Source organism: Heterocephalus glaber, unplaced genomic scaffold, assembly GCF_053883595.1.
Source record: "Heterocephalus glaber isolate CG9 unplaced genomic scaffold, H.glaber_assembly_v1.0 deba00000281, whole genome shotgun sequence".
NCBI lineage: Eukaryota > Metazoa > Chordata > Mammalia > Rodentia > Bathyergidae > Heterocephalus > Heterocephalus glaber.
In genome coordinates, this window is record NW_028258139.1 from 38,239,308 (window position 1) to 38,311,396 (window position 72,089).

General features: G+C 35.2%; 1 protein-coding gene across 1 annotated transcript; it reads right to left on the reverse strand.

Moving 5' to 3' along the window:
• Positions 1-17,542: 17,542 nt before the first annotated feature.
• LOC101712271 (UDP-glucuronosyltransferase 2B17-like) lies at positions 17,543-29,574 on the reverse strand. Its single transcript, XM_087188560.1, has 6 exons — positions 28,801-29,574; positions 27,398-27,546; positions 24,312-24,443; positions 21,436-21,523; positions 20,431-20,650; positions 17,543-19,534 (listed from the first exon to the last, which is right to left on the reverse strand). The coding sequence occupies exons 1-6, from the start codon at positions 29,522-29,524 to the stop codon at positions 19,255-19,257; spliced, it is 1,593 nt and encodes a 530-aa protein (XP_087044686.1). The 5' UTR covers positions 29,525-29,574; the 3' UTR covers positions 17,543-19,254.
• Positions 29,575-72,089: the final 42,515 nt, after the last annotated feature.

Consider the following 72,089-nt stretch of genomic DNA (forward strand, 5'->3'; position numbering starts at 1 on the left):
ATTTAAAATAATTCAGTTCTGTGGTTTTTGATTTCCTTCCCTTCAACCTACATGGATCAACTGTGGGGTGTTGGGAGTTGTGGAAGCATTATTTTGGTGGGTTTTTTTCCTGTTTCCTATTTTTTGGTTGGTTTTTTGTTGAGTCTTTCAGGTGGATTGTAGAGGAATGCATTTTTTTATAATGACCTCTTTAGTAATTCTCAGTGGTCTCCTGTCAATATGGCTACATATAGTCCTTTCTTGCTGTCATGCATTTTAACCTTCTCCATTTACCTAAGATTGGAGTTTAAAGGATTTTGCAGGGATGTTCCCAAAGTACTGTTAGTGACCTCAAGGCAATCCAGATATTGGCATCCCATGAAAACCATTTAAAAGCAACAGTTGTGTCATCATATCTGTAGTAATAAACTCTGCATCTGGCCAGGTATTTATCTATGTGGCTCTGCACCTGCCCCATGAGTGCAAGGTTGTGAGTTTTATCCCTGGTTCCTAAAGAAATAAATAAGTCTGAATAAATTATAACATCAAATATATACTAGCTATTTATTAACCACAGGGAAAAACAAGTATCACCCTTAATCACAGAAAAGAGATCCATTATTACAGTATGAACACTAAGACAAAACAAATATTAATCTATTTCTGATCTACAGTAAATATTATCAAATGGAATAATTTTTTCTCTAGTTACAATAGAACTGTGTTCAACCACAGAAGTATAAAGTTTAACTAGTTATCGATAAGCTTAGTAATTATACTAGTAAAGTAGAGGATGTGGGGAACTAGGAAAAAAATCAAAATATGAAAATTTAATCAATAGCTTTTAAAAAGAGAGAAAGGTAAATTTTGCGACCTATTGATGAGTTATTAGTCATAGAGAACAGTTGCAGGAAAGATCAAACAAGAAAAAGAAAAAATAATGTGAACACAGGAAAAGCAGAATATAAAACCATGAAGGAAGGAGAAAATATTGACGTGAAAAATAGAAAAGAAATTAAAATAGAACAAAGGGAAAAATAATAACTCCTCCAAAGAACCAAATGAAGGAAAGATAAAAATGATACAAAAATAGAACAAAAAGTTAAGAAACCAGGCTGAGTCAAAGGAAGAAATTGCAGACATACTGAATGAGTGATTTCTTGAAGATCAAACCAGCACTCCAAACAATTCTAGGCAATTTTGTAGAAAAACGCAAAAAGGTCATAACTCCATGAGGCTCTACAGAGGGAAGCCACCAGACAAGCTAAGAAACTAAAGTGAATGGGGAAAAAAGAAATAAGAGCCATCAGCAGTACAATATCATGACAAGGATGAGTCAATATCCATTAATTATAACTATCAATGTTAATGACCTCAATTCACCAATCAAAAGAAACAGACTGACAGAATGGATTAAGAAGCAAAATCCAGCAATATGCTGTATATAAGAAACACACCTAACTCAAAAAGAAATTCGTAGACTAAAAGTAAAATGGTGGAAAATGGCTCTCCATGTGACAGAAACCCAGAAAAGAGCAGGGATAGAAATCTTATTTGCAAGCAAAGTAAATTTCAAACCAAAACTATCTAAGAGAGACAAATATGGTCATTATATCCTTGTGAAAGGAGCAATCCAAGCGGAAGAGTTCTTTGTCATGGTAGTATCTAATTTCCCCATCGATTTTGAAAGATAATTTTGGAGGATACAACAATCTAGGTTGGAAGTTACTTTCTTTTAGGGCTTTAAATACTTCACTCCAGGCTCTCCTTGATTTGAGGGTTTGTGTTGAGAAGTTTGCCATGATTCTGATGGGCTTTCTTTTTTAGGTGATTTGTTCCTTTTCTCTAGCTGCATGTAGGATTTAGTGTTTCTGTTGGGTTTCTGGAATCTTGACTATTATATGTCTAGGTGTAGATTTTTTTTGATTATGGCGAGTTAGAGTTCTATATGCCTCACTTATCTGTATATCCAATTCTCTATCTCTGAGAGGTTTTCAACTATTATTTCTGTGAACAGTTTTTTCTTGGACTCCTATCAGTCTTATGTTATTCTTCTTTGCATCATCTAGCAGCTGTTGGATTGATTTCTCATGGTCCCTTACTATTGTTAAGAAATCTCTCTTTTCATGGTCCTTCACCACAATCCTGTCTTCTACATCTCATGTTCTATCTTCAGATTCTCTTTATCTGCTCTGCATGCTTTCAATGGAGTTTTTAATCTCCTGAATATCTTTTTGAATCTGTTTCATGGATTCCATTTCTTTCTTATGTTGGGCAACCATGGTTTCCATTTCTTTCTTTTGCTGGGAATTCCTGGCTTCCAGAATGTTTCTGAGCTCATCTATTTTTCTTTTATCAATTTCTGTTCTAGATCCTGTAATCATGTCTTTCACTCTGCTCACCATCTCTGTAGTTATCTGGGAGATTACTTCTGCTTTGAATTTTTCTAGAACCTCATTCATCTGTTTTGTTCCTTCCTGTGCTATCACTTCAGGGTGTCCAGGTGGTTGATTATCAACCTTTTATGCCTAATTTCCCCCAGAAATTGATTTTGTGGGGTGGAAGTCTGGGTTTGTGACTTGCTTAAATGCCTTCTCATTTTTCTTTTTTGTTACTGTCCTTGGTTTAGTTCCTGGTTTGATATTTTGAAGTTGTTTATTGTAAGTATTTTTGTTGATGTATTTAAAACACTTATGGAATGATTGCTTCTCAGAGGTGTCTTCCAGATATAGTTGGACTTTAGGTTTTGAGTCTTTAAGTACTCTGTGGCTATCTCGTTTTCATTATACCAGGAAGGAAAACAGTTTAGATCAATCACAACACCTTAACTCAAGTAATAAAATCAGCAACACCATAGCATCAAATACTTCTTAGAGAATGACAATTTGTGGTAGTTATTAATCTATCACCTTGAAAACATAAAGGGCCTCCTTCAGGGGTGCACCCATATTCATAATAGCACTATTTTTAATAGCTAAAACTTGGAAGCAGCCCAAATTTCCATCAACTGGAGACTGGATAAGAAAATATAGGTTGTTTTATTAAAATGGAGCACTACCAGCTGTAAAGAATGAGAAATTAGACATTTAAGCTAAATGGATGCTCTTTGAAGTGATATTCTTAAGTGAAATAAATAGGACACATATGTGTAAATTCCAAATAATTTCTCTAGTGTGAGAAACTGAAAGCCTACATAGGACAAAAAGGTATAATAGATAGTGTGGAATAGGCAGAAAAGGGACAAAAGTGAAGGGTATGGGAAAGGAAAGAAGGGAATGGAATTACTATGAGAAAATGAAAATATGGAAATAAAGTCTTTGAAAAATGAAGGAATGTAGAAGTTGAAGGAGAGCAAGGTTAGGGTGAAAAATAAGCACCCAGAGAGATTATATAAAAGTGCAAATTTCCAATGATGTATGCCATTATATTTTATATTTAAAATGTAACAATAAAATGAAATAAAAAAAAAGAAAAGAAGAAATAGGATTTTTTTTCAGTAAGGAAACTGATCTACTCATGAGAAAACAGTTCCCTCAATGCTACTAGATAGTTTTGCTTAAAACTTGGGTAACTTTTCAATCTACTTGTCTTCATTCATAAACATGTAAGTGAGCTCCCTATTGGATTTTATTGTAAAATAAAAAGAAGGGAAATGTGATATGAAATTTCAAAATTAAATCCTGAATTCTTCACTGTGAAATTGTGTGACTTCCTGGAATGTTCTATATTAGTGACAGGCAAATGGTTACAATATGACCACGTAATGTAAATATTGCTTTTATATCTGTCAAATTGACATATAATTTTACTTTTTACTTCATCATGTACTTATAAAAGACAAAGTCTTCTTATTTTACATTCATCAGGGCTCACTTGCAAATGCAAAAGATACTACAGAGCTCACTCTGCTAACTAAAAGCATGACTTACTGGGAAGGCATGTTCCAGTTCCCTTTCTGCCTCTTATAGACAGAAGCTTTCGTTCTCTTCATAATTTTTTTTTAATTCTCAAAAAAAAAGCATGACTGACAGCTCCCAGCACAGATGAGGCTTCTGGGTCAATGAGCCGCAGTTCCCAGTGAAGAGTAGGAGGCTTCCAGGCCAACCTACCACACCTCCCATCACAGAGGAGGTAAGCCACAAGTATGCATGCAACACCCCCTCCCCCATTAAAATGAGAAGACATGTAAACAAGCCTCAGAATCAGACTTCCAGATCACCTAGAGCAAGCCAAAAAGGAAGCAAGATGGAACACTTTGATACTCAACAACCTGAACTCCCTGAACTTGCAATGAAAGAGGATCTGGAAAAAATGAAATCAAAAATAATTTCTCATATAACAGCAGAGATTGTGCCCATAGTGCAAGATATGAATAATAAATCTAGAGAAGACACAAATAAAAAAAATAATGGAACTGAAGAACATGATGGAATTCCAACACAGGAAAGAAATGGAATCCATAAAACAGATGAAAACATATTTCAAGGAGAATAAATACTCCACTGAAAGCCTACACAGCAGAATGAGCCAATGTGAGGAGAGAATTTAGATACAGAAAATAAGATTGCAATTATTGACAAGAAAAACAAAATTCCTTTAAAATTGTAAAGGTACATGAGAAATAAATGCAGCAGCTGCTCGATGATGCAAAGAAAAATAACATAAGACTTATAGGAGTCAATGAAGAAACAGGATACAGTGCAGATGACATAAAAAACCTGTTCACAGAAGTGACACCAGAAAACTTCCCAAGCACGGGAAAAGTATTTGACATAAAATAAGTGATGCATATAGGACTCCAAATAGCCTTGATTGAAAAAAATCTACATATAGGCATATAATTGTTAAGATTCCAGAAATGAAACAGAAGAAAAAGTTCTACAAGCATTCACAGAAAAGAAACAAATCACATACAAAGGAAATCCCTTCAGAATCACAGCAGGCATTTCAACGCAAATGCTCGATGCAAGAAGACTTTGGAGTGATGTATTCCAAGCCCTAAAGGAAAATATCCTCCAACCCAGATTGATGTATACTGTAAAACTATCTTTCAAAATTGATGGAGAACTAAGATACTTTCATGACAAAGAGCACATTAGGAACTTCATGAATACCAAACCAGCACTCCAAAATTTTTTTGATATCTTTGGAACAGACAACAAGGATCACAACATGAGGAAGGACAGCAGAATGAACCCATTGGGCACAAGAAAAATTTAAATGTAAAGGGGGAGATTCCAACAAAAAGAAAAAGTCATGACCATGATGAGTCAATATGTATCAGTTATAACCATCAATGTTAATAGTCTCAATTCATCAATCAAAGGAAATAGAGTGTCAGAATGGGTCAAGAAACAAGACCCAACAATATGCTGCATACAAGAAACACACAATTTAAAAAGAAAACCATAGACTGAAAATTAAAGTGTGGAAAACAATACTCCATGTGACAGGAACCTGAAAAAAAAACAAGAGAAGCTAACCTCTTTGCAGACCCAGTGGATTTCAAACCCACATTGATTAAGAGAGACAAAGAAGGGCACTACATCCTTGTAAAGGGAACAATCCAAAAGTAAGAGATGACAAGCATAAATAGCTATGCACCAAACACTAGTGGGCCCAACTATAGAAAGCAAATACTATGGGACATGAAAAATCATATATGAACTAATACAATAGTAGTGGGGTACCTCAATACACCCCATCACAAATAGATAGATCAACTAGAAAAAAACATGCAATGAAATACTAGAAGTCAATCAAACTCTTGAACAAATGAACCTAACAAACGTTTACAGAGTATTCCACCCCATAAAATCAGAACATATATTCTTTTTAGCTGCACATGGGTCTTTCTCCAAAATAGGCCACATACTCACTCATAGAACATATTTACGTAAATGCAAAGGAAATGAAGTTATTCCCTGTATATTACCAAATCATAAGGCAATGAAATTGGAGATCAATATCAAAAGAAACCACAAAAATTTCATAAACACATGGAATTGAACAACATACTTTTGAATAACCAATGTGTTACAGACGCAATTAAAGAAGAAATCACACAGTTCCTTCAATTAAATGAATGTGACATTATAACATATCAGAATCTATGGGTCACAATGAAAGCAGTATTATGAGGGAAACACATAGCAGTGATTACACATATTAGGAAAACAGAGCAAGCCCATCTAAATAACCTGATGCTGAACCTCAAGCTTCTAAAAAAAAAAGAGCAAGACAAAACCAAAGCTCATACAAGGGAGGAAATTATAAAGATCAGATCAGAAATCAATGCAATGGAGACTAAGAGACCAGTACAAAAACTCGAAGAAGCCGAGTCAGTTCTTTGAAAGAATGAACAAAATTTAAAAAACATTATCCAACCTTATCACAAAAAGGAAAGAAAAGACCCAAATCTGTGCAATTAAGAATGAAAAGGAAATTACAATGGAACCAGTAGAAATTCAGATGATCATCAATATCTACTTTGTGAATGTATACACAAATAAGGTTTAAACCACAGAAAGAACCAGACAGATTTGTGTGTACATATAAATAACAAATGTTGAACCAAAAAGACCTAAAAATTCTAAACAACCCAATATCAATAAATAAAATTGAATACATAATTAAAAACTTACCAACTAAGAAGACTCCGGATCCTTATGGCTTCACTGCTGAATTCTACAAGACATTTAGAGAGGAACTTCTCCCTTTATTGTTCAAAATCTTCCATAAAATTGAAAGAGAAGGAGTGCTCCCAAATTCATTCATGGAAGCAAGCATCACCTTGCTCCCCAAAGCAGAGAAAGAACCAACCAAAAAAGAGAAAAAAAGCCAACCACAATAATAAACATAGATGCAAAAATTCTTAATAAGATTCTGGCAAATAAAATGCAGAAGATCATGAAGAAGATCATACAGCATGACCAAGTAGGATTTATCCCAGGGATGCAGGGATGATTCAACATACAAAAATCAATCAATATACTACACTATATTAATAGAGCCAAGGACAGAAACCATATGATCATCTCAACAGAAGCAGAAAAAGAATTTGACAAAATCCAACATGCATTTATGAAAAAAACCCTGCAAAAGTTGGAATAGACAGGTTCTAGATCAATCTGATAAAGCCATCTATGAAAAACCAACAGCCATTATCATACTAAATGGTCAAAAACTGAAATTCTTCACATTAAAATCACAAAAAAGACAAGGATGTCCACTATCACCAATCCTGTTCAATATAGTTTTGGAAACATTAGTGGTGGCAATTAGAAAACAGAAAGAAATAAAACGAATAAAAATAGGAAATGAAGATGTCAACTTGTCATTATTTGCAGATGACATGATATTCTATATAGAAAACCCCAAGAACTACACCAAAAGTATTCTAGACTTAATAATCAGATTCAGTAAAGTAGCTGGATACAAGGTCAACACACAAAAATCAATAGCTTTCCATTACAGGAACAACAGATTCACTGAGAGAGAAATAGTCCAAACAATTCCTTTTACAATAACATCAAAAAAACTGAAATATCTAGGAATCAACATAACTAAAGAAATCAAACACCTCTTCTCTGAAAACTATAGCACTCTGAAACAAGAGATTGAAGAGGATATCTGAAAATGGAAAGAGATCCTTTGCTCCTGGGTAGGAAGGATCAACATAGCGAAAATGGTCATATTTTCAAATCTGCTATAGAGATTTAATGCAGTATCAATTAAAATCCCAGCAGCATACTTCATGGATCTTAAGAATACAATCCAAAAATTCATTTTGAAGAAGAAGAGACCCAGAATAGCAAAAGCAATTCTAGGTAAAAGAGACATGGCAGGGGGTATCACAATCCCCGTCTTGAAACTATGCTACAAAGCTACTGTGATCAAAACAGCATGTACTGGGAAAGAAACAGACCTGAGGACCAGTGGAACAGATTAGAAGATACAGCAAAACCTCAATACACTCTCAGACACCTCATTTTTGACAAAGGAGCCAAACAGCCTCACTGGAGGAAAAGTAGCCTCTTTAGTAAATGGTGCTGGAAAATCTGAGTTTCAACTTACTAAAGACTAAAACTAGACCTATATCTCTCACCATGCACTAAATTAAAATCAAAGTGGATTAGATATCTATTAAAACATAAATATTAAACTTGAAGACATGCTTGTAGGAAAAGATTTTATGAACAAAACTTCAGTTACCCATGAACTACCACACACAAACAACAAGTATTAAAAGCTTCTGTACAGCAAGGGAAACTTCCAGTAGTGTGAAGAGACAACTCACCCTATGGGAAAAATTTTTACCAGCTGCCCCTCAGACAAACGTCTACTATCTCAAAACTATGCAGATCTTTAAAAAATTAGACCTCCCAAATTGAAAGATCCAATCCAAAAATGGGCATCTGAAATGGACAGACATTTCTCAGACAAAGAAGTAGAAATAGCAAATAAACCTATGAAAAAATGTTCAATATCACTGGTCATTCGAGAGATACAAATGAAAACAACGCTGAGATTCCACTTCCTCTTGGAAACAATGGCTGGTGTCAAGAAATTAACCAATAACAAATGCTGGTGGGGCTTTGGGGAAAGAAGAACACTGCTCCATTCCTTGTGGGAATGTAGACTCGTCCAACCAGTATGGAAATCAGTATGGAGACACCTCAAATGATTATGATTACAGGTCTCATTTGACCAAGCTATTTCCCCTAATGGGTATCTTCCCAAAAGAAGTAAAAGAATCCTATCACTGCAATGTATGCATACCCAAGTTTATAGCAGCACAGTTTGCAATAGGTAAAACATGGAAACAGCCCAATTGCCCATCAACTGGGGACTGGATAAAGAATTCATTTTTATAAAATGAAATATTACTCAGCCATAAATATTGAGAAATTAGGGACATTTATGGCTATATGGATGTACATCGAGGTCAAACTCTTAAGTAAAATAACTAGGACACATATGTGTAAATATTGAAAAGTTTCTCTGGTATGAGAAACTGAAAGTATAGAAAAGGGCAAAAAGACATAATAGATATTGTAAAATAGGAAGAAAAGGTCCAAAGGGGAAAGGGAAGTCAGAGGGATTGGGGAAAGGAAGGAAGGTAATGGAATTAATATGAGAAAATGAAAAAATGGAATCAAAGTCTTTGTAAATAGGGAGGAATGGAGGGGTTGAAAGGAGCCCAGGGGAAGGGAGAAAAATAAGAAACAAGAGAGATTATGTAAAGGTGCAAATATCCAATGATGAGTGTCATTATATTCCATAACTAAAATGTACCAATAAAATAAATTTTTTAAAAAAGCATGACTTACCTAAAATTTCACATAAAGCTCATTCCACTTTTTCTCATTAAACACTTCAAACCATATGTAAAACTAAAGCATTCATATAATATTTTTACCCTTTCCATAAAATTCACTTGATCACTTAGTTTTGACAGGTACATAAGAAGGAAGAACTGTAATCCATTCTCCATCTTCTTCCAGTTGGAAGCCAGGAGAGGAATGGAAACTGTACACAAAAGGTATTTTTAGCAGCTAAGCTACCAGCTCAACACAGGGAGCAACAGGAACTCCAAGAAGGACATCAAATCTTGATTTTTGGAGTTTTGTCATAATTTCCTTGTTTAAAATCACTTCCTTACCAATATTCTCCCAAATAAAAGTACATTCCATAAGAATTTCTTCCAGCACTGGAAAATATGCCAAACATGTATCTTTTGATTCAATATTCATGCTCTTGGTGATGCATTGAATGCAAAGGTCTTCCAGTTGATTGCTATTGGTGGATGTAGTAAATGTTTCAAATTTAATTCCAAATTGATGAGTTAACATCAGCAAAAATGAAACTTGAAGGTCTCAGAACTGTCACCTCATGTCACCTCTGGATAAGATTCTCTGTTATATTCTTTTTATTATACAGTGGCTGCATTCCATGAGCAATACCAGAATCATGCTTTTCACAGCTTCTAAACATGAAATAACAACCCAATTCTAGCAGCAGAAGAGCTGAGATCCATCTCTTGGACATCTTGGTAAGATGAAGTATTTCTTTTCAAATCGTGCTGCCTTATGTTATTACTCATGCTTATATTTAGGGAAAAATTGACCAAAGTTAAAAGATAACTCAGACTGATCAAAAAATATATATCAAATGGATAAAGCATGTGGACTGATAGCAGATAGAAAAGGCAAATGTAAAAGTTGACATGATTGTATAAGAGCATTTAATTTCTCTTTTAAGAGTATGTAATTAGAGCTACCTTGGACTCAATGACCAGCATGTTTCAGCCACCTGTATTATGTAAGTAATATTTAAAAATGCAATAACAGTGGCAAATGCAAGGTGACTGTCTTGTGACACATTTCTAGTGATACAGTAGCTACATTACCTAAAGGGAGTCTTGAAAGTCATGACTCAAAAAAATTTTGTAAGAATTTTGATGAAGTACAATTCATACATATACAATTCCACAAATTGAAGTGTTGCTCATTGTTTGGTAATAATTTTTACAGGTATGTAACACTCTAACATTTTTTTTAAGTACAGGAAAATTATATTTTTTTTTCTGTTGTTGATACATATTTGCAGTAATAATGACTACATTCTCTATAAAGGATCACTACATGTGCATAACATATTTAAATTCAATTATTTTTCTCCTGCCCTCTACCCCCATTTTATTTTTACATCATCAGATTTATTTACTTGTCTTTTTAAAAAATTAATTCAATTGGTACATTTTAGGTATACACTATAATGACATTCATCATTGGAAGTTTGTACCTTTACATAATCTATCTTGATTCTTATTTTTCCCCATTCCCCTGGCTTCCTTACAACCCCTCCATTCCTCCCTATTTGCAAAGAGTTTGATTTCTTTTTCTCATATTAATTCCATTCCCTTTCCTTTCCCCAATCTCTCTGAATTCTCCTTTCCCTTTGGACATTTTCTTCCTATTTCACAATATTTATTATCCCTTTTTGCCCTTATTTACACTTTCAGATTCTCACACTAGAGAAACTATCCAATATTTGTCCTATTTATTTAACAAGAGTTTGACCTCAATGTACATCCATTTAGCCATAAATATCCCTAATTTCTCAATCTTTATGGCTGAGTAGTATTCCATTGTATATATAAAAACAACACATTTTCTTTTTCCAGTCTCCAGTTGATGGGCAATTGGGCTGTTTCCAAGTTTTAGCTATTACAAATTGTGCTGCTATGAACATGGGTGCACATACGTTGCAGTGCTATGATTCTTGTACTTCTTTTGGGAAGATACCCAGTAGGGAAATAGCTGGATCAGATGGGATCTCTAGTTCTAGTTCTTTGAAATATATCCATGCTGATGGGGGATCTCAGTACCCATTGATAGAAACAAATAGACCAAATAGACAAAAAATGAAATATTAGAACTCAATCAAATTCTTGAATAAATGGACTTAATAGACGTGTGCAGAGTGTTCTACTCTGCACAATCAGAGTGCATGTTCTTTTCAGCTGAACATAGGTTGTTCTCCAAAAGGGACCACATACTCACCCATAGAACATGTTTAAGTAAGTGCAAAGGAACTGGAGTTATCCTATGTTCAATATCTGACCATAGTGCAATTAAATTAGTGATCAATAGCTAAAGAAACAGCAAGAATTTCATAAACACATGGAAATTGAACAACACATCTGAAAAACCAATGGGTCACAGAGGAAATTAAAGAAATAAGACTATTTCTACAAATAATAAAGTTAGTACAGCTTATTGGAATCTATGGGACAAAATGAAAGCATTCTTATGAGGGAAATTCATAGCAGTGAATACTCAATAGGAAAACAGAGCAAGCACAAATAAACAACCAGATGCTGAACCTGAAGCATCTACAAGGAGAGCAAGAAAACCCCAATGATCATACAAGGGAGAAAATTATAAATATCAGAGCAGAAATCAATGCAATGGAGACTAAGAGAATAATACAAAAATTAATGAAGGAAAGAGTTGGTTCTTCAAAAGAATGAACAAAATTGACAAACCTCTTGCTAACCTTACCAAAAAAAAGAAAAAAGAAAGAAATGCCCCAAATCCATGCAACTAGCAATGAAAAGGGGGAAATTACAATGGACCCAGCAGAAATCCAGAGGATCATCAATACCTACTTCCAGAAGCTATACAATAATAAGATGGAAAACACAGAACAAATAGACAGATTTCTAGATGTATATGGATTACCAAAGTTGAATGAAGAAGACCTAAGAATTCTAAACAACCCAATATCAACCAATGAAATTGAAAATGTAATTAAAACCCTATCGATTAAGAAAAGCCCAGGCCTTGATGGCTTCAATGCTGAATTCTACAAGACATTTAGAAAGAAACTACTGCCACTACTGTTTAAACTCTTCAATGGAATCGAAAGGGAAGCAATACTCCCAAATTCATTCCTGGAAGCAAGCATCACCTTGATCCCCAAAGCAGAGAAAGACCCAACCGAAAAAGAGAATTATAGGCCAATCTCACTAATGAACATAGATGCAAAAATCCTTAATAAGATACTGGCAAATAGAATGCAGAAGATCATCAAGTGAGATTTATCCCATTGATTCAGGGATGTTTCAAAATACACAAGTCAATAAATGTAATACACTATATCAATAGAGCCAAGAACAAAAACCATATGATGCAGAAAAAGGATCTTGTTCCTGATTTGACTTTTTTGATTCATATCTTTATCTCTTTTATTTCTTTGTCTTGTCTAATTGCTGTGGCTAATGTTTCAAAAACTATATTGAACAGGAGTGGTGATACTGGACATAGTTGACTTGTTCCTGATTTTAATGTGAAGGATTTCACTTTTTGACCATTTAGTATGATATTGGCTGTTGATTTTTCATAGATGGCTTTTATCAGATTGAGGTTGAGTCTGTCTATTCAAGTTTTTTGTAGGGTTTTGTCAAATGGATGTTGGTTTTGTCAAATCCTTTTTCTGTATCTATTGAAATGATCATATGGTTTGTGTCCTTGGTTCTATTAATATAGTGTATTACATTTATTGACTTGTGTATGTTGAACCATCCCTGAATCCCTGGGATAAATTCCACTTGTTCAGAGTGTTTAATCTTCTTTATTCTGCTTGCCAGTATCTTATTAAGAATTTTTGCATCGATGTTCATTAGTGAGATTGACCAATAGTTCTCTTTTTCCATTGGGTCTTTCACTGTTTTGGGGATCATTTGGGAGAATTGCTTCCCTTTCAATTTCATTGAAGAGTTTAAACAGTAGTGGCAGTAGTTCTTCTTTAAATATCTGGTAGAATTCAGCAATGAAATCATCAGGACCTGAGCTTTTCTTCGTTGGTAAGTTTTTAATTAGGTTTGCAATTTTTTGATTGATATTGGATCATTTAGAATTTTTAGGTCTTCTTAATTCAACTTTGGTAATTCACAGATATCTAGGAATCTGTCCATTTTTCAGTGTTTTCCATCTTGTTGGTGTATGGGTTCTCCAACTAGGTATTGATGATCCTTTGCATTTCTGCTGGGTGTATGCAATGTCAACCTTTTCATTCCTAATTGCAAACATTTGGGCCTTTTCCTTCCTTTTTATATAAGGGTGGCTAAGTGTTTGTCAATTTTGTTTATTCTTTCAAAGTACCAACTCTTGGCTTCATTGGTGTTGTGTATTGCTCTCTCAGTCTTCACTTCATTGATTTCTTCCCTGATCTTTATAATTTCCTCCCTTCTATGGGCCTTGGGATTGTCCTACACTTCTTTATCTACAAATTTGAGAATCAGCATCAGGTTGTATAATTGCACCTGTTTTGTTTTCCTAATGTGAGTATTCACTGCTATGAATTTCCCTCTTGTGACTGCTTTCATTGTGTGCCATAGATTCTGATATGTTTTATTGGCATTGTCATTTAGTTGTAGGAACTATCTGATTTCTTTGTTAATTTCCTCTTTGACACGTTGGTTATTAAGAAGTGTGTTGTGCAGTTTCCATGTGTTATGAAATTCTTGTGGTTTCCTTTGCTATTGATCTTCAATTTCATAACAGTATGGTCTGACAATACGCAGGGGATAAATTTAATTCCTTTGCACTTACTTAAACTTGCTCTATGAGTGAGTACATGGTCTATTTTAGACGATAACACATGTACAGCTGAGAAAAATGTGTATTCTGATTTTGTGTGGAGGAAAACTCTGTAAGCATATTAAGTTCATTTGTTCAAGAGTTTGAGTTCTAGTATTTCATTGTTTATTTTTTGTCAATTTGATTTATCTATTTGTGAGAGTGGGCTATTAAGTCACCCACTACTATTGAATTAGAGTGTATAAGATTTTTCATGTCCTTTACTATTTGTTTTATATAGTCGGGTGCACTAGTGTTTGGTGAATAGTTATTAATGATTGTAATCTGTTTCTTATGGATTGTTCCCTTGACAAGGATGTAGTGCCTTTCTTTGTCTCTCTTAATCAGTGTTGGTTTGAAATACTCTTCATCTGCAAAGAGGTTAGCTATCCCAGCTTCTCAGGGGTGTTCCTGTCACATGAAGTATTGTTTTCCACCCTTTAACTTTGTCTATGAATTTCTTTTTGAATTAAGTGTGTTTCTGGTATGTAACATATTGTTGGGTCTTGCTTCTTGACCCATTCTGTGAGTCCATTTCTTTTGATTGCTGAATTGAGACTATTTACATTGATGGTTATAATTGCTATATATTGACATATCCTTGTCCTGACTTTTTCTCTTTTTTGGATTCTCCCCCTTTGCATTTAATTTCTTGTCATGCCTGATGGATTTATTCTGCAGTTCTTCTTGGTCTTTTGATCCTCATTGTCTTTTCCTAGTATACTGTTTAAAATTTTTTGGAATGCTTCTTTGGTATTCATCACATTCCTAAATTGCTCTTTGTTAGGAAATAATTTTATTTCTCCATTAATTTTGAAAGATTCTTTTACAGGGTACTTGAATCTGGGATGGAGGTTGTTTTACTTAGGGATTGAAATATATAGATCCACAGTCTTCTTTCCTTGAGGGTTTGCATTGGGAAGTCTGCTGTGATTCTGATTGGCTTTCCATTGTATATGATTTGCTTCTTTTCTCTAACTAGTTGTGGAACTTTGTTCTTCTGTTGTGTTTCTGAAATCTTACCAATTACATGCCTATATGAACTTTTTTTAAATCAAAGCTAATTGGAATCCTGTATGCTTCACTTATATCTATGTCAAGTTCTTTTTCTCTCTTTGGAAAGTTTTCTGCCATTAATTCTGTGAACAGTTTTTTATGTCATCTGTACTCTCACCTGTTTCTTCCTTGACTTCAATCACTCTGATGTTGTTCTTCTTTGCATTGTCTAGAAGTTGTTGGATTGATTTCTCATGGCCCCTTACTATTTTTAAGAGTTTTTTCTTTTCCTGCTCACTAATGGCAATCCTACCTTCTATACCTGAAATTCTATAATAGCATTCACTCATTCTGCTCAGTAAACTTTCAGTGGAGTTTTTAATCTCTTAGAATTCTGTTTACATCTGTTTTATGGATTCAATTTGGTTCCTTTGATGGGATTCCATCATATTTCTCAGCTCCTCTATTTTTTTATCTGTGTCCACTCTAGATTTACTAATCATGTCTTGTACTAGGGGCACACTCTCTGCTGTTATCTGAGAAAATTTTTCTGATTCCATTTTTTCCAGGTCCCCTTTTGTTGCCAGTTCAGGGAATCCAGGTGGTTGAGTATCACATTGTTCCTTCTTGTAGCCTTTTGGGGTTCCCTTATCTCATTTGAATGTTGGGTTTTGGAACTGATTTATGTGTCTTCTCATTTCAACAGGTGCAGCCTGCTGTGTCTTTTTTGAAGGGCCCTTTTGCTCACCCAGTGGCCTTGAATTCTTAGCCAGACACTGAGAAGCCTTTACTCTGCTGCTCACCAGTACACCAATTCCTTTGTTCAGAGTGGTGGACTTCTAGATCCCTGAGTTGACCTGTTGTCTGGGCAGGCTTCTGCCCGGGGCCCAAGAACACTTGGGATGGTTTCTAAGTGTGCTTCTTACTGGAGTCCCTATGTAGCTATTATCTGGGTGGGTCTTTGGTTGGGAGCTGTGCAACACAGTTTCTGTTGTCTGCACAGGCTTTGGCTAGGGTCTCCTTGCACTTGTCAATGTTATTGGGGCAAGCTTCTGGGTATTGATTGTGTGACTGTATAGCTTTTCTCCAGGCTGGTCCCTAGCTGAGGCTGATGGTATAGCGAGGCACTTGCTGAAGCCTGGGTGCCATGCAGTTCCTCTCTTGGCAGTCTATTGGCCTGGGGGGGTGTGTCAGAACCTCTGCTGTTGGGGGATGCCAAGCTGGGATCCACTTGTAGCCACAATCATCTAGTCCACACAGCTGCTCCCTGGGATCTGCACTCACCAATGGAATGGTGGGCCTGATGTGGGAGTTTTTTTATACAATGGTGTACTACCCTGCACAAGGATGGATAAGGTTGAGATATATCTACCTAAATGGATGCACCTTGAGACCATACTATTAAGTGAGATAAAATGAACACATATATTTAAATACTGCATTGTTTTTCTGGTGCAAAAATCCAAAATGGTAAATACAGACCAAAATGTATAATGGATATTGGGAAATGGTAAGGAAATGTTCAAATGAGAATCGCAACAAGGGAGGGACAGAAGGAAAAAAGGAAGGAACAAGAAAAGGAAGAGAATAGAAGAAAAATGGAAACAAAGTTTTTGTAAATAAGGAAGAAAAGAGGGGTTGAAGGGACAGCAAGGGAATGGGAATCAAAGAAGAAGGAGGATACATTATGTAATAGTACAAATTCATTAAGATGAATGCTATCATTACATATACCTAAAATAAACCAATATAAAAACGTTAAAATTTTTAAAGCCAATCAAATGTTTTTTACTATATATGAAGAATCAATATTACCCATCTAGCTCTATTATCTAATATTTGCAAGAAGATGTAGTTCAACAAAAAAATCATCAAGTTTTCAGAGAGTATTTCATGAAGAAAGAAAAAATAGGTTAAAATTTCTATCAAGTAGTATATGTAGATTATCATTAATGCTCAGAATAATATTTATGCATAATTTTTCTTCTGTTTGTACTTGTTAGATATCCAAAGTTTAAGAAGAGAATATGACTGCCACATTGTCTTTTTGACAATTTAACATATTTCATTAAAATTAATTGTAATTTATAAAAATTAGTGTTTTAAAAGTCATTTGCATATGTCCAAAGGATAATTGTCTCCATCTTCTGACAAACTATTTAAACAAAAATTCTTTTTTGGCAAAAGAACTACTCTTCAATTAGTTTCTTTCTTTTCTGTCAGATGTTTTCCACAGTACCTTGTGAATCCACACATGATGACTGTAGATATTTAAAGACAAGGTGTGGTTGAAGTTTTGCAATTCATGTTGCTTTCTAGAAGATACGTTTTTAAAGTTGCCACAACCAATATTTGGACATTTGTTCCATCTTGAGATTTTTTTCATTTGTTTGGAGAGAAAAATAAACACAATTGCGGCATGAATTTTTGGTTTTTTAATGCCCTCATCATGCTATGTCTTGAAGTGATAGAAGCATCTGACCGAGAAATTAGAAATACTATTGGAGGAGGATCAAAATGTAATATAATCTACTGGCACCAAACTAAACACTTAGAGGCACAACTAATATTCCTAAACTGACATATTTCATTTATTTGAGGTCTTATTAATTAGTTACAGAAGATGATTCATTAAGACAAAAACAGAAGCTAGAGAATATTCAGGGCTTCATGTTGAAAATTTCTTTCATCCTTCTCATCTAGGCTAAGACCAGGTTACAAAGTTTCAGGAAAGGAAACTAATTAGGAAAAACAAAGCTTTGTGAATCAAATTCAAATTTCATAGGAAATATTTCCTATTAAGAGATTTGCCCTATTAAATCTTCTATATTATAAAATATTTGACTTATCAATTTGCTATGAAATTCACTAAGCTCATTGTGCTTTTCGTCTCTCTTAAATTGTGGATTCCATCCCTACAAGTAATTCTACTCTTCCTCTTGCTTCTTTGCTAATGAAAATGTGATTCTCCCAAACTCCAAACTGTAGTTTGTCTAACCCCATTTGCAGGGCATTTTCAGAATTTTTGTATTTTCTTCCACTATAATTTTTCCATTTCACTATATCTCAGTATTTCTCTTTGGTTTCCCTTCTTCACTTCCCCAGAGTCTCTTCTTAGGCCCATGAAAACAATTGTCATATTTGTGTTTGTAGTAATTGAGCTGTATTTATGTTGAACTTTCTCTCCCCTACTTTAGTTTTCTGAGAAAATGTCTCATTACTGTTATCTAATTTCTGCCTCTCCTATTCTTTGACATACACAAATGTCAAGAGGACTACCTTTTATTTGAATAGAAAAAGGTTTCTGAAAATATGATAAAATAATGCTTTTCTGAAATTAACAAACTGTGGTTGTGTCAGTATGTGACCTTTGGTGGCATGGAGGATGAAAAGTTGAGCTGCAGAGGAGACTTAGATCAATCTACTGAGAGGGTCAGAGGGGCTGTTTCTCCACTATGAGCATCCAAATCCCGCAACTCAAGCACTCTCTGGCTATTATTTAGAATATTAATATTAGAGAAAAAAGCAGGAGAAAAGCAGTTGAGGCCAGGAGCTGACTCAAGGCTAAGCACTTTTTCTTCGGGAAATGGGAAGGACATGTCCAAACATAATATACTTTACAAATCTAAACTTCTTGTTGTTTACCCATTTGACTCTCACATAGCCTGTGTGATTTTACCAAATTTAACAATTCATTCCTCACAAAGCCTGTGTCCTTTTCACCACGCAGTTAAATTATGTCATCTCACCCAAGCTGTGAGTCTTTTGCATATCCATGTAGTTATTGGGGGTGCTTTTGCCTCATATTTTAACTCTTCATTTCCTATAGAGACTATGCCATTTGTCTCTCAGTTTAATCATTCTCTCCTGGGAAGGTTTCCCACATGGGGTTTAAGTGATACTCATTTTTTAAAAGTATTTATGTTAAAGTACAAGTCAACAATAAAATAGAATTATTATAGGAACTCTGAAATCAGAATTGCATATTCCTTAAACAAAACTACACTATATAGGTAAATCAAGAAGCAAAGGTGTTGTAAATCATGGAGGATTCTCTTTGTAATGTTTTGATCCATGGTAGTTAATGTAAATGAAATGGTCTCATTTGTAATGCATTAAAACCAAAGGAGATCTACTCTCTCTTTTGCTTCTTTCCCATCTTCACAAACTTTTGAGAACAAAACAAGAAACTTTTTATGACAAGGAAAGTAATGGTTGTCACACAAGCCAGTAGGAACCCAATCACATCCAGTGAGTGGTACTGGTACCAGGTGAGGTTTTGGGCAAGTGGTCGCAAGTGCTTGGCCCCTTTGTGGCGCATGACAAACTCAATCCAGAAGACTGCTCTCTCCAGGGGCTTCATGGGCTGATCATGGTGAATGGTGGACAACCACATAGCATTCTCCTTATAGCTGAAGGAAAATTAAATAAGTTTATAATTATTTCAAAATGGTAGAATGTGAATTTTTGGAAGTACTAAAAGTGAATGCAAAAAAAAGGTTAAAAGAAATTTTTTTTTATTAGTCATTTTAGAAATCTTAGTAATTTAGAATATTTTAACATATAGGATTTAAAGATGTGAACAAAAAGGCTGAGGAAGCATTGTTATTTCTAATCCAGAGATTAAAATCAGTTCCTTCCCAAAGGTAAAACAAACAAAAACTATCAAAAACATATGGCATATTTATGAGACTTACAACTAGTATTATACAGTAAAAAAACTGTTAATAGACCTGTTATACAAGGTTCAAATCTTATTGCAATATAGAGCAAAAAGAAAACCCTTCTCAAGGTTCATACTACATGTGTGAGTCAAATTATTATGGATTGCAATATTGAGGTGAAAGCAATATTGATATTGTCCATAGTTCAATCATTAAAACTATAAAACAGATGGTGTTCTTTGAGTTTGCTACTCTTATTTGTTGTCTTTTTATAAATATGTCTGTTTTGAGTTCATAGATACATGGAAAGGATCACACCCTTACAACTTTCATGGTTCCTGTTTCATTGTTTCCTTTATATTCTTTGTAATTCCTCTGTGACCATTCTCAATGATTCCTCTCATTCAATTTACAGGCTATTTTAACATTTTGCACTCTGCCTCAAACTTGCACAAATATTTCAAATAAGAACACTGAAAGATGTTATCATGATCCTGAGCCTTGTGTCTAATGATGGCTTCAGCATTCAATAAGTTTGTATTTCATTATTTTCATTTCAGATTCACTGATACTTCCTTGATACTTTATGTGAGAATTTGTCTGAGTAGAACATAGATTGTAAAAAAAAATTTTTTTATACTCACACAGGGTTGTTAAGAACTGTCTCCAGTGCATTTAGCAATTCTGTACTTGATAATGTTATGAATTCCACTTTAACAGCTGCTCCTTTAGCCTTCATGTAAGCAATGTTATCATGTTGTTCCCCAAACAAAGGAATGCCCACCATTGGGATTCCATGGTAGATTGCCTCATAAACACCGTTGGCTCCACCATGAGTGACAAAAGCTCTGGTTTTTGGGTGACCTAAGATTATGTCGATATCAGTATAATAATTAGTTTTAAATTTTAGAAATACAATGAGAAATGTACAATATTGGTCACTACAAATGGAGGTACTTTATGGATAAAGAATTTGCATTTGTATAACTACAGAGACATTGCTTTTGATTTTTTTTTCTTTGTTTTTATTTTTTTGTTTTGTTTTGTTTTTTGAGACAAGGTCTTTCTATGAAGTCTAGGTTGGCTTTGAACTCACTATGTAGTCCATCCTAGACTTGAAGTATTCCTCCTGCCTCAGCCTCCTGAGTGCTGAGATTACAGGTATGCAGCAACACACCTGGTGCAATGCCATTTCTTTTGTATCTCAGATCAGAATGCAAAGGAAAGTGAATGCCATAAAGCAGTTATGCTTTATGACTGTAACAATGAATACATGATTGCTAGGAAAATTTCATCTAATGTGATAAAATAAACAAAATGACATAGCAATAGGATCACGTATTTATTAGAACTTATTCTCTTAAAAGGGTAGGTCATCCACTAATTCTGATAGGAAAGTTGTGTAGGTCAGCAAGATGTGACATTGGGACCATAGAGAATGAATTATTAAGTCAGCATAAAAGTGTGAATATTTTCCCATTAGAAATACACCATCACTGATAATGAATCGAGTGTTATTTTGATTAATATTTGTAAGTTTGGTTTTAGTTTTGATTTTCTAACAACAAATGTTCCCTGGTTTGTTCTATCTTGAGCTGTCATCATTCTTACTGATTTAAGTTTGCAGTATTTGTTCTCCAGTATCTTACCAAGTAGGTCATTCTGAGGGAGCCACTTGTACAACCGAGTGTTGTGTCCTAAGGTATCTGGTTTCTTGCCATCAAATTTCCAAAGAACCTGTTATGTAAAGTCTGCATTACATCATATGTTGAATTTAAGACTTTAGACACAAACAAGGTAAGTGCCTTTTGCTGTGTAGATTTTAAAACTGAGGACAGGAGATTAAATATTAAGAAGTATGAAGATACTGAGACAAATATAACACCAACATATTCTATACTTAGTTTTATATTTAATCAGATTTAATATAATTGTGTTTCACACAGTGACAGAGACAAATAAGATACTATATGCTAAATTAAAATATTTTAGAAATTGCTATCAAAGTATTTAAATAACTAAAAATATTAAATGTTTTAAAAATATAGAAAATATAAAGAAATTTATATTGAGAAGAATAAGTAATTTTTTATGGTTTACATGTTCATTAATATACATGATTACAATAGCAGCTGTCTTCTTCCAATATTAATACTGACCTAATTTTAAAATATATTACTACAGTTTACTTATAATCATTTTTTCTACAAATTAACTTATTAGAATTAGATGCACAAAATATCATTTTTGATAGGTAAATTATGGAATCTACACAATCAGTTTTTGTCAGAAATCATTTAATTGATTTTCGGAAGTACATGTAATTTGTTTTGAGTTAAAATTATTAATCCTTAATTGTAGGAAAAGTTTCAACTGGAATTCTGAACAAGAATCTATAATATTATCACCACTGCTAGGATGATCAATTAAATTTGCAAAATAGAGTTAGTTTGGAGTTCATAAGGTATGTAGCTTTTCAAAAACAATTCATATTTTAAGGTGGTTAAATTTTCTATATCTAGTTCTTTTCTCTTCCAAGATGCAGTACAAAATATTCACAGCAGAGATTAACATGATCTGCCATAGCCTAAGCATTTCATTACCCTGTTAGAAAATAAGGTACTGGGTTTAGAAATGCTGAGTTCTTCTCTTAAACTGGACCATCACTTAAAAATATTTCAGCTCTATTTACTGTAGGAGTGTTGAAAATAACTGCAGGTCCCCAGCTAAAAGTTGGCATAGGAGATTACAAAACTGCTGTATTGACAGTAAATAAAATCTACTATAGTACACAACTATTCAAAGATTGAAGATGAATTAAATACTTTAGAAAATTAATCCCTATTTTGTGTTTTAGAGTAGGTGTCTGAACATCTTCCCAAGAAGGCTTTTTTCTCTTTGACTCTTATTTCCCTTTTGCTTTCTTGACTGGGAGGACATTAAACTGATGGGATTAAAACAGAGTCCTTCTGAAACATACTTTGCAGTGCACAGGTTCCACTGTGAGGAAAGAAGACAACTCCATTCCATGTTTTACACCTTTCTGGTTTAGATATGGATTGTGCCAATTCTAGCTACACTTCCTTATTTTTTTTTGTTTAAATTCTTTTACTGGTACATTTTAGGTATACAATATGTTTACATTTATCATTGGATGCTTGTACCTGTATATGATGTATCTTGGTTCTTATTTTTTCCCCATTACCTGTGTGCCCTTCACCCCTCTACCCTTTCCATTTACATAGACTTTGTTTTCATTTTTTTTCTCATAATTTTCCTTTCCATTCTTTCCTTTCCCCATCTCCTCCCACAACCCCTACTCCTTTGGACCTTTTCCTATTTCATAGTATCAATTAATATTTATTAATCTTTTTAATCCTTATTTACACTCTCAGTTTCTCACACTAGAGAAACTATTCAGTATTTACACATGTGTGTCCTATTTATTTCACTTAGGAGTATGGCCTCGGTATGCATCCATTTAGCCATAACTGACTCTAGTTTCTCATTCTTTATGGCTGTGTAGTACTCCATTTTATAAAACAAAACACATCTTCCTTATCCAGTTTCCAGTTGAAGGGCATTTGGGTTGTTTCCAAGCTTTAGCTATTACAAACTGTGCTGTTATAAACATGGGTGCACATATATCTCTGTGCTATGCTTCTTTTATTTCTTTTGGGAAAATTACCAGCAGCAGAATAGCTGAGTCAAATGGGACTTCCAGTCCCAGGTATTTTAGGTATCTCCACATTGATTTTCATAGTGGATTCACCATTCTGCACTCCCACCAAAAATGGAGGAGTGTTCCTTTCTCTCCACACCCCCACCAGCATTTGTTATTGGTTGATTACTTACAGCAGCCACTCTTTCTGGGGTGAGGTGGAATCTCAGTGTTGTTTTCATCTGCAACTCTCGAATGACCAGTGATGTTGAATATTTCTTCATATGTTTATCTGCTGCTCTTATTTCTTTGTTTGAGAAATGTCTGTTCATTTCAGATGCCCATTTTAGTATTGGGTCTTTGAATTTGGGTGGTCTGATTTTTTCAGTTCTTTAAATGTTCTAGATAGTAGCCCTTTGTCTGAGTTACAGCTGCTAAAATTTTTTTCCCACATTGTATGTTGTCTGTTAACTCTGTTGGTAGTTTATCTTGCTCTTCCCCATTTTTTCATTAACATGGGTGAGTGGATACCTGGATCTTGAATTGGATCCAGTTGACTTTTTCCTGTCTGAATATCCCCCTAAAATGCATATTAAAGTCTATTCCAAAATGGGGATAAATTAAAAAGTGAAACTAACGTGGAAATCCTAACCTGAGTGATTCATTCTAAACCCCTTTAAATACTTGCTTAATGTTATTGTGATAGTGCATTTTTAAATAAAATTTAACTCTTTCTGTAACATTGCTTAAGTATACAGTGACTTCCTAACGCTGTAGGAAAAGAAAGAAGTTTTTTGAAAGCAGATATTTGCAGGATTTAATGACTTCTTTAGTGGATATTTGCCATTGAGACACTTTGCCCACCTTTTGTGGAATCTGTGCAAGGGCTGAGGCAATCACATTGGCCCTTTCTTTTGTCATGTTACTGACCATGGACCCCAAAGAAAGCACCACGACACCATGTTCTCCAGAGCTCTGCACAAATTCTTCCATTTCCTGAAAAGCATTTACTCTATCAGAAAAATAAAACAACAGCACAGAAAACACTGTTGAAAATACCGTATTTACAAAAATGAAAATATTAAAATCAAGAATTAACAGCAATTATTAGAATGGTCAGATAAAATACACATAGGACAAAGTGATATCTTCAGAATTTCAGGTCAAGCCATAAAATTAGTATTGTTAATGTTTTTGTCTAGTCAATGTTCCAAACAATTATTTCTTATAAAACCAAAATTTTATATTTAATTTATATTATATGATAATCTTTAGAAAATTGTGATTACCATTTATGTTTCTAGTTTACCCAAGAAAAAGAGAGTGAATTTATTCATTTACTTTTCCTTATTGTACTCATCTCACACCCTTGTTATGGCTGATTAATTGTTATTAAGTATCTTTGGTGAGACAATTATAGTGGTGATATATATAATATATTATATATAAAAATCTTACTTCCTATTATGGCTAATTTAGTGTTTTCAAGTTTTCTTAAGTAAAACAATTGAGATTTGTATTAGACACATATTTCATTATTTAATCATTCCCTAAAAGTGGAGGTTTAAGTTACTTCTCAGGGGTTTTTTGTACATAATTACTAGTTAGATAGTTTTGTGCATCTTGATTGATTTTCTTCACATATATTGAAAGGAACATCTTATACCTAAGGGTATAACGTTTGTTAAAATGATGCAAGTTTCTAAAATTCTATTTTTTGCAACTTAATAAGAGCTATAATTATTAATTTTGCCATTTTTAGAGTTATTTCTTTGTCCTTTTCTTCTATATCCTGGTCCTTCTAACACTGTTGCTTTTTAATCAAAAATCCAAGTATATAGATATATTGCTTAGTAATGCACTAATAATGTCTCAAATATTTGAGTTCTGGAGTTATTGTGCAGTCTAAATAATTGCATCTGTAAAAGGATATTGTAGGGGCAGGGATTTATCTCAGTGGTACCACACCTGCCTCACAAGCACAAGGTCCAGAGTTCAAAACCCCATTCCAAAAATAAAAGAAAAGATATTGCATTTTAGTCACATATTCATATTTCAGTTTTCTATTGTTGCAAATAAGAAGGTAAAGAAAAAAGACTTCTTAAATGATCACATATACTGAAACAATACAAAATGCCTCATTTCTATATAGTCCTTAGAAGTATGATGTCAATTTAAAATGTATGATTGTGTTTGTTCTTAATGAATCTCACTGTATATACTGCCAGAATAATTTCATGATTCACGTCAAATCAATTGTCAGAAAAATCACAGGGATTATGAAGTGTTTAATACATAAGCGGTGCACCTTTACTCTGCACTTGTTTTGCTAGGTCACGTTGATGCCAAGAGCATGTCACCTGAGGGATCTTTACTGAGGTATGCTACAGGCTTGGCAAAGGGCATTAAATACTTGTTTTAAGAAAGTAATCCTTTCCTTTGTACACTGAGAAGTAAAAATCTAGGACTTGAAGTGAGGAATGGTTTCAATGCTATCAGAAAGGCAAGAAGATGTTAGGGTTGGTAACAAGTATTGCTGGGGCCTCACAGGTATACTATTGACCAATACTTTTTTTTGTAAGCTAGAAGACTAACAAAGAACTTCAGTTCTTCTGATAAAATTCACTCATTTGATCTTGTTCATCTTATTGCCTGAAATTATGCATTTATTTTCAAAGAAATCAGTAGGATCTTTTCAGTATGAATTTACATGAGATTATCATCTTAAGTTATTGGATTTTCAGTTCATTATTTTATCAAATATTAAATAATAATAGGATAGCAGTGACATCAATAGATGACTCTTAATTCTGAAACACTTACTAAATGCTACAAATACTTTCTTTTAACTATTTTACATTTTATCCCCGTAACAGTCAATTTGACCTTCTACTGTGATTATCTGAGTAGATTTTCAACCTGTATGCATACCTTAGTCTGCATTTAATCATGTGTTGCCTGAACACTTACAGCTACCCTCTAAATGCCTCCCATTTCTACCATTCTGCATCTCTGCAATCTAATTCGCTAATGGCATCTTCAATTTTTTTTTGTTTAAAAAAGGGAAATCAGATCATCTGTTTCCTTAGCTCAATTTTTTTTGGTGTAAAAAATTATTTTATTAGATATTTTTGACTGCCATCTGTTTCTAAATTAGCTATCTAACAAAATTAGCATCCACATAAAATAAGCTTGCAGTTCTTGGGAATTGTTCTTACTCTGCTAACTGCTGTCTGTTTTGTGTTTTTCTCTACCCCTCATCCCTTACCTATTCTGGCACCCTGTTCATTTATTATCATCATTGCTATTAATTTTTCTGGCATGGTTTTTATAATCCCATTTGAAAGTTTTCTTAGTAATACAATTCTTTCCTTTAAAAATATGTTTCACACAGCTTTTATTGCTTAAATATACTCTATCTTTCAAAATATCATGCAAGATTTATGGGAGAAGAGGACACTGTGTCTATGCTGTTTCTAGGATTACTTTACACTTACTGGCCATGTACACTAGTCACTTTGTAGACTTTAAATGAGCAAATGAATAGTATTGAGGAATAATGAATAACCATAATTAATGGACTCTATTCTGAGGACCTCATAAGTATCTCATATTTTTCTGTAATGGTAGTGAAATGCAGATACTTCTGCTGGAATAGATATATAAAAAGTGTTCTTTTTATTAAACAGGGTCTTTCTCTACAGTCAAGGCTGTCTTTATTTGCTATATTGCCCAGGTTTGGTTCAACAGGTCGTTCTTCTGCCTCAGCCTCTGGTGTTCTGGGATTATAGGCATGTGCTACCATTCCCAAAAGAAATATGGCTTTTCAATTGGCAAGATACTTGTCTGTTTCCCACATATTTCTCACTGTGAGTCAAGACTCTCAATGAATAATCCAGAGCATTCCTACAGAAATTTAAAAATAAAGCTAAATACAGGACTATATTTACCTTAGGTAGAGGTTTGGGAGGTTTGCAGTGGAGTCCTCCAACAAAATCAAAATTTGGTAAGGTGGGGTGAGGGAATTCCAAATCCCAATAGCTTCGAATGAGCCACATTTCTGCCTTTCCCATTGCCTCATATAATGTAGTGGGTTTTCCTGAACGGCGGAAGAAAAAAAAATACAAAACTGGGCAATTACATAACTGTTGAGTGAATATAGAATACATTTTAAAAGATGTAGGAATAAAGTACAAATTGACTGTTCATTGACCAAATTATATTTACATATTAACAATAAAATTTTTATGTTGTATGCATGTCTCAATTGTGTCTTTCTGAAATAATGAGATAAGACTATGTCTCTAATATTACTTCAGTATACTCACATTAACAAGCAGTCATCAAAAATTATTCTACAATTATATATTCCTGTTTATATATTCCTGTATATATTCCTGTTTCTCTAAATCTATCAACATAACAGATGCAAATGTAAACAAATGTTCCAGCTTCAGGTTCAAGTAATCCTAGTAAAATATTGGAACAAGTTTTTCAGAAATTCCTTCATGTCTAGCATTTACCAGGCTAGTCCCTGATCCAAGTAGAGTGTGAGGTCTATAAGACTATGGCTCAACTTTTTTAATGCCCTTGCTTTTGGTTTATATTAGCAGCTTAATATTATGTACTTATCATTTGCAAGCATTATGAATCATCTCTGGGAAAATCTGTAGACATTACAGAAACTGAGTTTGGGCTCATTCTTCTGTCAAATGGAAAAATGTAATGAAAAAATCACATAGATGTCCATATTTCTACAGATTTTAAAACTTTAAAAGGGATGATTGGTAAGGACTTATCTGAGAATGTTGAATCATTGGAATATGCAAGTTATACTTTTTGAGTCTGGGATAAAACACTGTATATTTCACAAAAGTAAAGGTATATTTTAGATAGAAAACAAAAAGTAATTATTTCAGGTAAGGAAATTGATCTACTCATGAGAAAACAGTTCCCTCAATGCTACTAGATAGTTTTGCTTGAAAAATGGGTAACTCTTCAATCTAATTGTCTTCATTCATAAAGATATTAGGGAGGTGCCTAATTAATTTAATTGTAAAAAAAAGAAGAAGGTATAATTGATAAGAAATTCCAAAATTAATGCCTGAATGGTTCACTGTAGAATTGTGTGACCTCCTGGAATGGTCTATAGGAGTTACACCCAAATGGCTGCAATATGACCACATAATGTAAATATTTCTTTTATATCTGCCAATTGACAAATAATTTTACTTTTTTCCTTCATCATGTACATATAAAATACAAAGTTCTCTTATTTTATGTTCATCCAAGTTCACTTGAAAATGCACAAGATAGTAACGACCTCACTCTACTAATTAAAAGCATGACTTACCTAAAACTTCACTGTAAAACTCATCCCACTTTTTCTCATTAAACGGATCAGACCAAAAGTCAAAATAAAGCATACATATCATGTTTTTTACCCTTTCCATGAAAGTCATTTGACCACCTAGTCCTGACATTACAACAGGTACATAAGAAGGAGGAAGTATAAGGCCTCCTCCATTTTTTTCTATTTTGTAGCCTGGAGAGAACCGGAGAGTGTACACCAAAGGTATTTTTAGTAGCTCAGCCACCAGTTCACCACAGAGACCAATGGCATCTGCAAGAAGGACATCAAATCTTGATTCTTGGAGTTTATTCATAAGTATCTTGTTTGAGACTGCTTCTTTACAGAAATTTTGCCAAGTTTCAGAAAATTCTTTGAAAATGTTTTCTACTTCTGAAAAATATGTAATACATGAATCTTTGGAGCCAATATTAATCAACCGAGTGATTCCATGAATGAAAAAATTTTCCCATTGATCTCTATTCGCAGATGTAGTAAATGTTTCAAATTTAATTCCAGATGATGAATTAACATCAACAAAAATGTAACTTGAAGGTCTCAGAACTGTCACTTCATGTCTCCTATGGATAAGTTCCTCTAGTATATTCTTTATATTCATCCAGTGGCTGTATTCCATCGGCCATACCAGCACCTTTCCACAACTTCCAGAGTTGAAATAACAACTCATTTGTAGTAGCAGCAGAGATGAGATCCATTTCACGGACATCTTGATAAAATGTAGTATTGCTCTCAAATTGTGCTATCTTCTATCATTACTCATGTTTATATTTAGGGAGAATTTAACCAAAAGTTAAAGGATAACTTATCCTGATCAAAGTACACATATGTAATGGATAAAGTATGAACACTGGTAGCAGAAAGAAAAGGCAAATATAAATGATGACAGGTTTATTTGAGACCAGTTAATTTCTCTGTTATGGTTTAGTGATCTTGACTAGCTTGGGGTCAATAAGCAACAAGCATCAGTCACCTGTATTATGTAAGTGATATTCTTCAAGAGCAGTGGTAAATACAAGGTGACTGTCCCTGAAATCTTGTGACTTGGATCTAGAAATACAGTAATTACACTGGTCATAGGCAATTCTTGGATATCATTATTCAAGAAAAGTTTTGTAAAAAACTTGATCATGTATAATTTACATATGTACATTTCACTAATTTAAACTTTGTTATTCAGTGTTTAAAAACATTTTTACAGAGATGTGTAACATTCTAATTCTCAATTCTCAGTAGTATATCCTGTACCCTTTCCCAAGATATCAGCTAGATGTCTGAGTATACTTTAGTGAACAGGAAAAGGGAACATTACCAGAACCACTGCAGTGACTCCTAGTCTCCTGAATGCCATTAAGCCACAATGTGAATTATTTTATTAGACAGAAAAGATTGAAAAAAAAATGAGACTTAGAGAAGAAACTGAGCTTTGGGGCCAATCAGTGGTATTCTGGAAATCAAAGATGACTGCCCTGATCTTGCCAAACCTTTACTCAGTACATCAGGAGAAACAAATACAACAGATGACTCAGGGAAAAGAAAGTTCAGTACATCAGGGGAGTATCAAATATAAAAGGTCACTCAGGGAGCAGAAGTGGTGGCAGCAATGGTGAAAATACTAAAACAATGAGTAACTATGCAGAGGAAGATTTTGTTCCTTCCAGAATGTCTTCAGATGGTGTAATCCTGTCCTGGAGAAAAACAGCATCACAGGGCCATTGACATTTTAGGTGTGACTGGAGTTGAAGATGGAGTTATGTCTTGACATGCTGTAGCTGACCTGTAGGCAGGAAAACTAGGGACTAATAGTTATTTAATTCTGAAATGATTTTTTCTCCAAAATTATGTAGAATTTCTCCCCACAGTAGACTGCTTAGACTCCTTCCTCCTAAAACAAAGGACCAAAGCAAAGTAAATAAACAGTGATTTCCCTAAAATATGTGAGACAGAGTGCTAAGGTAAAGTGAAGATGTGCCAAGATTTTGAAAAAGAGATATTGACAATGATCTACAGAAAGAGAACTAAGAACACACCTGCTTTGTCCTGTTTTTTGAGAACATCTGGGAACCAAGAGGCACTTGTCTTGTTAGGAAGAATATCAGCAGGAAGTCCCTGGCAGTTCCATTCAGACCACAGGCAACTGAGGCATTTGCTGCTGAAAAAGCTTGAGACCTTGAGGCTAGTTTGGCAATGTGCCAGGTTACCATATGTGGTGTTGACCCAGGAAAAGAATCTTTCTACTGTTGCACACTTTACTACCAAAACTCCTACTATACAGGTGACTCTACCCACGTGAGTGATTTTTAAGTAACTGGCTAGTTTTCCCAGTATCTCTGCTCACCCAACTCTAAAACCTAATTAACTGTTGCTGCTCACATTCACACAGCTTTGGAAAATAGCTGGAAACTCCACCCTGAGCATCTCAACCTCTGGAATATCCCCCATGAAAATAATGAGTACTCTGTCCATGTCCCTGCTGTCCTTGTTTCATGTCAATGTATTCCATTTACCCATCCTTGACTCTGCAAAAAGCTGGGCAATCTACTCTGAGGAATTTTCTCACAGAATCCTTTGGGAGTAGATACAGAGCACCATCCACTGTGCAGTGGCCTTGCCCCACGGATAGGATACAACTCCATCACCTGTGATGGTTATATGCAGAGATGAATGTTCTATCACCCTGGCCTTCCAGAAAGACATGTGGCATTTCCTCTACACATCTATTCCCCTTACTCTGTACATTCATAAGTTCCACAGATATTCCCACCAAATTGCCCATATATATACACATGGCTCTAGGTCTTGACAGGAACTCTTACTTTTGAGGGCAGACACTCCATTTCTTTGTGTACTTTTAAAATTTTGCCTAATACATCCCTTTTTGTGTCTTACTGACAATTCTATTTTGAGTGATGGAAATTACTGAATGTGCAACATGTCCTGTGGGTGAGGTGAGTCAAGAAACCCCATCTCTACTTCATGGACTTCTGTTTGGTGACAGTTTTCTCAAATCTAATGCTTAAATACATCTAAATAAAAAGTAAAGTATATTGAGTACAGAAGAGGAAGCTTCCAGGTCGACATGAAACTGCAGGTATCACAGAGGAGGAGGATTTGGGGTGGATATGACACCACTCCAAGCACAGAGGAGGAGGCTTCTTGCCCAACTTACCACCACTCCCAGCATAGAGGAGGTGAGCCTCATGACCCCCAGAAGCAACCACCCACATCAAAGTGAGAAAACATGTAAGGAGGACTCAAAACCAGAATTCCAGATCATTACAGCAAACTCAAAAGGGAAACAAGATGGAATACTCTGATTCTTAACCACCTGGACTCCCTGAACTGGCAACAAAAGAGGATCAACAAAAAATGAAATCAGAAATAATTTATCGGGTAACAGCAGAGATTGTGCCCATAGTGCAAGACATGATAAATAAATCTAGATAGAAACTGAGAAACATGATGGAATCCAAACATAGGAAATGAATGGAATCCATAAAACAGATGCAAATAGATTTCCAGATTAAAAACTCCATTGCAAGTCTATGCAACAGAATGACCCAACGTGAGGACAGAATTTCAGACATAGAAGAGAGGATTGCAATTAGTGACCAGGAAAAGAAAAATTGCTTTAAAATCCACCAGCTGCTAAACAATGAAAAGAAGAGTAGCATAAGATTAATCAAACTCAGTGAAGAAACAGGTGAGAGTGCAAAGGACAAAAAAACAAAATCAAAGAAGTAATGGCAACAAACTTCCCAGGCAGGGAAAAAGAACTTGACATTCAGATAAGTGAGGCATATAGGACTGCAACTGGCATTGTCCAAAAAAACCTGCACATAGGCATATAATTGTTAAGATTCCAGAAACCCAACAGAAGAACAAAGTTTAACAAGTAGTAGGAGAAAAGAAACAAATCATATACGAAGGAAAGCACATCAGAATCACAGCAGACTTCTAAACCCAAACCCTAAATGCAAGAAGAGCTTGGAGTGATGTATTCCAGGCCTGAAAGGAAAACAGTCTCTAACCCATACTGATATACTTTGCAAAACAATCTTTCAAAATTGATGGAGAAATAAGACACTTTCTTGACAAAGAGCACCTTAGGAAATTCATGAATATCAAACCAGCACTCCAAAATTTTTAGACAATATTCTAGGGGAAAACAACAAGGATTAAACCCCAGGAAGCCCAGCAAAATGAATCCTTTAGGCAAAACAGGAAAGTAAATGCAAAGGGGGAGACTCCAACAAAAAGAAAAAGTTATGACAATGACAAGTCAAAATATATCAGTTATAAGTATCAATGTTAATGGTCTCAACTCACCAATCAAAACAATTAGACTGGCAAAAATGGTCAAGAAGAAAGATCAAACAATATGATGCATACAGAAAACACACTTAATTCAAAAAGAAACTCATAGACAGTAAATTAAAGTGTTGAAAACAATACACCATGTGACGGGAATCTGAAAAAAAGCAGGTGTAGCTATCCTCTTTACAGATGAAGTGGATATCAAACCGACAATGATTAAGAGAGACAAAGAAGGATACTACATCCTTGTAAAAGGAACAGTCCAAGAGGAAGAGATGACAATCATAAGTATCTATGAAACAAACACAAGTGCACCCAACTGTATAAAACAAATACTAATGGACATGAAAAATCGAACAAGCACTAATACAGTAGTAGTGAAAGACCTCAATACCCCACTGTCACAAAGAGATACATTAACTAGACAAAAAACAAGCAACAAAATACAAGAATTCAATCTCTTAAACAAATGAACTTAAAAAATGCTTACAGAGTGTTCCACTCCACAAAATCAGAATACACATTCTTTTGAGCTGCACATGGGACAGTCTTCAAACTAGAACACATACTCACTCATAGAACATATTTAAGTAAGTGCAAAGGAATTGCAGTTATCCCCTGTATATTATCAAATCATCATGCAATGAAATTGGAGATCAATAGCAAAAGAGACCGCAAAAATTTAATGAACACACATGGAAATTGAACAACACCTTTCTGACTAACCAGTGGGTCACAGAGGAAATTAAAGAAGAAATCAGACAGTTCCTTCAATTAAATGACAATGACAATACAACATATCAGAATCTATGGGACACAAGGAAAGCAGTTTTATGAGGGAAATTCATAGCAGTGAATACTCATATTAGGAAAACAGAGTGAGACCAATTAACCTGATGCTGAACCACAAGCTTCTAGGAAAAGAAGAGCAGGACATACACAAAGCTTATACAAGGGAGAAAATTATAAAAATCAGAGCAGAAATCAATGCAATGGAGACTAAGAGAGAGATACAAAAACTCAATGAAGCCAAGAGTTGGTTCTTTGAAAGAATAAAATTGAAGCCCTTAGCAAATCTTATCAAGAAAGGAAAGAAATTGCACATCCATGCAATTAAGAATGAAAAGGATGAAATTACAATGAACCCAGCAGAAATCCAGAGGATCATCAATAACTACTTCAAGAACCTATATCCCAATAACATGGAAAACACAGAAGAATTGGACAGATTCCTAGATACATATGAATTACCAAACTTGAACCAAGAAGACCTAAAAATTCTAAATAACTCAATATCAATCAATGAAATTGAAAACATAATTAAAAATGTACCAGCTAAGAAAAGATCAGTTCCTAATGGCTTCAGTGCTGAATTCTACAAGACATTTAGATTGAAAATACTGCCATTAATGTTTAAACACTTCAATGAAATAGAAAGAGAAGCAATACTCCCAAATTCACTACTTGAATCAGGCATTACCTTGATCCCGAAAGCAGAGAAAGACCCAACCAAAAAAAGACAACTCTAGGCCAATCTCACTAATGAACATAGATGCGAAAGCCTTAGTGATATCCTGGAAAATAGAATGCATAAGATCATGAAGAAGATCATACACCCTGACAAAGAGGGATTCATTCCAGGGATACAGGGATGGTTCAACATTGACAAAACAATAAATGTAATACACTATATCAATAGAGGCATGGACAACATCCATATAGTCATCTCAGCAGATGCCGAAAAAGCTTTTGACAGAATCCAACACACATTTATGATAAAATCACTACAAAAATTTGGAGTACATTGCCTGTACCTCAATCTGATAAAAGCCATCTATGAAAAACAAACAGGCAGTTTATTACTAAATGGTCAAAAACTGAAATCCCTCTCACTAAATATCACAAACAAGACAAGGATGTCCACTGTCACCAATCTTGTTGAATATAGTTTTGCAAAAATTAGCCATAGCAATTAGACAAGAGAAAGGAATAAAAGGAATGAAGATAGGAAATGAAGAATTCAAATTGTCATTATTTCCAGATGACATGATATTCTATATAGAAGACCACAAGAATGCCACCAAAAGCTTTAGACACTTAACCAAATTCAGTAAAGTAGCTGGATACAAGGTCAACACACAAAAATCAATAGCTTTCCACTACAGGAATGACAGAGAAATAGGACAAACAATTCCTTTCACAATAGGATCCAAAAAAAAAAAAAAATACCTAGGAATCAACCTACCAAAATAAATCAAGAACCTCTCCTCTGAAAGCTGTAGCATTCTGAATGGAGGGATTGAAGGTGATATGAGAAAATGGACAGACATCCCCTGCTCCTGTGTAAGAAGTCTCAACATAGTGAAAATGGTCATACTTCCAAAACTGCTATATACATTCATAGCAAACCCAATTGAAATCCAAGGAGCATACTTCATGGACGTTGAGAAAACAATCCAAAAATTCACTTGGTAGAAGAAGAGAACTAGAACAGCAAAAATAATTCTAGGTAACAGAGACAGGGCAGGGGGATTACAATGCCCAACTTGAAAGTATGCTGCAAAGCTACTGTGATAAAAACAGCATGGTAATGGCAAGGAGACAGACTTTAGGACCAGTGGAACAGACTAGAAGATGCAGAAATAACCCCAGAGATACTCAGCCAACTCCTCTTTGACAAAGGAGCCAAACATGCTCACTGGAGGAAATATAGCCTCATTAATAAAGGATGTTGGAAAAACTGGGTTTCAATTTGCCAAATATTAAAACTAGACCTATTATTTCTCACCATGCACTAAACTAAAATTGAAATGGATTAAAGATCTAAATATTAATACAGATACACTAATCTGCCTGGAACAGAGGTTAAGTAGAATGGTGGAAGTCATGGTGTAGAAAAAGATCTTATGAACAAAACTTCAGTTGTCTGTGAACTACCACAAACAATCAAAAGTGGGATCTCTTCTCACTAAAAAGCTCTGCACTGCAAGAGAAACCACCAACAGAGTGAGGAGACAACCCACAGTGTGGAAAAAAAATTTACCTGCTGTTCCTCAGACAAAGGTCTAATATCTAGAATGTAAAATGAACTATCAAAAGTCAGACCTCCCAAATGTAAAGACTCAATCCAAAAGAGGGCATGTGAAATGAACAGACATTTCTCAGACTAAGAAGTAGAAATAGTGAGTAAACAAGTGAAAAAACATTCAACATAACTGATCATTAGAGAGATGCAAATCAATACAAAGCAGTGATTCCACCTCACCCCAGAAAGAATGGCTGCCATCATGAAATCAACCAAAAACAAATGTTGACAGGGCTGTGGGGAAAGAGGAACCCTGCTCTGGTGCTGGTGGGAGTGTTGACTGGTGCCACCATTGTGGAAATAAGTATGGAGCTACCTCAAAGAACTAGGACTGGAAGTCCCATTTGACCCAGCTATTTCCCTGCTGGGTATCTTCCCCAAACAAATATAAGTGGCATACCACAATGATTTATATGTACCCATGTTCATAGCAGTGAAGTTTGTAATAGCTAAACCTTGGAAACAGTCCAAATCCCCATCAACTGGAGACTATATAAAGAAAACGTGGCCTTTTAATAAAATGGAGTATTACTCAGCCATAAAAAATGGAAATTTAGAGACATTTATAGCAAAATGAATGCACATTGAGGCAATACTCTTAAGTGAAATAAATAAGACACACATTTGTAAATACTGAATAGTTTCTCTAGTGTGAGAAACTAATAGTGTAAATAAGGACTAAAATGTGTAAAATATAATGTGACATAGAAAGATGGGGTAAAGGGGAAGGGGAAGTAGGAGGGGTAGGGGAAAAGAAAGAAGGGAATGGAATTAATATGAGAAAATGAAAAAATGGAAAAAAAGACTTTGTAGTTAGGGAGGGATGGAGGGTTTGAAGGGAGGGCAGGGGAAGTGGAAAAAATAAAAATGAAGAGAGATTATGTAAAGGTGCAAATATCCTATGATATATATCATTATATTGTATGCCTAAAATATAACAGTAAAATAAAATTTAAAAACAATAAAGTATATTTAGCATTTGATAATATATATTTTTATCTGAAAAATATACATTTTTGTCTACATTTAAATAATTTGCAGTTCAATGTTATAAACTTGGATTGTAAAGAAAAAAGATAAATGCAACTTAATTATTGAAATCTACTTTTTAATATTTTATGTTATTGGAATCCCAAAGTACTAAATTCCAGGAACAGATTCATTTGGGCCAATTTGTTGATCCCTCATAGTTAGAATATTATTTATTTTTACAACTAGTTAACAAAATTCATCCATTATAAACATAAAATGTTGAAATCCCTGTCCAAATGTAAATCACTTTGGTTTATATTATTAGAAAAGAACTCTAAGAATTACTGTTAAATGCAACTTTCTGACACAAGAGTGTTTTTTATGATCTTGAGTAAAAATTGAAGGTGCAAAAACTGTTTTTATTAAGTTCAAATATATTATACAAACTGAATTTGTTTTGCTCTTAGTTTTTAATATGTATTTTTCTTGTAAATGCTGTCTGTATTATTGGTAAAGATTCTATCTGAATATAGTTCTGTGGGAAACTCTGATCAGAGTAGTGCTTAATATGAATGTAAGATGAAGGAACCTTGGGGTGCATGTTTAAATATTAGATCAGAACTGCAAGGGCAACAGCTAAACAGAATCACTTATGAGTTATTCTTAGAGATATTTCCTTTAAGCATTTTGCTCCCCTTGCCCTCTGATAAGCTTCCAGCCCAATAATTTTGCTAAACTAAATTGCTTATAACATCTGTCCCTGTCCCATGATCAAACTTCTATAGAAATTTTGTAAGTATTCTTCTTCATCTTTAGTCTCTTGTCCTTGAGTTATAAATAAGATGTGGAAGTTTTAGCTTGGGACTGTTTCCCAGAAGCTCTGTTATAGTGAAGAGCCAGCATCTCTGTACTTCTCAGTGATTGGACCAATGCTCTTTTGCGAGTAATCTTACATTCTCTATCCCACCATGGTTGCACACTGTGACAAGTGAAGCCCTCTTTTGAAAAAAGAAAACTCACCATGGAAGGGGAAAACATTCTGCTGATGACCATGTGAGGCTTCCTTAAAACACAATATCTGAGAGTTGAAGGCAGAAAATGAGAGGTGATAAACTAGGAAAGCAAAAGTGTAACCTACAGCTAGAGGTCAATGTGGAGGATCGACCTCAAAAGCCTGGAAAGGGAACAAGCACATATTCAAATCTTCATTCCACATAAGAGGACTTAGGCAGCCATGAAATAGCTTGGCTTGTCTGCAGCAAAGTCACAAACTAGGACTTTTCCAGAGCTCTCTTGTCTGTCTCATTGCTAAGCAAGTGGGGGCAGTGTTTCTTTAGATACACTTTCTTTTATCTTTTGTTTTTGTTTTCTCCTTTATGTTAATGTCATGGATCAAACATTATCTAAACAAAAAAATGCTTTAAGCAATGACTACTGTCCCCATTGGAAACATCTAGATGCTGAGTTCAGAACCTTTGCTTACTTAATTATTAATTGTCATTCACCAACAATGACCTTGGTGGCCATTTGAGGGCAACTTGAACACAAAACCTGGAAATCATTGGTTATAAATTAAAATACACTCTAGGATCAGTATGGGTGCTTACCCTGCCATGTGGAATCTTTGAAAGGTCGTTATTCAAACAAAGGAAGTCCCTTTATAAAAGCTTTTTCACCTCCTTTCAATCCCTCTGAAAGCCCCCTTCCACTTCTGATCCCCTAGGGAACCAAGAGCTGTGGCCAGAATGGAGGGGCTCTAAATCATGACAAGATACACAAATGTCTATTTATTTAATCTCTGCTAGAAACCACTTACAACACCTGAAGCTGCTTTGTTTGAGCACAACATTTTCTTATACTTTTGAAATTTTAACAAAACATTGTATAAACTTTTAAATATTCCTTGTCTATAATTCTTGATAGCAAGAAAATTGGTTTTATAAAAACAATGCCTGCTGTGGTCTGTTTGCAGTAATTTAAATCTCTTTCATTGAGTACATCTAAAAAGACCACAGATATACAGGAAAATGTTATCAATAGTCCTATCATAGGAATGAACATTCTTACAAGTTAAAAATAAACTCACACATAGGACCGGGGATTTAGCTCAGTGGTTACGGCACCTGCTGAGCAAGGTCCCAAGTTTGATCCCCAGTACCAAAATAAATAAATAAATAAATAAATAAATAAATAAATAAATAAACACACAGCTTCTCAACTCTGGCATGCCTATCAGTGCCACACTTTCAAGTATATAAATTAAAGCCTCACTTTGGCTGTCTCTGGAGTCCAATTTAGATCTAGATAAGTAAATTCATTTCTTTTTCAATGCAGGACTTATCTTGCCAAGAAATTCTTACACAATTTTAGATAAAATAATGATAATGCATTTACTTGTCTCATATTTGATTTGATAGCATGTAGTTTTGCAATGCAATATGATGTTTCTTTGTATATGCTTTTAAACAATTTCAATTTGCTTTGGTGATTGATTATTTTTAGCAGTAAGTGTAGACTTTAATCCAATTTTTTGTTCCAAAATACATTTTTGTTGTAATACAATTTTTAGATATTTTTCTATAATGATATGGTGTAATTATCATTGAGTTTTCAGAAGTCAAAGCAACATGGCATTTAAGGATAAGTTCAAAATGATGGTGGTATATAATCATTTTTGTATGATCCTCAATATAATTTTTCTAGAATTTTTGAGTTTTTCACTCTATGCTTATAAAATCATCAATATTTAGTTTTTATTTTTATCTTGTATGTCTCTGTGTTCCTAATAGTGGTGCCTTATTAAATGTGTTAGTAAATATTTCCTCCTGTTTTACTGTAATATCTCTTTCTTGAAGAACTGGTATTGATTTTTCTTCACATGCTTGCTAATATGCCTAGTTGTAATTCATCAATAAAAAATATAGGCTGATAAGAGAGTACTCACTTAAAATATGACCAAATAAAAATAATAACCATTATTTCATACTGTCCTCTACAAATGCATAGAATGTCACAATTTATCTGTAAGTTTGCTGAATGATGAGAATCTTTTCACAAGAAATGGATATACATATTATATCTCATTAAGAGAGAATGAAAATTGACTATGTCCTGTTAGATGTCCCATTTTATAATATCACAAAACTTATTCAGATCTTATATACAATATTAATACTCCAAACAGATAGTGAAATCAAGCTAGTGGACTTTTTAAAAGGGCATGATCAAAAACAACAAATAAAAAACAAAACAAAACCAATTAAAACATTACTTAGTGAAACTGCTGTCTTCCCCTAGCTGATTGATGTTATAGGAAGTAGATGAGAGTGACAATAATTCTAACCCAATGTACATTCTTCTGAAACAAGTTAAGCTGGAAGAGACAGACACTTTTGTCTTATAGAAATAAAAAATAGCAGCAAGACTGTGTATATATTGAGTTCAAGCAGCATATTTTGTCCCCTAATTTTACAGAGGAATAAATGTATGTATGTATGTATGTATGTACTTTCCTTTTTGTTTTTAAGAGCTCATGCAAATGTTTTTTTTTTTAATTTTATTGGTACATTTTAGATATACAATATAATGACATTAGTGATGGAAATTTGGACGTTTACATAATCTATCTTGCTTCCTATTTTATTCCGGATTGCCCTGACCTCTGTTCAAACCCTCCACTCATTTACAAAGCCTTTGTTTCTATTTTTTCAATATCTCACATTAATTCCTTTCCCTTCTTTAATTTCCCTTCTCACACCCAATTCCCCTTCCACTTTGCCCCTATTATTTCCATTATACATTATCTATTAGAACTTTTATTATTTATTTATTTATTTATTTATTTATTTTTCCCATTAAGTTGATTGGTACATTTTTGGTATAAAATACAGTTACATTCATTATTGGGATCTTGTACCATTATATGAGTCTCTTGGTTCTTATCTTTTTCCTCTTCCCTTGGCCTCCCTTCACCCCCTCCACCCTTCCCTATTTGCAAAGACATTGTTTCTACTATTTTTCCTTTTCTCATTTTTTCCTTTCCCTTTTTTTCCCTTCCCCTACCCCTCCCAATTCTCCTGCACTTTTAGACCTTTTCTTCCTGTTATACAACATCAGTTATACATTTTTAAAATTACAATATTAAGATCTAGGAGACATTACCACAGATTTTACAGAATTTTAAAGGATATAGAAACCATATTACAAAAATCTTTTTTGAAATAAATTTGACAACTTCTAAGAAGTACCTTGGAAGACAAATTAATGAAACTAACTCTGGAGGAAATATAAAATTTGAATAGCACCTATTAAAGAAAGTATATTCCTAGCTTGAAAACCTACCTATATGACAACAGCAGGCTCATAAACATTTTAACTGATAAATTATATCAAACAATTAATGCAGAAAAAAGATGGAACACTTCTCCCCTCATTTTCAGAACTCAATATTGTGCTAATCCTAAAACTGGACAAGGATAATAGAAGAAAAAAGTATGAACATAGATAGAACTTTGTTTAACCAAACAAACTATTGGAAGTCAGTTCTGGCAGGATGTAGAAAGTGGTTTTGTAATAGAGATGGCAGTGTTGGTTCAGCATTGGAAGATGCACCCCCAAAAGTCATCATTTTAACAGAGGAAAGGAAAAAGCCATATGATCCTGTCACTAGTTGGAGAAAAAGTATTGGACTAAATTCCACAGCTGTTCATGGTAAAAGCTATCAGGAGACTAGAAGTAGAACAGAACCTTCTCAACAGATTAAAGACATGTACTCCATACTTCCAGCGAGAATCCCTTATATAAATGGAGCAGATACAATGCTTTCTCCTTAAGGTGGAGAACAAGGGCAGATATGCTTACTCTTTATCTGTCCATTAAACTTTGAATCCTAGTCCCCAGTAAAATAGTCTGGCAATAAAATGACACAATTAGGGTAGGATTGGCACAGCAGAAGCAAAATTTTTATGTGTAGATGAAATGATCATCTACAGAGAAAATACTAAGAAATCTCTAGGAACCCCTAGAACTTGTACTTGAATTTAGCAGGATTAGAAAACACAAGGTATATATAAAAATTCAGGTCTGTGTATACTTGTAATAAATGAAGAATTGGATATTGGAAGTTAAAAGTTATGTAGGAGTACAAAGGACCTAGAAAAGTTAAAAACAAAAACAAAAACAGTGTTGGAAGACATTTAGTACCTAATTTTAAGACCTCTTCTAAAGCTACAGTAATCAAGGCAGTGTTGGTGTAAGGAAAGACATATATATCACTACAATAAAAGAGAAACTAGAGATAGAACCACACATAAACGGTCCACTGAGTTTTGAAAGATTATTTAACATTCGCATTTTATAGAATATAAACTCAATTCCAGAGCCAAGGAAGAGATAGTGTTTTCACCAAATGGCACTAGAACACCTGGTATCCATTTATAAAAAATTAAGCTCAACCCTTTATTTCCATACATGAAAATAACTTGAAGGGATCTATGAACCTAAATAAGAAAGCCTAAAAGTATAAAACTTTAAGAAGAAATTATAAGGGAAAATATTTTTGAATTCAGCGTAGGCAAGAACTACCTAGGATACAAAAAACATGATGTATAAAAGAAAAAAAATTGATGAATGAGATTCCATCAAAATTTAAATCTTTAAATGACATCATTAAAATGAAAAGCTGTCCTTAAACAGACCGTATGTTCAATGCATATAACCTATGACCAGAATATATAAAGAATTCTTAGAGCTCATTAATAGAAAACCCAATTAAAATGCAGACATAAGAAGATGATAAATAGCCAGTATAGCACAAGGAATGGTGTGCAACTCTAGAATCAGAAAAATACTAATCAGTATAATAATAAGATTGAACTATACATTCAATAGGGAGATGAAGTTAAAAGTTTTCAAAGCCTTGTCATGAATTTTTCTTTTTGTTGGACTCTCCCCCTTTGCATTTAATTTGTCATGCCCAAAATATTCATTCTGCTGGGTTTCCTGGGGTTGTGATCCTCATTGTCTTTTCCTAGGGTATTGTCTAAAATTTTTTGGAGTGCTGGTTTGGTATTCATGAAGTTCCTGAGGTGCTCTTTATCATGAAAGTGTCTTATCTGTCCATCAATTTTGAAAGATCGTTTTGCAGGGTACCTCAATCTAGGTTGGAGGCTGTTTTACTTTATGGCTTGAAATACAACACTCCAAGCTCTTCTTGCCTTGAGGGTTTGCACTGAGAAGTCTGCTGTGATTCTGATGGGCTTTCCTTTGTATGTGATTTTTTTCTTTTTTCTCACTGCTTGTAGAATTTTGTTCTGTTGGATATCTGGAATCCTAACTATTTTATGCCTATGTGTAAAATTTTTTTTTATTAAGGCTAGCTGGAGTCCTATGTGCCTCACTTATCTGTATGTCAATTTCTTTTCACCTCCTTGGGAAGTTTTCTGCCACCACTTCTGTGAACAATTTTTTATGTCATTTGCACTCTCTCCTCTTTCTCCATTGACTCCAATCAGTCTTTTGTTTTTCTTCTTTGCATCCTCTAGCAGCTGCTGGATTGATTTCTCATGTTCCCTTACAATTTTAAAGCAATTTTTCTTTTCCTCCTCACTAATTGCAATCTTCTATATGTGAAATTCTATCCTCAGATTGGTTCATTCTACTGCATAGACTTTTGATGGAGTTTTTAATCTCTTGGAAATCTGTTTGTATCTGTTTTATGGATTCCATTTGTTTCCTATGTTGGGATTCCATCATGTTCCTCAGTTCCTCTATTTTTTTTATCTGCGTCCTCTCTAGATTTATTAATCCTGTCTTGCACAATGAGCACACTCTTTGCTGTTATCTGAGTAATTATTTCTGATATCATTTTTCCCAGATCCTCTTTTATTTCCAGTTCAGAGTCCAGGTGGTTGAGTATCAGATTGTTCTATGTCATTTCCCTTTGGGGTTGCTTTAGGTGATCTGGAACTCTACTTTTGAGGTTTGTTTATGTGTTTTCTCATTTCCACGGGGGAGGGTGCTTCTGGCACCCACTTGGCTCACCTTCTCTGCCCTAGGAGCTTGGGATAGCAACTGGAGAGCTTCCTTCTGGGTGCTGGGACTGACTCAGCTTCTCTGCCCTAGGAGCCTGGGATGGCAGTGGGAGGGGGCTTCCTTCCGGGTGCTGGGGCTGGCTGAGCTTCACTGCCCATTAGAACTTTTAGTCCTTATTTACACTTTCAGTTTCTCACAACCAGAGTAACCAGTCGGTATTTACACGTGTGTCCTACTTATTTCACTCAAGGTTATTGGCTCACTGAGTACATCCATTTAGGTATAAATTTCTCAAATTTGTCATACTTTATGGTAGAGTACATCTTCATTTTGTTAAAAAAAAAGCACATTTTCTTACTCTTCTCTTCAGTTGATTGGCAATTGGGCTGTTTCCAAGTTTTAGCTATTACAAACTGTGCAGCTGTGAACATGGGTACATTTATATTGCAGTGATATGATCATTTTAATTTTTTTGGAAAGATACACAGCAAAGGAATAGCTGAGTCAAATGGGACCTGTAATCCTACTTCTTTGAGGTATCTCCATATGGATTTCCATAGTGGTTGTGCCAATCTACACTCCACCAGCAGCAGAGCCAGGTTCCATTTCCTCAGAGCCACAGCAGCATTTGTTATTGGTTGATTACATGATGGCAGCCATTCTTCCTGGGGTGAGGTGGAATCTCAGTGTTGTTTTCATTTGCATGTATCTAATGACAAGTGATATTGGACATTTTTTCTTTTGTTATTTGCTACTTGTAATTCTGTGTCTGAGAAATTGTCTGTTCATTTCAGATGCCCATTTTTGGATTGAGTCTTTAAATTTGGGAAGTCTGATTTTTTAAATATTCTTTATATATTCAACATAGTAGGCCTTTGATTGAGGAATAGCTGGTGAAAATTTTTTTTCCCACATTGTGTGTTAGCTCATCACTCTCTCAGGGACTTCTCTTGCTGTCCAGAATCTTTTTAATATGAGGAGATACTATTTGTTGACTCTTTGTGCTAGTTCACATGCAACTGAGGTTTTGTTCATAAAATCTTTTCCTGCACCAATGGCTTCAAGATTTCTACCTAACCTCTCTTCCAGCCAGCTTAGTCTTTCTGTTTTACTATTTAGATCGATAATCCATTTAGATTTTAGTTTAGTGCATGGTGAGAGATATAGGTCTAGTTTTAATATTTGGCAGGTTGAAAATCAATTTTTCCAGCAACACTTATTAAAGATCCTATCTTTCTTCCAGTGAGGGTGTTTGGCTCCTTTGTCAAAAATGAGATGGCTGAGTGTGTCTTGAGTGGATTCTGTATCTTTTACTCTGTTTCACTTATCCTCAGGTTTGTTTCTTTGCCAGGGCCATGCTGTTTTTATCACAGAATCTTTGTAGTAGTTTCAGTTTGGGAATTGTAGTACATCTTACCTTCTCTTTATTACCAAAATTGTTTTTGCTATTCTAGGTCTCTGCTTTTTCCAAATGAATTTTAGGATTGTTTTTTCAAGGTCTGTGATGCATCCTGCTGGGATTTCATTTGGTATTGTGTTGAATCTATATAGCAGTTTTGGAAGTATGGCCATTTTCACTATGTTGATTCTTCCTCCCCAGGGGCAAGGGATGCCTTTCCTTTTTATGATATCCTCTTCAATCTCTTTTTTCAGAGCACTATACTTTTTAGAGTAGAGTTCTTTGATTTCTTTCATTAGGATGATTCCTAGGTATTTCAATTTTTTTGGATGCTTTTCTGAAAGGAATTGTTTGCCCCATTTCTCTCTCAGTGAGTCTGTTGTTCATATTCAGGAAAGCTATTGATTATTGTGTGTTGACACTGTATCCAGCTACTCTACTGAATTTGGTTATTAAGTCTGGAAGACGTTTGGGAGAATACTTGGGGTCCTCCAAATAGAACATTCTGTGGTTTGCAAATGACAATTGGAATTCTTCAGTTTCTATCTTTATTCCTTTTATTTCTTTCTCATCTAATTGCCATAGCAAATGTTTCCAAAACTATATTGAACAGGAGTGGTGACAGTTAACGTCCTTGTCTAGTTCCTGATTTTAGTGTGAAGGATTTCAGTTTTTGACCATTTAGTATTATATCGACTGTTGGTTTTTCATAGATGGCTTTTATCAGATTGAGATAGTGATTTTCTATTCCAACTCTCTGCAGGATTTTATCATGAAAGTGTTTGGATTTTGTCAAATGCCTTTTCTGAATCTATTGAGATAATCATATTGTTTTGTCCTTGGTTCTATTAATACAGTGTATTACATTTATTGATTTTCATATGATAAAACATGCCTGCATCCATGGGATGAATCCCACTTGGTTAGGGTGTATGATCTTCTTGATGATCTCGTCCATTGCATTTGCCAGTATCTCATAAAGGATTATTTGCATCTATGTTCACTGGTGACATTGGCCTATAGCTCTCTTTTTTGGTTGGGTATTTCTCTGCTTTAGGGATCAGTGTGATGCTTGCTTCCAGGAATGAATTTTGGAAAATTGATTCCCTTTCAACTTCACCAAAGACTTTAAACAGTAGTGGCAATAGTTCCTCTCTAAATGTCTTGTAAAATTCAGCAGTGAAATGGGCTTCTCTTAGTTAAATTTTTAATAACATTTTCAATTTCTTTCATTTATATTGTATTGTTTAGAATTTTTATGTCTTCGTTCAACTTTGGTAATTCATACATATCTAGGAATCTATTCATTTTTCCTCTGTTTTAAATCTTATTGGCATATAGGTTTTTGAAATAGGTATTGTTGATCCTCTGGATTTCTGCTGGGTACATTGCAATTTCACCCTTTTCACTCCTAATTGTGTGGATTTGTGCATTTTCTTTCCTTTTTTGAGAAGGGTGGTGAAAGAGATGTCCATTTTGTTTATACTTTCAAAAAGCCAACTCTTTTTTTTAATTGATTTTTTTGTATCATTCTCATAGTCTCCATTGCATTAATTTCTGCTCTGATCTTCATAATTTTCTCCCTTCTATGAGCTTTAGGTTTGTTTTGCTCTTTTTCTAGGAGCTTGATGTTCAACATCAGGTTATTTATTAACTTCAGTCAATTTTCCTCATAAGAGTATTCACTGCTATGAATTTCCCTTATAAGTCTGCTTTCATTATGTCCCATACATTCTGAAATGGTGTATTGATGTTGTCATTTAATTGCACAAACTGTCTGATTTCTTCTTTAATTTCCTCTGTGACCTATTGGTTAGTCAGAAGTGTGTAGTTCAATTTACATGTGTTTAGGGAATTCTGGAGGTTTCTTTCTCTATTGATCTCCAATTTCATTACACTATGGTCTGATAATATACAGGGGATAATTTCAATTCCTTTGAACATGTTCTGTGAGCAAGTATGTGGTGTATTTGGAGAATGAATATTGTGGAGATGGACAGAATATATATTCTGATTTTGTGGAGTGGAACACTAAATATCTGTTAGGGTTATTTGTTAAAGAGTTTGATTGAGTTCTAGTATTTCATTATTTTTTGTCTAATTGATCAATCTATTTGTGACAGTGGGATATTGAGTTTTCCAACTACTATTCTGTTAGTCCTTAATTTATTTTCTTGTCAGTTGGTATTTGTTTTATATAGTTTGGTGAACTAGTGTTTGGTGCATTTATATTTATGATTGTCATCTCTTCTTCTTGGATTGGGGCCTTTACATGGACATAGTGTCCTTATTTGTCTCTCTTAATCAGTGTAGGTGTGAAATTCATTTGATTTCCAAGGAGGGTACCTGCTTCTGCTCTTCTTGAGTTACTCTCACATAGAGTATTGTTTTCCACCCTTTAACATTCAGTCTATGAGTTTCTTTTTGATTTAAGTGTGTTTCCTGTGTGCAGCATATTGTTGGATCTTGCTTCTTGACTCTTTCTGCCAGTCTATTTCTTTTCATGGGTGAATTGAGACCATTAACATTGATGATTATAACTAATGTGTATTGACTTATCCTTGTCATGACTTTTTCTTTTTGTTGGATTCTCACCCTTTGTGTTTAATTTCATGTCATGCCTGATGGATTTATGCTGCTGGGTATTGTGGGGTTGTGGTCCTCATTGTCTTTTCCTAGGATATTGTCTAAATTTTTTTGGAGTTCTGGTTTGTCATTCATAAAGTTCTTAAGATGCTCTTTGTCATATAAGTATCATTTTTCCATTGATTTTGAAAGATAGTTTTACAGGGTACATCAATCTGGCTTGGAGCTTATTTTCCTTTAGGGCTTAAAATATGTCACTCCAACCTCTTCTTGTCTTGAAGGTTTGTGTTGAGAAGTCTGCTGTGATTTTGATGGGCTTTGCTTTGTATGTAATTTGTCTGTTCTCTAATTGCTTGTAGAATTTTGTTCTTCCTTTGGGTTTCTTGAATCTTAAGTATTTTATGCCTATGTGTAGATTTTTTTTGACCATGGCTAGTTGGATTCCTATATGCCTCATTTATCTCTATGTCAAGTTCTTTCCCTTCCTTGGGAAGTTTGGTAGCACTATTTCTCTGAATAGTTCTTTTTACATCATCTACACTCTCTTCTGTTTCTTTGTTGACTCTGTTCAGTTTTATGTTATTCTTCTTTGCATTTTTTAGCAATTTCTAGATTGATTCCACTTGGTCTCTTACTATTTTAAGAAATTTTTCTTTTCCTGATCACTAAATGCAATTCTATCTTCTGAATCTGAAATTCTGCCCTCACATCGGCTCATTCTGGTGCATAAGCTATCAGTGGAGTTTTTCCTCTCCTGGAATTGTGTTTGTATCAGTTTTATGGATTCCATTTGTTTTCTATGTTGAGATTCTATCATGTTCCTCAGTTCTTCTATTTTTTTAATCTGGGTCTGCTCTAGATTTATTAATCATGTCTTGCAGTATAGACACAATCTCTGTTGTTACCTGAGAAATTATTTCTGATTTCATTTTATTTTCCAGATCTTCTTTGTTGCCAGTTCAGAGAGTCCAGGTTGAGTATCAGATTGTTCCATCTTCTTTCCCTTTGGGGTTCCCCTAGGAGATCTGGAAATTTTGTTTTCAAACTTTTTATGTGTTTTTGCATTTCAAGAGATGAAGCCTGCCGTGCCTCTTTTAGGGTAACTTTTTGTTCACCCAGTGGTATTTAATTCTCAGCAAGCCATGGGGTGGCCATTACTCTGCTTCTCATCAGTGCACCAATTCCTGGTTAAGAATGGTTGCCTTCTGGATCCCAGAGCTGATCTACTCTCTGGGTAGGCTTCTCCCCGGGGCCTGTGTATAACATATGATGGTATCTAGCAGTTTCCATGGGGAGTTCTGCCCCCTATGTAGCTGTTATCTGGAAGGGTCTTTGGCTATGAGCAGTACACCCTGGCCCTGGTCTAAGCAGCCTTCCTGCTAGGTTCTCTGCATCTTTACTAATTGTATTTTGGAGAGCCACTGGTTGTTCCTTGTGTGCCTGTTCAGCTCTTTCCAGGTGAGCCCTTTTCTTGGCCCTGTGTGCCAAAGTTGTGAGGGTTGGATAAGGGCCTTGGCTAGAACTGCCAGAAGCTGCACTGCTAGGTTCCACACTGTTTCTCAATGGGATCTGTGCACACTTACTGATGGTACCAGGGTGGGTCTCTGGCTTTTGAATGTGCTCCTGTGTAGCACTTTTCTGGGTAGCCCTTTATCTTGGGCCTTGGAGTCAGGGCAGCACCTTGGTGGATCTTCCTGCAGCCACACCACTACTGTCCACATTGCTGTTCACTGTGATCTCAACATTTTATAAAATTGATCTCAGCTCAAGTTACTGATAAATTCTTAACAAAATTTAAAGAATTTATGTTTGAAAAATCTAACTATAATGAAAAGAAGAAAATTGAAAATATTGAATTCATCCCCTGCTTTCAAATACAGACTTATTGGAGTTCACTTCAGGGTCATGGATTAAAGTGATCCCAGATGACTCAACCATTTTTGACTATTTCTTCTCCAAGCACACATACACACACACTCTACAAAATAAGCAATACAAAACAACATATATGTGCCAATTTCTAGTGGTGAAGGAATTCCATGAAGAAATGCTTGAAGGAATGATCAAAGAGAAGCTTTACTTGCAACTTAAATCAGACATAAGCTCTAACATTGGAATAAAAATTTATCTACATAGTTCAGTGTCTCTCTGCTTAATGAGAATGTATTACAGCACAACTAGAGGCCTCTGCGTGCTACAACAAATGTGAAAGCTTAAAAACAAAGACTTTTCATTTTGAACATGTGCAGTAATCAACACATTTGTTGGGGAACTAATGAAATTACATGAGAAAATAATATACCACATGACATGGGAATATTTGCAAGCACAAATTATAGAAAAAAGTAAAAACATATTATTAAAATAAAAATAATTTTGATGCTTAGACATGACAATCTGTTAACATAAGACAGGAATGAAAAGAGAATGGTAATATAATGAAAGCTATTAAGAAATACTTAAAATCAGATAGGCATTCTCTGATTGTAGGAAAAAGAGTTGAATGTATGCAAAAATGGGATATGTTAATAAAAGAATAAGATCAAAAGAGAAATTAGTGAATGTATTTTCCTGAATCGATCCTCACTGATAATCTGAAATCAGAATTACCAGAAATTGCCAGCACATGGATTAAAAGTTATTTGTTAAAACCTTTTATTAGGGCTTCACTTATTCCTAGTTTTTCAACTAATACTCTTTTTTTATAATTAATTTATTGGCCATAAACACTCATTTTTTTCTTTCAATGAATTTTTTCTGAACTGATTTGATCTGTTTTTCTCAATATTGATTTAATTATCTCCTAACTCTTCCAATCTTCATGTAACCATTGTGGTCAAACCATCAGTTTCAATTCTCTGACCTAGAAATTCTGATTAATTTTTAACTCACTTATCTGACCTTTATTGATCTAATTTCTTTGACACTCATTCTCAATCATTGTCATCATGACTCAGGATTCTAGCTCTTTTGGCAGTAACAAAATTCAAGTTTCAAATTTTTCTGTACAAAAGAATGGGTTGAAAAATTCCACAGAGGGCTGGGAATTTAGGTCAGCGACACTGAACCTACTTCAAAAGCGCAAGGTCCTGAGTTTCACCCCTGGTACCCCCACCCCAAAAAATAGAAAGAAAGAAAAACAAATATTTCATAGAACATGAATGTAATATGAAAACAGAAAAAGCTAAATGAATTTTTGCTGTTTTCAATGGAATCTACATGTAGAAGTGATACTTAAGGGATTTAAAGGGGCCTACAGAACAGATTCCAAGGAGAAAATCTGTTATTACTATGAGGAAAACCCAAGCTCCAAAATCTTAATGCAAATATAAGACCTCATTAGAAAATAAACCTTAGCTTCATTTTCCTGGATGCTTGTAATATAATCCCCATCTCAAAAGTAAGCTCCTGTTAATATTGTGATCTAGACAGATGCATTTAGTACATCTGTGGTGACACACAAATGATGAATTTAATTATATATATAATATTAATGCATAATTAAATATAAATAACATTAATATTAATCCTTAGTATACATGATAATATAAATTATAAGTAAATATTTGTACATACCTATGTGAGGAACTTTGAATGAGTGATAAATGCCTATAAAAACAGAGGAAAAACAGAAAAACAATCATGTGGATTAATGGAACATGATCAGAGAAGCAGAAATACTCCAAGTATATTCCTTTATTGAATCTTAGAGAAATTAGCAGAAACAAATGTACTGGAGAAACTCTTTAACAAATGGTACTGAGAAAACTGTATATCCAAACACAGAAGTTTGAGGCTAGAAACAAATCTATCATAATGCACTGAACTAAAATAAAAATTAATTAAAGACCTCAACATTAGAAAGAAGGACTTCATCTGGCAGAAGATAAAGTAGATAAAACTCTTGAAGACATAAGTGTAGGCAAGGACTTTCTGAACAGAACTCAAGGGCACAAGTAATAATACTAAGAAAAAACAAATGAGATCATATAGAATTTTTAAAATCTTCTATAGTAATGGAAACATCATCACCAGAGTGAAGAGCCAACCTACAGAATGGGAAAAATTTTGCCAGCTATTTCATGAAAAGAGGACTAATATCTAGAATATATAAATAACTCAAAATATGCAACCAAGAAAATAAAAGACCCAATCAATCAATGAGCAGATGGAATAAATAGATAATTCTCAGAAATGATACTGTCCAAAAATGAAAAACTCCTATGTGTCACTGGATATTATAAAAAAAATTAAAACAACATTGGGAAACTATCTTACTCCAGAAAGAATGGCTATCATGAAGGAATTAAATAAATTCTCTTGATATTACTGAGGTAAGGAAACACTTCTATATATTTGTGAAGAATATAAAATAGACACAGCTCCCAGAGCAGAGGAGTGTTCCAGGCCAACCTACCACCAGTCCCAGCACAGAGGAGGTGAGCTGTGTGGGCGCCAGGAGCCCCCCCACCCATGGAAATAAGAAGTCACATAAACAAGCCTCTGAACCAGACTTCCAGATCACTTAGCCCAACCCCAAACAGAAACGAGATGGAACACTCTGATACTCAACCACCTGGACTCCCTGAACTAGCAATGAAAGAGGATCTGGAAAAAATGAAATCAGAAATAATTTCTCACATAACAGCAGAGATTGTGCCCACAGTGCAAAAACATGATTGATAAATCTAGAGAGAACATCAATAAAAACATAGAGGAGCTGAGGAACATGATGGAATCCCAACATAGGAAACAAATGCAATCCATGAAACAAATCCAAGCAGATTTTAAAGGGATCAAAAACTCCATTGAAAGTCTATGCAGCAGAATTAGCCAATATGAGGACACAATTTCAGATACAGAAGATGAGATTGCAATTAGTGGCCAGGAAAAGAAAAATGTCTTCAAAATTGTAAGAGAACATGAGAAATCAATCCAGCAGCTGCTATACAATGCAAGGAAGAATAACATAAGACTGACTGGGCTCAATGAAGAAACAGGACAGAATGCAGATGACATAAAAAACTGTTCACAGAAGTGATGGCAGAAAACTTCCTAAGTAAGGGAAAAGAACTTGAAAAACAAATAAGTGAGGCATATAGGACTCCAACTAGCCTTCATCAAAAAAATTTACACATAGGCATATAATTGTTAAGATTCCAGAAACCCAACAGAAAAACAAAGTTCTACAAGCATTTAGAGAAAAGAAACAAATCACATACAAAGGAAAGCCTGTTAGAATCACAGCAGATTTCTCAATGCAAACCCTCAAGGCAAGAAGAGATTGGAGTGATGTATTTCAAGCCCCAAAGGATAAAAACAGCCAACGCAGATTGATGTACCCTGCAAAATCCACCATGGCAAAAAATATCCTATTGGTAAATGCACTGGAATATCTCCAAGAGTTTGCCAGGATATGAAATTCTTCACCAGCTTGCTTGCAAACAACACATAGATGGTCCCTACCTCAAACTGATAAAAGCCATCTATGAAAAACCAACAGCCAATATCATACTAAATGGTCAAAAACTGAAATCCTTCACACTGAAATCAGAAACAAGACAAGGATGTTCACTATCACCCCTCTTTTTCAATATAGTTTTGGAAACATTAGCCATGACAATTAGACAAGAGAGAGAAATAAAAGGAATAAAAAGAGGAAATGAAGAAGTAAAATTGTCATTATTTGCAGATGACATGACACTCTATATAGAAGACGCCAAGAAATCCAACAAAAGTCTTCTAGACTTAATAACCAAATTCAGTCAAGTAGCTGGTTACAAGGTTAACACACAAAAATCAATAGCTTTCCTCAACACCAATGACAGACTCACTGAGAGAGAAATAGGGCAAACAATTCCTTTCACAATAGAATCTAACAAACTGAAATACCTAGGAATCCACCTAACAAAAGAAACCAAAGAACTCTTCTCTGAAAACTATGGCACTCTGAGATGAGAGGTTGAAGATATCAGAAAATGGAAAGGCATGCCTTACTCCTTGGTAGAAAGGGTCAACATAGTGAAAATGTCCATACTTCCAAAACTCCTATATAGATTCAATGCAATTCCAAGTGAAATCCCAACAGTATACTTCATGGACGTTGAGAAAACAACCAAAAAATTCATTTGGAACAAGAAGAGATCCAGGATAGCAAAAGCCTTTCTAGTTAAAAGAGACATGGCAGGGGGTATTCCAACACCCAATTTGAAACTATACTACAAAGCTACTGTGATACAAATAGCAAGGTACTGGCAAAGAAGCAGACCTGAGGACCAGTGGAATAGATTAGAAAATGCAGAAACAACTCCAGACCTACTCAGCCACCTCATCTTTGACAAAGGACCCAAACACCTTCACTGGAGGAAAGATAGCCTCTTTAATAAATGGTGCTGGAGAAATTCAGTTTCAACTTGCCAAACACTAAAACTAGACCTATATCTCTCACCATGATCTAAACTGAAATTGAAATTGATTAAAGATCTAAATATTAAAAGAGAAATTCTGAACCAGCTGGAAGAGATGTTAGGTATAACTCTTGAAGATACTGGGGTAGGAAAAGATTTTATGAACAAAAACTCAGTTGCAAGTGAGCTAGTACAATCAACAACTGGCATCCCTTCTTAATTAAAAGCTTCTGCACAGCAAGAGAAACCACCAGCATGTGAAGAGACAACTCAAAATGTGGGAAAAAATTTTCAATAGTGGTCCCTCAGACAAAGGTCTATTTTTTAAATCTATTAAGAACTTTAAAAAACAGACCTGAAAATAGGCATCTGAAATGAACAGACAATTCTCACACAAAGTAGTAGAAAGGGCAAATAGACATATGAAAAAATGTTCAACATCACTGCTCCTTTGAGAGATCCAAATGAAAACAATGCTGAGATTCCACCTCACCCCAGAAAGAATGGCTGCTATCAAGAAACCAACCAATAACAAATGCTGGTGAGGCTGTGGGGAAAGAGGAACACTGCTCCACTGCTGGTGGGAGTGTACACCAGTGCAACCACTGTGGAAGTCAGTATGGAGATACCTCAAAGACTAGGACTGGAAGAACCATTTGACCTAGCTATTCTCTTGTTGGTTATGTTCCCCCAAAAATTGAAAGAATCGTACCACAAGGATATATGTGCATGCATGTTCATAGCAGCAGAGTTTGTCATAGCTAAAACTTGGAAACAGCCCAAATGCCCATCAACTAGAGACTGGACAAAGAAAATGTGGATTTTTTAATAAAATGGAGTACTACTCAGCCATAAAAAATGAGAAGTTATAGATATTTATATCTAAATGGATGCACATTGAGGTGATACTCAAGTAAAATAGAATAAACATGTGTAAACAGTGAACAGTTTCTCTATAAATGGAAAGTGTAAATAAAGACTAAAATTTATAATAGATAAGGTGAAATAGGAAGAAAAAGTGTAAAGGGGAAGGTGTAGGGGAAAAGAAAGAAGGGAATGGAATTAATATGAGAAAATGAAAAAAGGAAACAAAGTCTCTGTATATAGGGAGGGATTAAGGGGTTATTGGGAGGGCAGTGGAAGTGGGAAAAAATAAGAACCAAGAGAGTATGTAAGGGTGCAAGATTCCAATGATGAATGTCATTATACTGTATACCTGAAATGTACCAATAAAAATATATATGGTTCAAAAAAAGGAATGTAAAATAGTGCAACTGCCATAGAAATCAGTGTGTAGATTCCCCTAAAATCTAAAAATAGAAATTCCATTTGACAGTTTTCCCATCCTAGGTATCATTCTGAAAGTTAAAGTAAATATATTACAGGACTACATATATACTCATGTTTGTAGTAGAATGGTTTGTAATATCTAAATCTTGGAAATGGCCTCTATGCCCATCAGCAGACAATGAGACAGAGAAAATGTGGTATTTATCACATAATGGAGTATTATTCTGTCATAAAGAAAGATAAACTTGAGGAATTCATAGGTAAATGGATGCAATCTGAGACCAAAATGCTAAGTGAAATAAGTGAGACACAGAAACTTAAATAGTATATGGGTTCAATTATATGGGGAGGGAGAGAACACATAGGCATCAAGGAGAACTTCTTTTCAATGGATAAGCGAAATGACATGGATTGAGGACAGAAAGAGGGAAGGAAAAGAGGATGAAAAAGAATTGAAGTGGAAAAATAATGAATATCAAGTTTTTGCACATAAGAAGGAGACCAAGATTTGGAACCACATGGAGGGAGGGGAAATGTAGATGATGAAAGAAGCAAAAGAAGAAAGAGGAGAAGGAAGAGAGAAGGAGAAAAGAATTAAGATCTATTATGTGTTTGTATCAACTTCATATGATAAATCTAATCATGATGTATTGCAAATATGTACTAATAAAAAATAAAAAAGCAATGGAGAGTCTTGGAGCTTTTTCTCATCTTCACTTAGAAAGGTGTTTTAATTTTGGGGGGGTAAAGGCAGTCCAACTTCTGATTACCACCTAAGTGAAGCAGAAGTTTAGGATTTGCCAAAGTTGGCTAGGGAATTGAGGGTGAATTGTTAATGTCAAAACCTCAGGACACCTCCACAAAATGGTTGCCGAAATCATGAGAACTCATTCAAGTTTTTAACAGCATACAGAGTGGAAAATAGGAAAGTACAGTACATTGAACTCTTGGCTATGGTTTCTTATCACAACAGCCCACACTCATGCTATAGAGTATGCTTCTTTGCCTACTTTTTCTTGGCCCAAATGCTCTGCAGAGGCTGTTTCTTCTACTACCTTTAATAAATGTAAAACTCTACAAATGTTTTAACTTGTCTTGACCAATTCGCTGCTAAGGATGGAAATTAGCTAGTAACCACCTCTTGAAGGAGACTTCAGAACAAGAAAACCCCAGTAAAAAAGAGTCACAAGAGATGGTAAAGGGCACAAGGTTTGTAACAACTAATTTGATAGCCTCACTCCTTCTTGACCCTAATTTTTAGTCATTAGAAACTTAGTCCCCACAAGTGCAGAAGGGATAGTTGTCTGGGTAATGCTTCAATAGGGAAAGAAAGAAATGCTTTGTCTATCTTTCATGATTTTCAGAAAACTCAGTCTCAACATTCATCATCACTTTGGAATGCATCCTCAAAATTTGGGACTCCTTTGACCCATAGACCCTAAAATCATCACCATCTAGCATCTTTTTACTGGTGACCCATGGCCGATCCTCCAATACAGTTAATTCTGTAAAAATTGAGCCAGTGGTCTCAACATATCAAAAAAAATGAAGTACTGAATCCTAAAGCAAATTTAGGAGCGTTTTAATTGAAAATGAAGAAAGATTGAGGGGATCCTAAAAGTAGAATTTCTGTATGATGCCTTCATACAGAACTTTATTTGGTAAGTATAGCAGGAACTTCCTTGATTGTTTGAGGCCAATGAGGACAAGCATGCCTGCAAATTTAAAATGATATAAAAAACCACAGACTCTCTTATCCTGTTACTCAACATATAGCATGTAAAGAAAACTGTAATTTTAAAGCAAAAGTAATTTTCTTGCACTTTAAGTACTTCAAAACTCAGGAGCTTAGTTGGGAGTGGTTGCAAATCTGTTTGGAAGGAAGTGTGCTGTATTTCATACTTTCTGAGGAAGTTCACTCTTGTTCCATATTCCTAGCTCATTGTTATTACAATAATTCTTATCAATATGACTTGTCATCCAACTGTACCTCAGGTCCTTTCCCTACTTAGGTGAATTTTTTAAGCTAACCAAATATGCTATTTATATTTATAATAAAGAAATGAATTTTATATTTGTAAAACATAACTCTAGGATATGAGGAATAATGATCACTTTTGTTAGGTAAAGTGTGGTAATTCCAGAAAAGAATACAGCAACCCTGAATATGGGGTGCTAGGTGGTAATCTGAGTCCAGTTTATTAAGCTGGAAGTTTTATTGATACAATTATGGGGTTAGTGGACTGGGTTACATGTGGTGAGTTAATGAGACCACATGAGATTAGCTGGAGGAGGGACAAAGATGGAGATCAGAGCTATCATTTACATGGTTTTAAGGATAGAAATGAAAAACAAGGTCAGGCATTAGGTATCGGGGCAATAAGTTCTGACTGAGTTCCTTCAAGGTCCATGGGAACAATATTATGGAGCTTGTAAGGGCAACTTCTGAGAAACAGGGTTTTGGCCACTTGAGAAATGAACTTGATGTCTGGATGAATCTGATACTTCAGGCTTTCCAGAGTTTGAAAGACACAAGGGGAAAAAGAATTGGGAGGAATATAAAAAATGAGCCCAATAAAGGGTGTCAGTCAAGAGATCTAGGATTTAGTTAGCCAACGTGGAAGGGACCAGAATGATGACTTGTCTTGTAGCATGGTGTCTTTAACATGCAGACTTCTGATGCCATCTCATACAAGTATTAACTTGTGGGTGAAGAACAGCAGGTCTCCTGGAGAAAGGCACAGACCCAACCTTTTGCTGGAAAGCATGTTCAAGCCTAGCCAGTTTTAGAGCACAGCAGCAGCCAGAGAATTGATTTAATCTTGCAGGTTAGTGAGTTCAACAATTGTGAAAATCAGTGAAGGTGATGGGAAGCTCTATCATCCAAGATGGAAGGCAGTCTAGCCCATTAGGTGGTAGTACAACTGTGCACAGTAGGAAGCAATTTTGTCTTTGTGAACCAGAGTAGTAACTTTCATTTGGTTTCAGTTCGGAACTGAGGTTTTCAGCATGGGCAGCCACAAGGTGGATTGCTGGGGCTCAATCTGCAAGGCCCTCTTTGTTTTGAAAGTAATAAACTTGGAGAGATTGCTCAGAAAAGGTGAATAGAGACATTTGGTTTGGCTAGACCAGTATCAACCAGATTTGTGACCATTCTCATTCCTATCAGAAGAGGAATTGATGGAGCAGTGTGAGATAATTATGGTTTGTCCTTTGTCACAGAGTGGCTGGATTAGCAGAAAGCAGAGGTAGAAGGTGAAGAAGCTGATCTGAGCTTGCATGCACTTGTTAAAGGTGCCTTAGAGCCATAGGTGATTATTTCTGGGAGAACAGTTAAAGTTGAGGAAAATGATATTAATTCTTGTACAAAGTACAGAATAAAAGGTGTGAATTCAGAGAGAGAAAGAGTCATGAGAATGACAGGTATGTTTTAGGGAGAAGCTTGTTGGGAGGAGGAACAGAACAGTCTTGGCTTTTAAGGAAATAATGAGAAGGGCATGAGATGAAGGTAATGGGAATAGCACCCTTAAGGAGTGCAGTGTCAGTTCTCTCCTATGTTGGTCAAAGGGTTACCTTTTTAAGGTTTTTCAGCAGGACCTGTTTACCAGTGTTGAAAGATAAGGGGAAATGTGAGTGTGAAGCCTGGGGAAGGAGAATGTCTCCATGTGCTTGTAGGAAGACCCACATGGCCTGAAGGGACTGAGAGTTGTCTTCTAGGGAATAAGTGGGGGTAATGGGCCCATGGGTGAGGGGTGAGTCAATAGTAGCTCAAAAGGATATGGAGGATGAACAGGGGAAATAAATTTATTCATATACAGTGGAGTTTTCTTTTTCAGATCTGGGAACAAGGGAAGTACAGTGAGGTGATTTTGGTCTTTGGGAGTTTGGGTGAGAGTGAGAAAGTCAGGACAGAGACAGGATAAGTGTCTTGTTTATGGCTGTAAATTTTTTGTGAGGTGACATTTTTGGGGAAGGGATTGGCTCTCAATTGTGTCTCAGTTCAGTCCTCTCAGCACACATTGGGGGTTTGGAGAGGGAGTCAAGGAGGGTAAGAACATCATTGGATGTAAAGAAATGATCAGCTGAATGTCACAGCCAAAAGTGAGTTTTGTAAATCTGAATCTAAAAAGGTCTTGAAAATTGATTTGAGGTGAGGGATCCAAGGAAGAAATAAGGAAAAAAGTAGGATGAATAGAGATGAAAGCAGGTTTTTGGAAGAGGACTGTTGTCCAGAGCTTGAGAAGGATGTCCTGTTCCAGGGGAGGGAGGCACTGAGAAATCATGGAGTGAAAGAGAGAGCAATTTAAGGGTACTGTCTTGTAGAGCTGAAAATGCTATCAACTCCCACTGCCGATATTGAGGATTTAACTATAATTCCTAGGAATCCTAACAAAGAGGAAGACATGGCCCAGTGTGAGGACATGTGAGATAGATTTATCCTTGCCCAACACTATTACCCTGAGCACTAGAGTGGGAATTGGATACTGTACATGGTCCACAGGCCCTGTCGGTCTTTGGCTAGAAGAACTGGCCCCATTAGATCAGCAGGGCAGGGCCTGAAGTGGATGGGCCCACCTTCATGTTGGAATGGGGACAGTCTTTCTTCTAGTGGGCCTCTAAACTTCATAATGGTCAGAGTTTTGTGCAGGGCTATAGATTTGGGCGTTCCTTTGCCCAGTGTCTCATTTTGCCACATTAAGAGCAAGGTTCAAGGGGCTTAGAATTTTGCTTGTGTAATTGATCTGGCTGGTGTGTTGTTGTGAGAAGGCAGAGTCCAGATTTATTAGATGCCCATCTGGAGGCCTCTCCATTCAGTTCTTTATTTTGTTAGACTCTGAAGGGAGTGGTCATGAAGTCATTGGCCATAAGAGTTTGAGGACACATCTCAAACTTTTGAGCTGTGTCTTGATGTCAGGGATTTCCTGGGAAATAAGTTTATCAAAGTTTATGGACATAATGAAGGCCTTATGAAGATCAATAAGAACATATTGCACAAAATCTTGTCATTTTTTCAAACCACTGTAACAGGGCTCCTGATCCCATCTAGAGTCCTGTCCAGTAATAGCAATTGTGTTAGTGCTTTGTGATTACTTTGGCTGTAGGCCTCATTGGTTGTATGGACTGCAATCATAGAAAACCCTTGTCCCTCATTGTAGAGTTGAGTGCTGATGAGAATGATGTAAATATTTAGCAGTTGCTGTCAAAGTAGCAAGTGGATTAACAAATTACTTCCTGTAATATGAGGTGTTAGAAGGAAGTGAAGTGAGATTTCAGTTGGCAGAGATCAAAGAGGAAAAGCAGGATGTGGATGTAGGTAGGGGTAATATTGGCAACAACTTTTCACAAACATGATTGAGAGATTAGTGGGCTCATCAAAGCTGATCTATCAGAAGGAAGACTGAGTCACATGCAGCAAGAGCAGAGGTGATGTGTGCAGAAGAAGAGGGGTTTGTGGGATCAAAGTGTTTATAAGAGGAAGAATGTGGGGCTGAAGCCTGGTATATAGCAGGCAAAACCCATTATCTGATGTAAGATAGAGTACAATGAGTAGTGAGTGTTGTGAAAAGAGAAGGCACAAAAAGCCTGAACATAGGAGCCCTCTTCCCATTTGTGTGACCTATGGAGAAAGTAGTAAAGGTCAGAGGATCAGAAAATCAAGTAAACTGTGTTTTAGCCAAAAAGGGTGCTTATCTAGCTACATTATAGGACAGATTAAGGTGTTTTGGCTTAAGAGTAGATTGGAGATTGAGTTGAGACAATTTATTGAGAAGGCACACTAGAGGTTTGCTTGTCTTTAAGAGGATCACAAGCAGTTCTCATGAAAGAGAAGAGCAAATATTACCCAATGGGAAGAAGGACAATCAGGATCAAAGTGAGTGTCCCCCAAATGAACACCAAATCAGGGAGGAAGGAAAAATGGAGCAAACCATACCCAGGTAAGTCTATCGTGTGGGGCCCAAAGCTGTAAATCAGGCCTCATTTGAACTTGGAAGGCTGAGCAGAGAGAGAGAAATCCTTGACAGCTCCCCAGGATGACTTAATACACAGTCTGGAGTGGCAGAATTTAGAGAGAGATGTTGTGAAGAAATCACTGTTGAGCTGACGGCAATGAGGTCAATGGTTCTTATGGCCCAAAGGAATTGAGGTTGGGGGGCCACATGTTGGGAGGGCTTTCTCCTCAATTTAACAACCAGAGGTTAGACAAATGATGATGACCTCACCAAGAAACACTCTACTTTTGGGATTCCAGGCAGGACCTCCTGGAGTATTCCAGGACTGAAGTTTATTAAATTGGATAGTGTTAAGGGTATTAGTGGGACGGGTTTAAGCATGGTAGGCAAAGGGAGGTATGTGATTTAGGGTGTGAGAATGTCTGAGTATATGTCTATAGAAAAAACTATTGTTCTGCTCTGGGTACACTGTAAAACAGCATTTGAGGCAGGTGTATCATGTCCTAGCAGAGTAGGTATGGTTATCTAGGCTCAGGTTACTGGGAACAGCCATGCCAGGAACTCAGCTAGCTCAGAGAGGGGGTCAGAACTATCAACTTGAAAACCATTCTACAACAGATCACACACAGACATCCTCAATATCTCCACAAACATCAAGTTGTTGAGAATAGAGACCTAGATATATTCTTAAATCAAATCCTGGATGTAATGACTACCCAAAGATGAAGAGAACTAAACATTTCATCTGAGAGCCACTAGAGGACCTCAAACTCCTCTTCAAGATAAAACTACCTGAGTCTTTAAAAGATAACTCATGCTATAAAAAGTTGTAGTTTATTACAGAGAACATTGTTGAAGAACTCTGGAGTGGGTCTGTAATCTCTAAAAGACAGTTCCATGCAAGAGAGGGAAAGAGAGAGAGAGAGAGGAACTCAGACACAGAGTTGAGAGCAGAGCTGGGTCTTGGGCTAATCTAGGCTGCTCTGGGCAGCAAAGACATCCCATGTTTATTCATAACAAGCAAGTGAAGGAGGAGGCCAGGGCAACTTCAGAGCACCAGGCGGTAGCAGGTATCACAGGCAGGACTGCGAAAGGCAAGCACTGGCATAACTTGGTGAAGGGAAAAGTGAGTAATGCATTAAGAATTTAGTTGGAGTTGATCTGAACTTAGCTGGAAGTTACCTTAGCAGGGCTCTGGTATGTCATGAAGTAGAATTCAAGTCTTGGGGGCAGCCATTAGCAGAGGAGGTATACTCACTCAACTTTTACAATCTGACATTCCCATTTGAGTTATGTAAAGCTTTGGTCAGATGGCTAATATGATACAGCCAAATTATAGAGGCAAGAAGCTTGTGTCTCTTAAAGTCTGCTAATACTAGGAAGAGGTGTCTACTACATCTCCTTTCTTTTTTTGGAAACATCAGCAGCTGCCATGGGGTGAGGAAAGCTTGCATGACATCTAGAAATCAGCTGGTTGTGGCTCCTCATTGACATGATATGCCTGTTGGTTGCTGGGTCTCAGTGGCAGGTGGTGTATCAGTCTGGTTATCACTGCAGATCTGAGTTTGTTCTCTGTTGCCACAGGAGCATACTCTGGGCCATATATTATTAATTGCATTGATCCATTTTACCTTTTAGTTAGAACATCCTTTGACAACACTTGTGGCTAGGACATATCGGTAGATTTATCTTTGTATCGATGGAGTTTTGATAGAGTATATTTGCTTTCCATAATTAGATTTTTAAAATTTAAAATGAAAGTAACAAGAGAAGGTTACAAATTTAATTAAGTTTGTATAGGTCGTTGTACTCCTCCTTTTCTGTTTATGTAATTGTGATTTTATGGAAAGGCAAGTACACTGAATTATGATTTATCCCTGTGGTTTATAAGAACCCATAATGTGTCTAACTGACTCAGCTGTCGATAATATTTTTCTTTTTAAAGAGTTTTCCCTAACTGTGATTAGAGGAGAAAGGACTTAGTTTCAATTTAACTTCTTTGAGCTGAGAAGTGTGGTTGTGGGGAAGACCACAGTTAGGGGCCCCTTCCGGGGAGCTGATTTAATGGAACTTAAATAAAAATCATGTTGTAATTTACCAATTATAAACTCTCTTTCTAAAGTCAGTCTGGTGGATTTTTTGTTGGAAAACATATTTGTTGTTGATAATCAGTATGATTACTTGGAATTTGGCAGCCTATAGCCAAGAGAAAACAAAATTTTTTAAGAAATTAAGAGTATGTATAATCAAAGTACAAGCATTACAATAAAAAGGCAGATTTGGGAAGAGCCATGCTTAAAGTCAGTTTTTCAGGAAATAAAAGAGCAATTATAACCTGTTGGCTCATAGACCCCTCCAGTAATAGAAATTATCTATAAATCTGATGTTTTATCATAATTTTTTCTTGTTTTAGTGGTAAAAAGATTAAATATTTAGTAATTTTAAGAAACAATTTTAGCTAAAAATATTAAAAACTCTTGTTGAGCTCCTGTAAATTTTATCATAGTTTTATCTAATGACTTGTAACAGTGGTTAGCCACTGGTGTATCTGGAAACTGTCAGGAGTAAGCAATTTGAGCCTCTTTTATATCTAGCTTTATTAATGTGGTTTTGACTTTATGTATCTTTTGCTTATATTTTCTACTGGCTATTCAAGTTGAGGTGACACATTAATTAGAAATAACCTATTGCTATCTCTCAAGGTCACTTAAATCACCTCAGCCATTACTTTAGAACTATTTATAGAGCTTCTCAGCTCCTGTCAATGTCAGCTGACAGGATGGGTCACAGCCTCACTTGACTATGTTGCTTTCTGTGAAAGCATGGGAGATTTTTCCCTCTGGATAACTCCCCTCTGGCACACTGCATTATTGATTCTTATCTTTTTGTTGTCCATAAATCTCCCTGCTCAGGAGGTTGGGTGACTTACCAAAGTTGTAGGGTCTTGTAGAAAAGTTTCTCTCAAGTTGTGGGTCTTTTGTTGACCTTGAAAGGTGAGGACCAAAATATTGTCCATCTTCTCAGCCTAGTTACCTTTCTATTTCCGGTCTCTAAACTTTAGTTGTTGTACACCCATAAGACAAGAGAAATACTATTAACATTGCAGTGGGAGTAATGAACTTAACTAGTATAATTTTACCTAGACATCAAGAACCTTGAAGTAAAAAATGTAGTTAGAGGACTATTGATTTTATTAATCATGGCTGTTCTAGTAGTTGAATCTCTGTAAAATGTTAACAGGAAAAATGCTGCAAATCAAAATCCACATATAATATTTTAGCATGACAATGATGATAACACTATCTTTGAAACACATTTAAATGTCTACCTTAATATAAAGCAGCCATTGTTAAATGCACTCATCCCCTGAAAACACAAAAATCTTACCTAAGTTGTTATCATTTTTTCTAAGTTGTTATGTTTTAATAGGATGTCATATAAAGAACATTTATTGGCCTATGAATGTACCTGTTATGCTGAATATAAGGAGGATAAAAGATAGGCAAAAATCTGAATCAAAAGAAAGTTATTAAGATAAACAATATGTTAGAAGACCTGTGCAGGCAAACAGCATGAATACATTTAAAACACCAGAAAAGCAGCAATGATAAATATCATGATTACATTATAAATAGCATTATTATAAATATCATTATTATAATTATAATTTAATTTGGTACCAAAACATCTTTTTTGCTTACATTCTTTTATTTGTACATTTTAGCTATAGAATACATTTACATTTATCATTGGATACTTGTACCTGTATATGATGTATCTTGGTTCTTATTTTTTCCACATTCCCTGTCCTCCCTTCACCCCCTCCACCCTTCATATTTACAAATATTTCATTTACATTTTTTCCTTTTCTCATAATTTTTCCTTTCCCTTCTTTCCTTTCTCCTTCTCCTTCCACTTTGCCTACCCTGTTGGACCTTTTCTTTCTATTTCAAATTTTCAATTATTCATTTTAACCACTTTAATCCTTATTTACACTTTTAGTATTTTACACCAAACTTTTTGGTACTTACACATATGTATCCTACTTATTTCTCTTAAGAGTATGGCCTCAAAATCCATCCATTTGGCTACAAATGTCTGTAGTTGGTCATTCTTTTTAAATTTTTAAAATAACTTTATTATCAAACACACAGACATGCAAAAATTAAAACCAATCAAAAAGAAAAACACAAGAGAAATAAAACTACAATAATATTCAAATACAGTAGAACTCAGCCAAAACAAAACTGAAAACCACTTAAACATTTTTCCATATAACTTAAAAATGCATCTCAAGCACCAACAAGACACCAGAGGATGTGATTTGTTTCAGGAAGTTCCCTAAAACCAACATTGAACAAATAGTGGTCTGGAAAATAACTTCAGTTAGTTAGCAGACTTCACGTAAGTCAAGCTACTCCCTAATTTAATTTTTGATACAGTCATTTGACACTCAATGTAAACACAATCTAAGAAATATGTTATTAGGCAATTTCATCCGTGTCTATCCTTAATTACACTCAGTTTCTCACACTAGAGAAACTATTCAATATTTACACGTGTGTCCTTTCTATTTCACTTAAGAAGACGTCCTCAATACCCATCCATTTAGCTATAAATGTCTCTAGTTTCTTGAACTTTATGGCTGAGTAGTACTCCATTGTATATAAAAAAAGCATCTTTTTATACAGATTCCAGTTAATGACCACTTGGGCTGCTTCCAAGCTTTCGCTAATACGAACTGTACCATTATATACATAGGAGCACATATATCACTGTGGTGTGATTCTTTTAATTCTTTTGGGAAGATACCAAGCAGGGGAATAGCTGGGTCGAATGGGAACTCTAAACCTAGTTCTTTGAGATATCTCCATGCTCATTTCCACAGTGGTTGTACCATTCTGCAATCCCACTGACAGTGCAGAGCGGTTCCTTTCTCTTCACAACCCCACCAGCATTTGTTATTGGATGATTTCTTAATAGCAGCCATTCTTTCTGGGGTGAGGTGGAATCTCAGTGTTGTTTTCATCTGTATCTCTTGAACAACCAGTGATGTTGAACATTTTTTCATACATTTATGTGGTGCTTTTATTTCTTTATCTGAGAAGTGTCCATTCATTTCAGATGCCCATTTTTGAATTGGGTCTTTGAATTCTGGGGGTCTGGTTTTTTTCAGTTCTTCATATATTCTAGATAGTAGTCGTTTGTCATAGGTACAATTGCTGAAAAAATTTTCCCACGTTGTAGGTGGTCTCTTAGCTCTGTTGGTGGTTTCTCTTGCAGTGCAGAAGCTCTTTAATAAGATAAGATCCCAGTTGATGATTGTTTGTGCAAGTTTCTCTGCCACTGAGGTTGTGTTCATAAAGTCTTTTTCTATAATAATGTCTTCAAGAGTTTTACCTAACTTATCTTCCAGAAAATTTAGTGTTTCTGTCTTAATGTTTAAATCTTTAATGCACTTTGATCTTAGTTTAGTGTATGGTGATAGATGTGGGTCTAGTTTTAATCTTTGCCAGGTAGAAATCCAGTTTGTCCAACACCATTTATCAAATAGGCTATCTTTGCTCCAATGAGGGTGGTTGGATCCTTTGTCAAAGATGATGTGACTGAGTATGTCTGGAGTTGTTTCTGCATCTTCTAATCTATTCCACTGATAATTGGTCTGTTTCTTGCCAGTACCATGCTGTTTTTATTACAGTAGCTTTGTAGTATAGTTTCAAGTTGGGGAATGTGTTAACCCCTGCCATGTCTCTTTGGCCTAGAGTTGCTATCACTATTTTAGGTCTCTTCAGGTTCCAAATGAATTTATGGATTGTTTTCTCTTGATCTGTGAAATATATTTTTTGAAATTCAATTGGCATTGCATTAACTCTATATAGCAGTTTTGGAAGTATGGCCATTTTCAGTATATTGGTTCTTCCTACCCAGGAACAAGAGATGTGTTTCCATTTTCTTATTATTTCCTCTTTGATCTCTTTTTCAGATTACTGTAGTTTTCAGTCTAGAGGTCTTTTGCTTCTTTTGTTAGATTGATTCCTAGATATTTCATTTTTTTGGATGCTATTGCAAATTGAATTGTTTCCCTAATTTCTCTCTCAGTGACTAAGGTATTTAGGTTACAAGAAGGCTATTGTTTGTTAGTGTTGTCCTTCCTTCTAGCTCCTCTACTGAAACTGTCAATTAAGCCTAGAAGTCTTTTGGTGAAGTTTTTGGGGTCTTCTATGTAAAGTAATTATCTTCAGCAAATAAGGAGAGTGTAAATTCTTCCTATCCTATCTTTTATCCATTTATTTCTTTCTCTTTTCTAATTGCTGTGGCTAATGTTTCCATGAGTATTTTGAATGGTAGTGGTGATAGTGGGCATCCTTGTCTTCTTCCTGATTTTTGTGTGAAAGTTTTCAGATTTGACCATTTTTTACCATGTTGGCTCTTGGTTTTTCATAGATAGCCTTAATCAGGTTGAGATAAAGACCTTCTATTCCAATTTTCTACAGGTTTATTTATTATGAATGGTTGTTGGATTTTGTCAAATTCTTTTTCTGTATCTACTGAGACGATCATGTTGTTTTGGCCTTGGCTCTGTTAATATAGTGTATTATATTTATTGATTTATGTATGTTGAACCATCCTTGCATCCCTGGGATAAGTCCAATTTGGTCAGGGTGTGTGATCTTCTTGGTGACACTCTGTATTCTGTTTGCCAGTATCTTGTTGAGGATTTTTATATCTATGTTCTTTGGGGAGAAAGGCTTGTAGTGGTCTTTTTGAGTTGGGATTTTCCCTGGTTTTGGAATCAAAGTAACACTTTTTTCCAGGAATGAAAATCATCAAATTCATTGATGAGTTTAATGACTAATGATGATAGTTCTTCTTTAAATGTCTTGTAGAATTCAGCAGTGAAGCCCAGGATCTGGTCTTTTCTTTGTTGTTAAATTTTTAATTACATTTTCAATCTCACTCATTCTAATTGTGCTCTTTAGAATTTCTATATTTTCTTCATTTAACTTTGGCAATTCATATGTATCTAGGTATCTGTCCATTTCTTCTGCATTGTCCATTTTATTAGAGTGCAGGTCCTCAAAGTAGGTATTGATGATCCTCTGGATTTCTTCTGGATCTGGTGTGTCTTCAACTTATTCATTCTTAATTATATGGATTTGAGACTTTCCTTTTTTGATAAAGGTGGCTAGAGGTTTATTGAATTTATTTATTCTTTTGAAAATCCAACTCTTTGATTAATTGATTTTGTATCGTTCTCTTATTCTCTATTGCATTGATTTTGGCTCTGATCTTTCCAATTTCCTCTCTTGTATGAGGTTTGAGTTTGTCATGCTCTTCCTTGTCTAAGAGCATGAAGTTCAGCATTAGATTGTTTATTTGAGCTCTCTCTGTTTTCCTAATATGGGAATTCCCATATTATTACTATGTATTTCCCTCGTTGAACTTCTTTCATTGTGTCCCATAGATTCCTGTATGTTGCACTGGGATTATCATCTACTTGTATAAATTGTGTAATTTTTTAATTTCCTCTGTGACCCATTGCTTGTTCAGTAGAGTGTTATTCAATTTGCTTGTGTTTGTGGGGATTTTCTGGTTTCTTATGCTATTGATCTCCAAATCTATTGGACAATGGTCTGATAATATACAGTGTGTAACTTCAATTCTTTTACATTTATGTAAACATGTTCTATGAGTTAGCATGTGGTCTATTTTGGAGAATGACCTGTGTGTATCTGAAAAGAATGTATATTCTGATTTTGTGGGATGGAAAACTATGTAAACATCTAGTAAGTCCATGTGTTTGATAGCTTGTTCAGTTCTAGAATTTTTTTGTCTAGATTATCTGTGTTTTTGTGATCCTGGGGTATTTAGGTCCTGCACTTCAATACTATTAGTCCTTATTTGGTTTTTCATGTCCATTAATATTTGTTTTGTATATTTGGAGGCTTTCATATTTGGTGTATATGTATTTATGATTGTCATTTTTCCTCTTGGATTGTTCACTTTAAAAGGATTTTGTGATCATCTTTTTCTTTCTTAATTAGATTTGATTTAAACCTACTTTGTCTGCAGATAAGATTGCTACCCCTGCTTTTATCCAGGTTCATGTGACATGGAGAACTGTTTTATATTCTTTTAATTTCAGTCTATGAATTTTTTTAAAGTGAGGTATGTTTCTTGAATACAGAATATGGTTGGATTCTGATTCTTAATCCATTCTACCAGTCTATTTCTTTTGATTGGTGAATTGAAGACATTAACATTAATGGATATAATTAATAGATATGACCTCATCCTTTTCATGGTGTTTTACTCTTGTTGCATCTTTTATATTTTATCTTTCACCCTTTCCCTTTAGTTTCTTACCGTGCCTGGTGGCTTCCCTCTTCTGGGCCTCATGGAGTTGTGACCTTCATTATCTTTTTCTAGGATTTTTCTTAGAATTGTTTGGAGCGTTGTTTTGGTGTTCATGAAATTTCTCAGGTATTCTTTGCTGTGGAAGTATCTAATTTCCTCATTGATTCTGAAAGATAATTTTGCAGATTACAGCAGTCTAGGTTGAAAGTTATTTTCTTTCAGGGCTTGAAACACTTCACTCCAGGCTCTCCTTGACTTGAGGGTTTGTGTTGAGAAGTCTGCTGTGATTCTGATGGGCTTGGCTTTGTAATTGATTTGCTTCTTTTCTCCAACTATTTGTAGGATATTATTCTTCTGTTGGGTTTCTGTGATCTTGACTATTATATGTCTAGGTGTAGATTTTTTTTTATTGTAGTCCTTATGTCTCACTTACCTGTATGCCCAATTCTCTACTTCTGTCTGGGAAGTTTTCTACTATCCTGTGAACAGTTTTTATATCTATTGTACTTTCTCCTGTTATTTTGTGGACTCCTATCTATCTTCTGTTATTCTTCTTGAAATCATCTAGTAGCTGCTGGGTTAGTTTCTCATGGTCCCTTACTATTTGTAAGAAATCTCTCTTTTCATGGTCACTAACTGGGATCCTGTCTCCTACATGAAATAGTCTATCTTCACATTTCCTTAATGTGCTGTGAATACTTTCAATGGAGTTTTTAATCTTGTGGCTATATGTTTGAATCTGTTTCATGGATTCCATTTCTTTCTAATGTTGAGCAATCATGGTTTCCATTTATTTCTTATGCTGGGCAGTAATGAGTTCTACCGTGGTTCTGAACTCATCTATTTTTTACCTGTTTTCGTTCTAGTCCCTTGAATCATGTTTTTCACTCTGCTCACCACCTCTGTAGTTACCTGGGAAATTATTTCTGTTTTTAATTTTTCTAGAGCCCTATTAATCTGTTTTGTTACTTCCTGTGCTATCAGTTCAGGGTGTCCAGGGGGTTGATTATCATATTTTTCCACCTCATTTCCCCAGAATTTGCCTTTGGTGGGGTGGAATTCTGTGTTTCTGCCTTAGAAAGACAAGCCTTCCTGTGGATGCCACTGACTGTCAAATCCTTCTTGCTACCCCCATACAGCTTGAAGCAGTTAGAGCACTCATTTGTTCCTTCTGTCTTAGGGCAGTTAGAGTCATCTCATTAGAGAGGGAATTTGACAAAGTACTAAGACAGAAATCAGGAGTGTATTAAGCAGTAGGGATAGTGGCTGCAAAATGGAGTTAGGAAGCCAACAATAAACTTTGATGATTAACCATCCTCCCATTGATCTTATAAAATATCTGCAAAATGTTCTGTAGCTGAGAGCAACCTCCTCAAATTATGGTCAGCCAGGCCTTTAGCTCAAGGGTGGGTAGGTGCTGTATGTGCACTACATAAACACTGCATGGATTAGACTTTAGAACATAAACACTGGATGCCATTTATTTACTGATGGTGAAAAAATAGAAGGAGAAAACTAAAATCACACTGAACCTGCTGGGTTCACAAAGTTCAGAATCCCTGTCAGCTTCTATTTCTTTCTTGCAGGCACCCTTGAGTGGGAGGGGAGAAGAGAACAGTTTTCTCTCTGTTTTCTGTATCATATTGAGAGAAAAGGATGAAACATGACTTCAATTTAATGCAATCTGATCTGTCAATTCTTGCTATTAGCTCTTGAGCTATTGGAGTTCTGTTCAGAATATTATTACCTATGCCTATGTCTTGAAGTGTTTCCCATATGTTTTCATTTAGAAATTTCAAAGTTTAGGTCTTAAACTTAAATCTTGGATTTCTTTTCAGTTTCTTTTTTAAAGATCATGAGTGGTAGGGCTCTAATTG

Coding starts and splice junctions, on each gene's coding strand:
- LOC101712271 (XM_087188560.1), bottom strand. CDS start 29,524: ATGTCCGTGAAATGGATCTCATCTCTGCTGCTACTACAAATGAGTTGT. Junction 24,444..27,397: donor CTCCCAAACCTCTACCTAAG/GTAAATATAGTC, acceptor AATGCTTTTCAG/GAAATGGAAGAATTTGTGCA. Junction 19,535..20,430: donor ACAGTTCTTAACAACCCTGT/GTGAGTATAAAA, acceptor ATTTTCCTTCAG/CTATAAGGAGAATGCTATGT.